This window comes from Podarcis erhardii (assembly GCF_964252035.2).
Source record: "Podarcis erhardii genome assembly, chromosome: 5".
Classification (NCBI taxonomy): domain Eukaryota; kingdom Metazoa; phylum Chordata; class Lepidosauria; order Squamata; family Lacertidae; genus Podarcis; species Podarcis erhardii.
This window is the reverse complement of record NC_138509.1, coordinates 14038531-14110350: the sequence shown is the minus strand read 5'-3', so window position 1 is coordinate 14110350 and position 71820 is coordinate 14038531. Positions and strand designations below refer to the sequence as shown.

At 45.4% G+C, this 71820-nt stretch overlaps 2 protein-coding genes across 3 annotated transcripts; one reads left to right on the top strand and one right to left on the bottom strand.

Annotated features, from left to right (window-relative positions):
• The first annotated feature begins 32527 nt into the window (after window positions 1-32527).
• FBXL15 (F-box and leucine rich repeat protein 15) lies at window positions 32528-39376 on the top strand. Its single transcript, XM_081864414.1, has 4 exons — window positions 32528-32668; window positions 35026-35185; window positions 36058-36560; window positions 38513-39376. The coding sequence occupies exons 1-4, from the start codon at window positions 32622-32624 to the stop codon at window positions 38700-38702; spliced, it is 900 nt and encodes a 299-aa protein (XP_081720540.1). The 5' UTR covers window positions 32528-32621; the 3' UTR covers window positions 38703-39376.
• Window positions 39377-39526: 150 nt separating this feature from the next.
• On the bottom strand, window positions 39527-54795 carry CUEDC2 (CUE domain containing 2). 2 transcript variants are annotated; one of them, XM_081864418.1, is made up of 9 exons: window positions 54649-54795; window positions 52649-52741; window positions 49521-49664; window positions 48366-48427; window positions 46334-46458; window positions 45857-46021; window positions 43503-43564; window positions 41357-41417; window positions 39527-40019 (listed from the first exon to the last, which is right to left on the bottom strand). In XM_081864418.1, the coding sequence occupies exons 2-9, from the start codon at window positions 52720-52722 to the stop codon at window positions 39873-39875; spliced, it is 840 nt and encodes a 279-aa protein (XP_081720544.1). In that variant the 5' UTR covers window positions 52723-52741; window positions 54649-54795; the 3' UTR covers window positions 39527-39872. The 2 variants fall into 2 exon arrangements, with proteins under 2 accessions (XP_081720544.1, XP_081720545.1); XM_081864419.1 differs by having other exon boundaries at window positions 48366-48424.
• Window positions 54796-71820: the final 17025 nt, after the last annotated feature.

Here is a 71820-nt window from a genome sequence, read left to right as displayed (position 1 = left end):
ACTAACTTTACTACACCCTCCCCTTTAAGATGAAATTATAGGGTAAAGTCCCATAATTTCATCAAAAGAAATTATTTACATACTGAGGTAGATCATCCGGTCCAGGGGGCTCCAGCAGCTTTTAAACATACAACATTAGCAGCACCCCCCTAATCCGATATTTACACCGTTTTTCAACAGTACTCAACAAAACATCTTATGGAACAGATTGGTACATTCTAGACAAGGTATCAGCAACAACGTTACTCTTCCCTGCAATGTGAGTGACTTTAAACTGAAAATCTTGAAGGGCCATACTCCACCTAAGCAATTTCTGGTTGGATGATTTCACCCTTTCCAACCAACACAGTGGAGAGTGGTCAGTTTGAACCTCAAAGGTATTACCCCACAGATAAGGACGCAGTTTGGTCAAAGCCCAGACCAAAGCAAAACACTCCTTCTCTATGGTTGAATAATTCTGTTCAGAAGTGATTAACTTTTTACTCAAGTAAACCACGGGACGCCAATTTCCTTCTTCATCTTCTTGGAGCAAAACTGCTCCTAGTCCAGTCTGACTGGCATCAGTTTGCACTATAAACGGACGTCTCTGATCTGGGGCCAGCATGACTTGGGAGCTCATAAGGGCATGTTTTAACAAATCAAAAGCCCTCTGGCACTCCTCGGTCCAATTTACTTTGACTGGCAGAGACTTCTTACAAAGGTTGGTAAGCGGAGCAGCTAGAGTTGCAAAATGGTTGACGAAGCGCCTGTAATAATTTACCAACCCTATAAAAGACTGCACATCCTTCTTCACAATGGGTTGAGGCCATTCTTGAATGCACTGCACCTTGGCCTCTAGGGTCTTGATGTTTCCTGACCCCACTCTAAATCCCAGGTACACCACCTCTCCTTGGGCAAACTGACATTTTGATATCTTAACAGTCAGGTTTGCCTCTTGCAACCGGGCCAAAACTCTCTGCACATGCTTAAGGTGTTCTGGCCACGATTCAGAAAAAATTGCTAGATCATCCAAATAAGCACAGCAAAACTCATTCATGTCATGAATCAAGGAGTTGATTAACTGTTGGAAAGCTGCAGGAGCATTTCGCAATCCAAACGGTAACACTTTAAACTGGTACAAGCCTACATGCGTGACAAAAGCAGACTTTTCAGAAGCTTCTGGGGACAGCGGGATTTGCCAATACCCTTTTGTCAAATCCATGACTGTGATGAATTTAGCCCGTCCCAGTTTCTCAATCAATGTGTCAATTCTAGGTAAGGGAAACACATCAGGAACAGTGACTAGGTTAATTTTTCTATAGTCTATGCAAAAACGAATGGATCCGTCGGGTTTTGGAACCAGTACTATGGGAGAAGCCCAAGCACTCTTACTAGGTTCTATAACTCCCAACTCCAGCATTTCTTTCAATTCAGTCTCAATGTTCTGCGCATGTGTCTCACCAACTCGATAAGGACGTGAGGAAATAGGGAGGGTGTCCCCCGTGACAAAGTGATGCTGAGCCAAGTGAGTCTTACCAGGCTTGGTGCTAAATGTGTTGCTATAAGGTTGCAGTGCCTCATAGAGCTCTTTAGCCTGAGTCTCACTTAAAGTCGGCAGCTGCAATACATCAGAAATACTTCCAGCCTGTTTATATTCAGTTAAAAGATCCACAGGGGAAGCAGGCACCTCCTCCTGGCTCCGCGTAATGGCCAGCACAGAAATCTTTTGTTCAACACACTCTTTCAAAGAATTAACATGATACTCGCGAGCGGTGGGGTGCAATTCCTTGCAATTTACAAGGTAACGCACAGGGCTCAGCCTCGCTTCCACAACACCAGGACCTTGCCATTTCACATCTAACTTGTGGGGGCGAGATGGTCTTAAAATCCACACCTGATCCCCCACCTCAAACTGTTTGCACACAGCTCTGGCATCATGTACTCTTTTTTGATCTAATCGGGCGTTCTCTAAATTCTCTCTGGCCAATTGCCAAATGTCTGCCAGAGTTCCTTTTAATTGGGCAAAATACTCACTAACAGAAGGCAGTTTTATCTCCTCCTCAGAACCTTCCCACTCTTTTCGGAGCATTGAGAGGGGGGTATTCAGAAGCCTTCCAAAAATTAACTGATTGGGTGCAAACCCGAGGCTTCTTTGATGGGCATCATTATAAGCAGCCACCACCAAAGGCAAATCTTGGTCCCAGCTGGAACCATGGGCCAGGGCATACTTGCGCAGCATCTGAACCAAGGTCTTTTGCACTCTTTCCACCAACCCATTTCCCTGATGCTGGTAAGCAATGGATGTATGGTGGCGAACCTCAGACAAACGCAAGACCTCCTGGGTCACTTTGGCCATAAAATTAGTTCCCAGATCGCTTACCAAAACCTTAGGAATTCCTAGGGAACAGAAAGCAGAAATTAAAGCCTTAACCAGACTATTAGCAGAGGTATTAGTCAAACTTGTGGCATAAACATAACGAGACGCATAATCAATGATCACGCATAGATGTTGCTTCCCTGAGCGAGTTTTTGGTAAGGGACCCACTAAATCAATTCCCCACTTTTCCAAAACATTTGCTTCCAAGGGGACACTCTGTAACTCATTGGGCAGGTTATCACGGTCATTTCCCACCTTCTGGCAAATTACACAAGAACGCACATATGCTTTAGTGGTTTGATACACATCAGGCCAGTAAAAGTAACGAGTCAGTCTCTCTAAGGTCTTTTGTAGTCCCATATGACCCGCCAAGCCGTCTTCATGGGCTAAGCTAAGAACAGTAGATCGCTTCTTCTCGGGAACCACTAGTTGTAAGACAAAATCTTTATCTTTCACCTTTTTTGGTACAAATTGTCGATACAAAAGTCCCTTTTTATACACAAATTGGGCCCTCTTCGTTCCTCGGAGAGGAGTTCCAACCGCCTCCCGACAATCCTGCAAGGAGGGGTCAGCCCTTTGTTCAGCAGCAAACTCTCCCAGATCTCCCAGTTCCACAGAACCATTTTAAGGTCCTTTTTGGCATCCTCATCCAAGACAGGTATCTCTCCCTCCCCTCCAGGTTTTCCATCCAACCCAGTCTCAAGCTCCACCGCATCCTTCCCTGCCGGGGAGGGGGTGGGGGGAGTTACCACGGTTACCGGATTCACAGTTAGCTGTTGTTGCAAATAAACTTGGAACCCAAGATCATTCCCAACCAAAACTGGGCTTTTGCAAACCTCTGGATCATGAACAATTACCAGGTGGTCCCCACTATAACCTTTGTACCTAAGGGGAACTATTGCTGTTGGCTGAAAGATTTCCTCCACTCCGTAAGGGCTAATCTTTAAGGGTTTAGCCTGCATCTGGCTGGGTAAAACCAGATCTTTTGAAACGCTAGTAATGTCAGACCCAGTGTCCCGGTACGAGTTCACAACAGTTTTATTGATTTCTATAGGAGCGGAAAACTCCAAATTCGCCCAATTCACATGGGGTGTTTTTTGAATCCCTTGAGTGCAGACCGGACCCACAGTGACCGCAGGTGTTTCAGGTTTACTCACAACAGGTGTCGCTCCACCCTCCTCCTCCAGAGCCAAACTCTCCACGGCTCCAGATTTTGTCGGTTCCTCCTCCCAATCCTCCTGCCGCTGTATCATACGAACAGCAGGGGTGGAGGTCAGGACGGGGGGTTTCTTCCCACCCAGCTGGGGGCAGGCTGCCTTGATGTGCCCCGGTTTTTTGCAAAAGAAACACAGTCCAGAACTCGGGAGCACTTTAGCACGCTCTCCCCCTGTTGCAACAGAGTCTTTAGCAGGTGTAGGCAATCCTTTGCTGGATTCTTTGATGGGGGGGCGGACCTTCCCGACGACGCTGTAGATTTATACATATTACTCTGTCCTTTATTGACAAGATGGGTGCGGTTCAGCCAAAAAGATTCGGCAAGGGCGGTGGCTTCTGCTAGCGTCCTTGGCTTTTTATCTGCAACCAAGCTGACAATTTCTGGGGGCAGGGAGCGCATCAGTTGTTCAATCAACAGCAACTGCTTGATCCCTTTTAAATCCTCCACCCCCTCGGCTGCAAGCCACAGTTCAAAGTTGTGGGCCATTTTGGCAGAGAAGACTGCAATGTTGTCACTGAGCCCTCCTTTCTCTACCTTCCGAAAGGCTTTTCGATAGTGTTCAGGATGTAAGCCGTGCCGCTGCATGACTAGCCTTTTAAAGCTTTCATAGTCATTCATCTCTTCTGAGGGGAGGTGCCCCATAAGCTCTGACAAGTCACCACAAACTAGGGGACGTAGCACCGCCATATACAATTCTGGCGCAACCCCCATGTCCCGGCAAGTCACCTCAAAAAGGTTTAGATAGCTAAGGACATCAGTGGGGGGGTGGTATTTCTGGAACACCTTCCAGTTAAGATTACTTAAAGTCAGTCCTGGAGGGGACCGTTGGTTTCGATCTCCCCCCCTCCTCGGGACAAGTTCATACCTTGGCGCAGGGTTAGGAGGCAATTGCCCCTCGGCGTGTAGCTGTTCCGCTGCCGTTGTTGCGTATCCACGCAGGGGTCTCTGGAAGTACTCTTCCTCCTCCTCCTCTGCCTCGTACCTTCGCACCGGCACGCGCACTTCTCGAGCCCTCACCGGCGAGTAGATCCTGCCTGGGCTGATTGGACGCTGTCTCACCCTCCGGCGGACGTCAGGCGCAGGGGCCTCTCGGCGACAGTCTCCTACAGTCACCTCCTGTAGCTGATGTGACAAATCTCGATAATTGGACGCCATCCGGCTGGCTCTTGGTCCCATTAAAAGAGACTGGGCCACTCTAGGATACTTATCTCGGCAGCGGAATCCACCGTTCACCGGATCACGTACCCACTCCACATCATGCTCTTCTGCGTAGTCCATTTCTTTAGACTCTGTATGGACAGAATAATTCCTCCTAGAACGCGTGGAGTCCACCACAGCATCTGCCTCCTCACGAGGGGATAGGGTTTGGTTAGTTGGCGTGCCCCTCCCTCTGTCCACAATGCAGGACTCTCTCTGGCCCCTCCGGACCGTGCTTATTTTGCTGGCATCCACCAGTTCCTCCTCTGAGCCATCCGAAAACCAGGAAGCGGATTTTTCTCCAGGGCTCACAGTTCTAGGGGGGTCGGCTTCCACCTGGAGGGAACTATCTTCTCCCTCTCCTCCCCATTGATCTACAGTCTGTAATGATTGCTGTTGCGAAGTTGCCAAACTGTCCTCCATTCTCCTAACTATCACTATCAAAAAAAAATAAACCACCTGTAACCCACAAAAGATTCGTGCCAAGTTTAAAAGATCAAAGTGCCTTTCCGCGGGAAGTTCAATCCCACCGCTGCCACCATGTAGTAATGCTCACCCCCAACCGCTTGCCCCTCCCTGCTCCTGCCTCTGCTCTCCGGCCAGGCCAGGACGCCCAGGGCAAGGTTGGCAGGTGAGATTACCTTTTTTGCATAACAGAACAAGTAAGACCCGGTAGGGCTGCCACCACTCCCTCTTGTCCAGGGGACTCCGAATCACAACCCAGGGAGCAGGCTGCGACCCATTTAACCTGGCTGTCCCCTTACTCCACAAGCTGCATCCACAGACTTGCAGGCAGAAGTTCTACGGTAGAGCGTAACAAAGCGTAAGGCTAGGACTTAGCTATTCCCTCCGGAAAGGCACACAAACTAAAACAGTTTCATTCTTAAAAGGTTTATTTTAAAATAACATAAGAAAACATGCTAGAATAGCAGGCACTCTTTTGGGCGTTACAGATAAGAAAAATAACAAAGTTACATAGTATAGCTAACTATACATACTCACAAGGTCTAACACAAGATAGGATAGCTGAGGTCTTTAGGACTCTGCAAGTTGAAAGCTTTTGAAGATCTCCATTTCAAAAGACGAAACGACGGCCATTAGGATGGAACAATAGAGCCGGCATCCTTGCGGATTGCAGAGCAAAGGCAGAGAGCGCAGATCAGGATAATTCCCTGATCCTTTATTCACAATTTGCACCAGGCGTCGTAACTTTCAAACCAATCATAAGACTCAAATTATTTTTGAATACACCAATGACCGGTTTGCTGGTCAATTATTTTACTTCTTAACAGCTGGGCCAATTTGGCATCTAAACTTTAAATCAAAGGGTTCCTCCCTTCCGTGGAAATTAGCCAGAGACACATTCCCAAGCAATTCAAGGACAGATAGCATCACTGAGGGGGGATGTTTACACCCTCAAACTCAGGTGTTAGATCTTTTCATTAAATCAAGACTTCTTTGGGTTCAATAAAGCTTTCAGCTGAGGAGCCAACTAGTCTAGGGGTTAAAGATACACAACTTCTTTCCCAGGGTCCCTGTGGCTGATGAAACTCCCACAAGGCTTCACTCCTTTTACTTGACCAAAGAATAATTTCTAAATAATACTAACTTTACTACACTTCCCTAAACAGAGCTGCCTTCAGATGTCTTTTAAAGATAGGATAGCTGCTTATTTCCTTCACATCTGAAGGAAGGGTGTTCCACAGGGTGGGCGCCACTACCGAGAAGGCCCTCTGCCTGGTTCTCTGTAACCTCACTCCTCGCAATGAGGGAACCGCCAGAAGGCCCTCAGAGCTGGACCTCAGCGTCCGGGCAGAACAATGGGGGTGGAGACGCTCCTTCAGGTATACAGGACCGAGGCCATTTAGGGCTTTAAAGGAGCAGCTCCAACACTTTGAATTGTGCTCGGTGTAGTGTGCGAGATCTATCTGCCTCCCACTCCACCTCCCCAAATCTTCTCTCTCTGCCTCTGACAGTCCCAACTACCTGCAGCATTTTCTTCAAGATGGCCCCGGAGATTTTAGCCAGAAGCCGCCATAATAAGCTGCCCGAACGTAAAGAGGCTTTGTTAAAAGTGAGGGCAAGGACCAATTACTCTCATCATTCAGCACAGAAAGAGCAAGAGATTATGGGATAGCAGTAATGGGCTTTGGCAGCATCTGGCAAAAAAAGGGGGTGATTAAGAACCTTCTCAGCAGTAGATGGCCTCCCCAGCAAGTCACAACAGGGATTAATCAAGACCTCCCATTACTTATGGCACAGAAAGCTCATCAACAGGACAAGTAGAAATGTCGGGATCAGCATCTTCTCTGGTGGGGGAAGGGATGAGCAAAGGAGGATGCTCACGATAGCCACCTTGCCTGCCGAGAGTAGAATGTGCTTTATTTTTCTTTATTAAAGGCCAGACTACAATATTGTTTTCCATTGGATCATTGGAAATCCCATTGAATTGTTCCGCCGGCATAAATCTGGGAAGTGGAGTGCTCTCAAGAAGTGAGATGTTGCTAGTGTCACAAATGGAAATCCCATTGAATTGTTCCGCCGGCATAAATCTGGGAAGTGGAGTGCTCTCAAGAAGTGAGATGTTGCTAGTGTCACAAATTACTGCACCACCACCAACAAGAACAACAATAATAATATATTATTTATACCCCACCCATCTGGCTGAGTTTCCCCAGCCACTCTGGGAGGCTCCCAATCAAGTGTTAAAAACAGTACAGGGTTAAATATTAAAAACTTCCCTGAACTAAATCACTCTGGACCACAGTAAGGGGTCACAAATTCAGCTGATAAACAATTCTGAACAGGACTTGGCACCAGTACATTCAGAAAACTGAGGGGCTTAGTTTACATCGTTTGGAGGGAAAGGGCATCAAAGACGAGGCGTGGTTGTACGCCATACGTCTTGTTCCCAGTTTCTCCATAAAGGAAGTCCAGTTTCTATGCCCCAACCCACTCTCACTGTGATTGCAAAAATCATAGGTTCCAATATATGATTATGGTGGTGAGATTTTTATATGCACAAAAATGGAAAGACATGTCATTACCAACAATGGAGGAATGGTTGTTAAAATTATTGGACTTAGCTGAGACGGCAGAATTGACATGTTCCATCAAAGAAAAGCTATTGCTAACATTTGCTAAAGAATGAAAGCCACTTATCGACTTTTTGCATGAAAAAGAGTATGAATAAACGACATTTGGGTTTGTGGATTGAAGATATTGTTGGTTCATAGAAAGTAGTTTTGTTGGGTTTATATTGGAATGGATGAATTGAATAATATATATATATATATATATTTTATATAAAATATTTATTAGGGTTTTTTATAAAAGAAATACAAAGATAATAAACAGCATTGCATTGTTTTAACAAAATTTCATAACTTCTTTGGACTTCCTCACGTCTCCCGCTCCCACTTACATCGTTAATAAATTTTTTCAAGCAAATTATCATCTTATTTGCATAATTGAATTGAATTGAATAATATAATTGAATTGAATTGAATTGAATAATATATAGCTGACAGGTGCAGAACTGGAAGTTCTTTATTTTCTTAACTTTTTCTCCTTTTCTTGTTTTATTTAATTTCTCTCTCTCTTTTCCCTTTATCATCCCTCTCTCTCTCTATCTTTCTTTTCTTTTTGGTTTGTCTTTTTAATTAGATAAACTTTTTAATTTCGATAAAAACAGATATTTGATAGTAATCTCTGTATCCTTTTCCCCCCCATATTCTATTTTTTTTTTTAAAAAAGAGATTACAAAAATCAGACTTAATATAAAATTGGGCTCTTTATAAAAGTTGTACTGTGAAAAGAAAGGAACAATGCAGTAATGGCTTCATGTACCGGGGCAATGAGGAAGAATACAAAACCCATGTGCCCAACAGCTGTGGTATCTGGAGACTTTTGTAAGTATTACTTGCCTGCTTTCAAAGTCTACTTCTACATCTACAGTATTAGAAAATACCCCTATGGAAAATATGGAAAATAATTAGCAGTAGAAAGAGCATTTGGTTTGGTGGCAGGACATGAAGAACCACCAACAGAAGTGGAGAAGAGAGATAAATAAAGGACAAGATGGCGTTGAAAATCTTAACTTGGAATGTAAATGGACTCAATAAAACTTAAAGGAATAAGATCGAACATGTGGTAAAAAAGTTAAATTTGGATGTGATCTGCTTTCAGGAAATGCATATTGTGAAGATACATAGAATAATTCCAATCAATAAAAGATTGGGAAAGGACCTTGTGGCCTCTGACGTAGGAAAGAAGAGAGGCGTGGTAATGTATATAAAACCAGAATTAGATCCAAAGCAATTATTTAAAGATGAGCAAGGAAGAATATTGATAATACAGATAACATCACAAGGAGGAAAAAAAATGTTAATAGGCGTACTGTATATGCACCAAATGAGGAAAAAAACTGACTTTTATAAGAGACTTGAATAAATCCTATTTAAATATTTGAAGGAAAATACAATCTTGATGGGAGATATGAACGGTGTAGCTTCTCTGGAATGGGACAGGACTACAAGAAGAAGCGATACAAAAGAAGGGAAGTTACCCAACAGACATGGGGGCAGAAGTGATTGCACACAGAGCAACTGCGACAAATTCACAACCCACAACTGTGCACCTGCAATGTCCCATTCGCTTTTGCGACCACAGTTACCACAGTGCAACCCTATCGCCTCTCTGGGATCTTTACTGTATTCAGGTGCTGAAAATCCCAAACCCCAGCACTGAACATTTCTTCTGCCCATGTGCCAGTTCACAAGGCAGATGCTAGAAGAATGACCCAGTGGGTGGATGGAGCTGTCTAGCTCAGGCAAGGCAAACTCCAGCCCTCCAGATGTTTGGGACTACAATTCTCATCATCCCTGACCACTGGTCCTGTTAGCTAGGGATGATGGGAATTGCAGTCCCAAACATCTGGAGGGCCAAGTTTGGCCATGCCTGCCCCACAGTGTTTCCCAAACTTGGGTCTCCAGCTGTTTTTGGACTACAACTCCCATCAACCCTAGTTAGCAAGAGTCAGGGATGATGGGAATTGTAGGGAAGGGTCAGGCATCTATTCTCAGATCTTCTGATCTTGTTTTCCTTGGAGATATAAAAGCAGGAATGTGTAGATAGAAAGTATTGGGTTGACTTGTAAGAGGTGTGTGACATTTTGACATATTTCTGTTTAAAGGCTGGTCTTGTCTTAAACCAGTTTTAAAAGACTCACATAAAATATATCTGGAGGGCCGGAGCTTGCCTATGCCTGGTCTAGGTTGAAGGTGGAAACTTTTTTTCCTGGGAAAGTGGTCCTGGAGTTATTGGATTATTGTCTGTCTGTCCCCCGCTCAAATCCCCGCTCAAATCCCCTAGAGATGGACTTTCCCAGTAGTGATGTATGGAAGTGAGAGCTGGACCATAAAGAAGGCTGATCGCCGAAGAATTCATGCTTTTGAATTATGGTGCTGGAGGAGACTCTTGAGAGTCCCATGGACTGCAAGAAGATCAAATGCATCCATTCTTAAGGAAATCAGCCCTGAGTGCTCACTGGAAGGACAGATTGTGAAGCTGAGGCTCCAATACTTTGGCCACCTCATGAGAAGAAAAGACTCCCTGGAAAAGACCCTGATGTTGGGAAAGATGGAGGGCACAAGGAGAAGGGGACGACAGAGGATGAGATGGTTGGACAGTGTTCTCGAAGCTACCAGCATGAGTTTGACCAAACTGCAGAAGGCAGTGGAAGACAGGAGTGTCTGGCATGCTCTGGTCCAGGGGGTCACGAAGAGTCGGACACGACTAAATGACTAAACAACAACAACAGAGATGGACAAAATCACTGGGTTCCAAAAGATTATTCCAAAACAATTTTTGATTTGTCAACACCACAGAGTCAAAACCGCCTTTGGGAGGTTTACCGTATTTTTCGCTCTATAACACGCACCTGACCATAACACGCACATCGTTTTTAGAGGAGGAAAACAAGGGAAAAAACATTCTGAATGAAACAGTGGATGTATCATTTTTGGGCTTCATGATGTGGCCACAGACATGGATCTGATGGTGAATTTGGGGTGACCCAATGCAAAAATCCTGAGAATTCCTGTGGATCCATGCTTTGTAACCACGTTTTTGCACCATTGCAGCCCCAGGCAACAGTGGGTGCGTGATTTTTTGGGTGCAGGCTGTAGCCATGAACATGCTATGTGATCTGATGGTGAATTTGGGGTGACCCAATGCAAAGATCCTGAGAATCCCTGTGGATCCATGCTTGGTAACCACATTTTTGCACCATTGCAGCCCCAGGCAACAGTGGGTGCGTGATTTTTTGGGTGCAGGCTGTAGCCATGGACATGCTATGTGATCTGATGGTGAATTTGGGGTGACCCAATGCAAAGATCCTGAGAATCCCTGTGGATCCATGCTTTGTAACCACATTTTTGCACCATTGCAGCCCCAGGCAACAGTGGGTGCGTGATTTTGGGGGGGCAGGCTGTAGCCATGGACATGCTATGTGATCTGATGGTGAATTTGGGGTGACCCAATGCAAAGATCCTGAGAATCCCTGTGGATCCATGCTTTGTAACCACATTTTAAGTGGGGAGCGAAGGAAAAACAAAGAAGGGACATGAGAGGGGTGTGCAGAGAAGCAGCTGGCTAAGAATGCAGGAGAGGGATTTAACGGGAGGGAGGAAAGAAAGGCAAAAGTTTCCCCCCACCCAAGCCAGCCATCTCTCTCTCTCTCTCTCTCTCTCTCTCTCTCTCTCTCTCTCTCTCTCTCCCTCCCTCCCTCCCTCCCTCCCTTCCCCTCTCTCTCTCCCTCCCCCCTCTCTCTCCCTTCCCCCCTCTCTCTCCCTTCCCCCCTCTCTCTCCCTTCCCCCCTCTCTCTCCCTCTCCCCCAGCAGCACAGAGAGGAATTCCCCTCTGCTTGCCTGGAGGGGAGGGGCTTTCCCTGCTCTTTGTTCCGTTTCAGCAAACACAGCAACGAAACAGAGGAGGGTGGGCAATAAGACCCTGAGGCAGAATGCAGGAAAGCAGCCGCTTCCTCTTTTCAGGTTTCGCTTCTCCGTGCAGCGTGCAGCACCGCGATTTGATTTTTGCCTGATTTTTCGGCTCCAGGGACCACACATTCGCTCTATAACACGCACAGACATTTCCTCTTCCTTTTTATGAGAAAAAATCTGCGTGTTATAGAGGGAAAAATACGGTAATAAAACAGACAAACATTGGAGGCAGGGGTGGGGAAGTGGTTTTTTATCTAGATCCGTATTCTCCCAGGATAATCTCTCAGGCTGCAAATTGGGGTCACCTTGTCTTTCTCCCTAATAGCCACCTCATTCTCCCTCTTTCCCTGTCCCAAATTTTCTCTGCCGCCTCCTTTCTCCCCAGCTGCCACCCCAACAAAAATCACCTCCCCCTGCCCTGTGCGGCACTTAGCTTAGAAAGAAGACACCCCCCCCCCACCAAATTGCCACTTGGTGATGACTGGGGCTGAGGAGAAAAGGCCACAAGACCTGACTTGCGGGCTGCTGGCTCCTTCTCCCAGACTGAAGACTTATCCTAGATCACAGCAGCTGAATTAGCAATTTATGCATATAGTTATAATTCATTGTTTTCATTTTACTTCTGTAATATGCTGAGGACAGCTGTCAGTCAAAAACACAGCACTGAAATGTAATTAAGTGGTGTGAGATAAGCCTGACACCTTGCGCTCAACTGGGAATGGATTTTTTTGAGGATCCAGGTTATTAGGTCATTAAAGGTCACAGTGCTAGCTTCTGAATAGGGTGTACAGTGGTACCTCAGGTTACAGACGCTTCAGGTTACAGACTCTGCTAACCCAGAAATTGTACCTCAGGTTAAGAACTTTGCTTCAGGATAAGAACAGAAATCGAGCAGTGGCGGTGCAGCGGCAGCAGGAGGCCCCATTAGCTAAAGTGGTACCTCAGGTTAAGAACAGTTTCAGGTTAAGAACGGACCTCCAGAATGAATTAAGTTCTTAACCCGAGGTACCGCTGTATCTAACTAGCTTAGGTGGGTCTACTGTTTTGCTGCTGTGGCTCCAACAATTTGAATGGAAATCGCATAATTTCTTTATAAATAATGGAAATCTCCTTAGTTCTGTTGCCAAGCCCAAAGGTCTACCTGTACCTTAATTTCTAGGAATTGTTAACCAAAGAAATGCACAAATTAAATCAGAATTAAATCTTTGACCCAGAAGCTTTTACTGCCTTTTAATGGACATTTATGATAAATACACAATACAATTCCTTAAGTTACTCCTTACCCCATTTAAGCACCTTGCCTTGCTTACATGCCCAGTTCTTAAAGAGAATTTTCCCACCCCAGGATTTCTTAAGCATGATAGGGGCAAGTGTGTTCAAGGAAAATCCACCCTGAGCCAGAGGGAAAAGCTTAGGTGAACGGATCAGCTGACTGGAGCATGACAGCTCCTGTGAAATAACAGGCACCACTGATTTTCCCTTTTAAATTTGAAATGGGATCCCCCTCCCATTGTATATGGAGGTGTTCTTATTGGAACCATATTTGCATAGGAGACCTCCACAGCAAAGAGCACCTATTCAGCCGTTGCATCAACTGTACCCTGTTTTTGATAGGGATAGCTTGACCACTGTGATTGACACATCGGTAACCTCACATTTGTACTACTGTAATGCATTATATTTGGTGCATTCCTTGCAGCTGATCTGCAGGCTGCAGCTGATGCAGAATACTGCTGCCCGGGGAATGAATGGTGTGCCATACCATGCCTGTGCTAAGGCACTGGCTGCCTATTAGTCACCAATCCACTTCTAAGGCCATATTACTCACATATGGTTCAGTCAGCCTGGATAGCTCAGTCAGTCAGAGCATGGTGCTGATAAGGCCAAGGTTGCAGGTTTGATCCCTGTATGAGACAGCAGCATATTCCTGTGTTGCAAAGGTTTGGACTAGATGATCCTCAGGGTCCCTTCCACCTCTATGATTCTATCTGTGTGCAATCCTGACCCCCACAAACTCCTCATGATATAAAACCCTAAGCAACTCTGAACCAGGTTATCTGGAAAACTAACTTCCCCTCCATTGCCCAGTAAGGGCATTATGGTCAGCAAGTGGAACCAAGACAGTCGTACCACAGCTTGCTAGTTATCAGCTTGTGGTGATATGGACACGGGCTTCTCCACTGATGGCACCAGAGCTGTGGAAGGCACTCCCTGCTGAAATAGGAGAGACTCCATTTGTACTGGCATTCTACCGACTTCTGAAGATGCACCTATTTACATACGCATTCCTTTGATCTCTTGACCCAAGTCTCTTGTGCAGTGCAGTTTTAATAGGATTGTTTTACTGTACTGTACTGCATATTTTAAAAATGGCTGGTTATATTGTAATGTTTTAATGGGATTGTGTTATTGTGTATTTTGATTGCAGCGTGTTTTTAATTATTGTGTATTTTAACAATGTTGTGTAATTGGTTTTTATGTTTTGTGAACTGCTTAGAGGTCTATTTGGGCATTACACGGTATACAGTTGTCCTGTTCTTCACAGGGAAGCTATGCTACAATTTTTAAAAGCCTCTTTTAAAAAGCCTGAACTGGTGTAAATCTGTACTTTAGGCAGATGCACTGCACACATTGGCCCTACCCTCAGCACAGTTGTTGTTGTTGTTGTTGTTGTTGTTGTTATTTAAATTAGTATACCGCCCTAGTCTCAGGGTGGTTCGCAACATAAAATCACAATATAAAAACCACAAAATACATATTGAAAATAAAACAAGAACAGCCCAATAATCTCCCCTCCCCAACACATTTTAAAAGGAAATTGGATGTCAATCGGCCAAAGGCCTGGCAAAAGAGGAACGTTTCTGCCTGACACCTAAAGGTGTATAATGAAGGCACCAGCCAAAACCTCCCTAGGGAGAGAGAGGTTGACTGCACTAAACAGGAACAGAGGTCAGGTCTGTTAGAGTCATGGAGGCATTCCTGGTTCATTCCCAAAGGGGTCAAGGTGGAGTATGTCTGCTGCATATACGCCATACATTCAAAGCACACTCCCCTCCCAAGAAACCTGGGAAGCGTAGTTTACCTCTCGCAGAGCTACAGTTCCCAGCACCTTCAGCAAACAAAAGCCGCCAGGATTTGTGGTGTGTGTGTGTGTTGCTTTAAATGTATGGTGTGTATTCAGCCTTACCTTTGGGCAGACAAAGGGAAATCCAGAGATAGCAGTAACCACAGGTGCACTCAGCAGAACATTTTGCCTTGTTTTGTTTTTCCTACAAGGCCCCAAGGGAAACTGCACCATTTATGGGGTGGGGCTTCTCCCTGGAATAGAGAACAGCAGCACTTTTCCACTGGGAAAACTGGAACCCAAAATCCCAGCCCTCAGTGGCGAAAAAGATGTGCTGCTGGGGGCTGGGAGCACCTGCAGTTGCCACCACCCCTTCAGGAAGGCAGAGGCTCCCAGGATTTGGGCTGACACTGCTTGTAGTAGTCACCTTGATCCTTTCAGGGTGAGCGGGGAGAGTAAGAGAAAGATGAAGGGGGGCAGCATGCAGGAATGGAAGCAGGAGAAGCAGAGTCAGAAACAGAACACCACTGCCACTTTAGATTTTCCACGGATTTTTTTCCACTTCTAAAAATGCATTGTTTCATAGGATTAATTAGAAATGTAAGGAATGGATGCAATACCCATAAATAAGGAAGTTTCAAATTGCTGTTTACTTTTTCAGATAACCATCTCTCTCTCTTTTTATGATCAAGGAACATAGGGTGCCGCCTAGCACTGAGTTGGACCACTGGTCCATGTAGTCAGGGGTGTAGCATTGGGGGTGCTGGGGGTTGTGGTCCAGGGCACACAATTTTTGAGGGGGCATGATCCAGGTGACTCCACGCAGGTGACGCCAGCACGGCAAGGGCTGGGCTGGCACCCCCTGCCCAACACATGCATCTTCCTGCCCGGCACACACCCTGGGCACCTGCAACCAATGCTACGTCACTGCAATGTAGGTCAGTATTGTTGACGCTGAACAGCGGTAGCTCTCCACGGTTTAAGGCAGGGGGCATTCTGGCCTACTGGGAGATGCCAGGGATTGAACTCAGGTATTTTCTGAATGCAAAGAAGATGCTGAGCTACAGTCCTTCCCCCAATGAATTAAGTAGGATGGCAACTGCGGACCTGGGATTCACCTCTGGGCATTTTGCAGAAGGTGAGAGCAGGTTGTACATATATAGCAGGACTGTACCTTGGCATGACTGGGGTTTCCAAGCATCTCACACAGAGATCAGTGTGCAATTCTGCCTCCCACCCTGCCCCCCGCTGCATGCAGTGGACAAACACATGGCTGCAACATGAGAAGGGAGTTCATACCCAGGAAATACCTGGTGTGAACAGCTTTCCTGTTCTACATTTTGTTCTTGCATTTGAATAATGCAAGGTGGAGAACACACCACTGAATTGTCAGGTCTTAAAATATGTACAGGTATCCCCGTCATTCATTTGAATATAACGACAACATTCGTTTCACAATTCTAAACACACATTAGAGACGAAAACTCAGTTTATCAGAAAATACTCAGGATTGCACTGTAAGTGTGCTTGGATTCCACCCCTTCCACCCTGTCAACTATTTCAGTGGTTGTTGGAAAAACTTTGATACACTTGTGAAGTATATCCTACAATTAAGATGATGCTTTGTTGGTTTACTTATAAGTCAAATAAACACACCAAGTCAGATTCAAAGTCATTTGGGGCACTGGACCCACCCCCTGGAAAACCCACATCATTGAGTAGAGTACATGTTTTACAGCAGGGAAAGACTTCATGACAGGGGATCAAACCCCAAAGAATCATTTCAGTTCTGCTCAAGTATGAATAATACCTTGCCCAGCACACATTGTGGGCACATCTGACTGCACTCATATGCAATCCTGAGACAAGCTCATGCTGCTTAACTCTCCACAGATGAATCTCAAAGCACCACCATCCTCCATATACGCAACCCCACAAACTAGAGTTACCCCCCCCCCCCACATCAATATGGGAAATATATAGGAAGAAATCCAGTTTTCTTAAACCAGTCTTTAACCAAGCTGATTAGGATTTCCAAATGATGGGGGTTACCATCAAGGGAGTCTCTTGAACCAGGCATAGGTGAGAGGGCAGCACACAATGAAAGAAGAAGGAAGTGTCACACACACACACACACACACACACACACACACAACACAGCATTCCTGGACTTGGGCATAGTCCTTTGCCCTTGCTACCTCACCTCACCAAGCCTCGCCTCCGGCCAGAGTGATATTTACAGTTCTGCCTGCCAGTCCCTCCCACCTGCCTACTGGAAGACACACAGATGATCCTCACCCCAGATCGGCCCAGTTCTCTTGGCTCAGCAAGGATCAGCTCTGAATAGATGTGACACCCATCTGTACCAGGAGGGAATGAGCTCCTGGAGAATCCAAGAGACAGTAAACAAGTTCCGAGCCACTTTTAACCCTTAGGCTCCAAGGCTCAGAGAAAAAGCCAAGCAGGTGAAGGTGGGCCCTTCCAGGTCACGATGGGAAAGAGCGTCAACTGATGCAGGTTCGGTTTAAGTTGGGGAGGCAAAGGAAGCTTTTTTGATTACTGTGATGGTATCTTGCCAAGGCAGCTGTTGATATGATCAGGAACACACCTAGCAGATAAGTAGCAGAGCAGGTCTGGTCTTAATAGCTATATAATTAATTCTGCCTTTGATAGTGTGGAGGCTACTGGCTAAAGCGCACACAAAGTCAAGGATGGGTGCTGGGAAATGCTGTTTTGAGAAGGATGGACCTAGCTGCCAGGATTCTTTTTAAAACCCATTGGCAACATATATACAGGACACACTCCTCTTCTTATTAGGAGACAGGGTGTTTGTATCTCCTGGGGCTCTTGTGTCCAGGCTTACATGGCTCAGCTCCTTCTGCTCAGAATGCAAATGTCAGAGATGTACTGAGTAGCAAACTGAATAGCTTATTCTGCTGTCTGCTTTGCACCTCCCCACCCTCACGCTTCAGGCAGGCTGTCCTTTATTTTTAAAATGCCATATGTAATTCAGTGACTTAAATGTATGTTCATGCCCTTAATTTAATATAATAACAATACATTTCTTGGGGGGGGGGGATTTGCTTCAAGGAGTGGTGGGTGAAGAGGAAAAGGTGGCTTTCTGGCATCTCCAGTTCCAGGAAAATGCATAGATAGCTTCCTGCAAGTATTTAAAACCAATCTCTCTCTCTCTTTCTCCCTCCAGCTTGATATGGAAGAAAAGATGGCACATTTGAAGAAAATATGTTGAGTGCACTTTCGCAGCATAATTGCCACCACTCCAATTATGTACAGTTATATGAGCCCATAATCTCTTTTGTAGTTGCTGGATTTCTCATTAGAAGCTCCTGCTGTTTCGTTTTCCACTTCAAGCAAAGAAGCCATTTGGGATGTGCTAAGCAACTGTCCAACTCTATTGAGTCACCTACCCAGGTGATGAACATCAGGGCTGTTTTGAGCTGTACTTGTGGTTGCTTATGAGAAAGATGCCAGCACGCCTTGAGGCCATCCTTTTCATCCAGGAAATGAGTCTTAGCATATTTGTTGATTCTGGCAAGGGCTTTGATGGGCTCAGCCCATCAGCATCAGATGCACGAAGCAACTACCTTTGTAGGTAAAGGTAAAGGGACCCCTGACCATTAGATCCAGTCGTGACCGACTCTGGGGTTGCAGCGCTCATCTCGCTTTATTGGCCGAGGGAGCCGGCATACAGCTTCCGGGTCATGAGGCCAGCATGACTAAGCCGCTTCTGGCGAACCAGAGCAGCGCACGGAAACGCCGTTTACCTTCCCGCCAGAGCGGTACCTATTTATCTACTTGCACTTTGACGTGCTTTCAAACCGCTAGGTTGGCAGGAGCAGGGACCGAGCAACGGGAGCTCACCCCGTCGCGGGGATTCGAACCACCGACCTTCTGATCGGCAAGTCCTAGGCTCTGTGGTTTAACCCACAGTGCCACCCGCGTCCCTTACCTTTGTAGGTAGATGGTAGAATTCCCAAGCTGACCAGGAAATGGCCTGGAAGGAATGCAGCTGGTGCCATGGTCCCTATCACTCCAGTCTATACACCACAGCGTGGGTGCTGCTCATATCCTCAGCTTGCTCTGGACACAGGACCAGTGCTCTTGCACCATATCCTACTACTACAGCAGATCCTTCTGACAGAGCTGAAAGCTGGGGGTGTCAACTTGGAACAAAATATTGGCCCAGGTAAGCCCTTCCTGCATAATTGATCACACATTGAAGTGCACACACATCATTTTGAATGGCAATACCCATTGACTTTGGGGCAGGGGTTGGCCCCCTCAAATATTTTATTGGGAGGCGGGGGCTGAAAGCACCTTGGCCCCTAGGATCTGCCTCCTCTACTGAAGGAGCTCTGGGGGGGGGTGTCCCCAGAGCCCCTTCTTATGGCATTTCCCCTGATTCGCTGGCTATCTCATTGGCAGCTCTCGAGGTGTCTCCAATACATAGATCTCAATCTTTCGGTACACTGCTACTGCAGATATGGATGCAGACGTGGCCCCCCTCACCCTGTTCTCCTCCACAGAGCACCGTCCAAGCAGCTGGGTGCAAACTTCCCCGATTCTCTACCCCACCCCACCTCAATAAACTCGCAAGCAGCCCCTCCCACGCAGTCCAGGCATGATTTAACCATAGCAACCCCTCCCCCTTGCAGGTGGATGCAGGCAGAGCATCTTCCAGCTGCCACAAAGGCTGCGTGGAGAACGGGCAGCTTCTCTCTCTGCACCCACCAACCCGTGCAAGGGTGCCAACTTGAATAAAATATTGGGGGGGGGGAGGAAGCCCCACCCCGCACAATCAATCACAAGACATAAGGAGCACCTACCATTTGAACGGCAATACCTATAACACGGGGGGGGGGTGGAGCTGGACCCCACAAATATTTTATCGGGGGGGTTGGCTCCTATGCACTCTGGGGATTCCCTCTTCATGGAGCTCCGCAAGACTCAAGGACCTCACCAGTACTGGGAGAAAGAGAGAGAGAGAAAGGGAGGGAGGGAGGGAGGGAGAGAGAACCCCCTCCCAAGGCGCTGCTTGCCCGTCTGCAGCTCCCTCCCTCCCTCCATCTGTCCGTCTCTTCCTCGGCAAGCTAATTCCCTGCTATTCTGGAAACGCAAAGCCTCGCCTGCCTGCCTGCCTCTCCCCGGTGCGGATCTCCGGGCGCAGCGCTTGGTGGCCGGGCTGCAAGAGACAATGACGGGCGTCGCGCTCCGGGCAGCCCGGGGGAGCAGCGCAGCGCAGCCCAGCCCGGGCGCCTTTGTCTCTCCCTTTCCCCGGGCTCCACTCACCTCTGGCAGGCTGGTGCTGCAGGCTCGCTCGCTCGCTCGCCGCCGCCTCCTCCTCCTCCTGAGCCCGGGCGAGGGGCCGGCCCGCCCCGCCAGGAGGCGTTTTGTAGGAGGCTGGTGGAGGGGAAGGTGCCGCAGCCGCTCCGCCCCGCTCAGCGCGCGCGGAGCCACCAGCAGGTAGCGGCCAGCAGCGCCACGCTTGGGCCGCGGAGACCCCGCCCTCCCCGGATGCGCCACGCCCACTCGGACACTCCCCCCACATTAGCAAGGAGCCAATCAGTGACCGAGGTGGCAGTCTGGGCCCTCCTCTCCTCCCCCGCAGCTGCTAGAGCCCCGCGGTGCAAGGGTGGCAAGCCAAGGTCAGCAGCGGGCTCCACTTCTGCCCAGCAGCGATGCCCGACAGTAGAGGGCAGCTCTTCTCCCTGCCTTTGCCTCTGACCCACCCCTTGGCCTCATGCTCCACCGACTGAGCTAGCCGGCAATGTCTCAGAAACTTCTTCAAGGGAGTAAGAAGGGCTCCCCAAGGCTCATCTAGACCAACCCTCTGCAATGAAGGGAATCGCCTTTCCTATACAGTGGTACCTCGCGTTAAGTACTTAATTCGTTCTGGAGGTCCGTACTTAACCTGAAACTGTTCTTAACCTGAAGCACCACTTTAGCTAATGGGGCCTCCCGCTGCTGCCGGGCCGCCAGAGCACGATTTCTGTTCTCATCCTGAAGCAAAGTTCTTAACCTGAAGCACTATTTCTGGGTTAGCGGAGTCCGTAACCTGAAGTGTATGTAACCTGAAGTGTATGTAACCCGAGGTACCACTGTAACTTGAAGTCATTGGTTCAGGTCCTACCCTCCAATCAGGAGAAACAAGCTTGCTCCATCTTCCATGTGACAGCCCTTGAGATATTTGAAGATGACCATCCTGTCTCCTCTTTTCCAGGATAAACATACCCAACTCAAGGTACTGTATACCTAGACTAGGCTGTAGAAATCTGCCAGTTGCTCCAGGACATTTGTTGTTGTTGTTGTTTAGTTGTTTAGTCGTGTCCGACTCTTCGTGACCCCATGGACCAGAGCACGCCAGGCACTCCTGTCTTCCACTGCCTCCCGCAGTTTGGTCAAACTCATGTTTGTAGCTTCGAGAACACTGTCCAACCATCTTGCCCTCTGTGGTCCCCTTCTCCTTGTGCCCTCCATCTTTCCCAACATCAGGGTCTTTTCCAGGGAGTCTTCTCTTCTCATGAGGTGGCCAAAGTATTGGAGCCTCAGCTTCATGATCTGTCCTTCCAGTGAGCACTCAGGGCTGATTTCCTTAAGAATGGATAGGTTTGATCTTCTTGCAGTCCATGGGACTCTCAAGAGTCTCCTCCAGCACCATAATTCAAAAGCATCAATTCTTCAGCAATCAGCCTTCTTGATGGTCCAGCTCTCACTTCCATACATCACTACTGGGAAAACCATGGCTTTAACTATATGGACCTTTGTTGGTAAGGTGATGTCTCTGCTTTTAGCAGGACATAGCTGCTAACATATTCTCTCTCAACCATAGGATCACTGTCCATGGTCCTGAAACTTAGTTGAAGATTTCTCTCCAAGGTGCTGATCCTGCTTTGCTTCACCTTCCTGTCTCCTTGAAACATTGTGGTTGTCAACCCATGGGTCAGGACAGCCCAAAGCAGAGAGGAAGTGGAGCAAAACAACAAGGAAGGCTTGCACTGGAGAGCCCAGCAGCCCAAGCTAGGGTGGGTCACAATCATACCATGTAATCCCCAGAGCTTTGGAAATAGCATATGACAGAAATATCGCAGGTGCATGGGAAGGAATGGATGGGGAAAGCTCCAAGCCACCGTCCTGTAAATACATGCTTCTCCCGCAGGACAACAGTTCAGAAAGCACAATACAATGTAAAACAATAACCAAATGCCCTGCTCCACAGCATGGTCAATGAAGCACTTGGTGTCACATGCCCGATTCCAGGCTTCTACATAGGTTACCATTGACAGAAATATCCAATTAACCCCTTCACAGGCTTATAACAGGTCACTTGGGGGCAGACTGGGCAAATAGCACCCGTCAATACCGCCAGCCATGATACCAGCTCCTGAGCCCACCCACTTGACTTTCCTTCCATGACTGAGGCAAACCACACAGTCTTGCTTCTAATAAATTCCAACGTAACCCCCATTGTTCATCTTTCCAAGTTAGTTTCAGGTGGCAGGATGTTGTGTTCTGAAATTGTTCTAGTCTCATCCAAAACAAGGTAAGTCTTTTTCCAAACCTCTGCATAAATTTCTAAGAACATTATGCATATGTAAAAGACTCTGTCCACCACCTCCCACTTGCCATCATAACACATTACCTCTTTTGCAAATGTATTTTATTTTCACTGTGGGACATTGAGGATGGGTGATGAAGGGGAATATTGTTAACCTTTCCCCATATTGTTTCCCCAAAGCTGCTATTTACCCTTCAGGGGAGATATGCAGATACAGTATCATATACACATCCTATAGTTGTGACCGTAACCTTGTAAATCATCTCCTTAATTAAATAAAAGCATTCTTCTGGCATATTTCTTCCCTATCCTTTTTGTCCAACATTGCATTCAGATTCCTCCGTCCCTCATTCATAGATACACTGTATTTTCTTACATCTCACCTGGGATTAAAAAATAAATAAATCCCAGAAATCAAACTTTTAGATTTAATATTCTGTGCCAGTATGATCATTCTCCATTTCTGCAAAGCTATGGGAAAGGTAATGAAATGATGCATCCAAAATTTAAATGATCAATTTTAGCTGCTTTTAAGCCCCCCAATATTAAAACATTTGTCTCAATCTGTCCTCTTAGTACCTCTGCTTCCAAAGACAAGGCAGATGACAAAAGAAGAGAGGGCCTTTTTGTGGTGGCACCCTGCCACAGATATCTGACTGGCATCTTCATTGTTAAGTTTTAGGTGCCAGTTCTTAAAACTTCTTATTTGCTGAAACTTCAATCAGTATTTTTCTTGCTTTTATCAGCTGATGAATTTCATTAATAGATACTGCTTTTTTAAAAAATGATGCTATTGCACTTCATTGGGTTGCTGTTTAAATCATTTTTTTTTAAATAAGTATGCTGATTTGGAAACTAACTGCATTTAAAAGCATCATATAAATCTTTGAGATTAGTTATTTTGAGGCTGGCCAAACCTAGAGCAAATGCAGGAGGGAATAATAGCTTCTATTTTTATTGAAGACTTATGTGGAGTTGTTATGGTAACTGCACATAAGGCAGCAGAGAGTACAGTGCCCATCTTCCTTATTTCACTCCTTTCAGCTAAATAAGCATTGTGGATTTATGCATGTGATGGAGACTATAATGCAGCTGCGCTGTTAGTACACAGTCCCATATTTGGCAAGAAAATGATAAAACCGACAGATTCAACTCACCAGAGCTGACTTTCTTTTTGCTGCCCCCTTTATATCACGTAGACTCCACATCTATTCATTCTTGTAGCAAATGGAACTTCCCACCTGAGACTTCACGATGTATTGATTGTGTCCTACTGGACAATGTATCCTCTTCTTCATCACAATAATTCATATCTAAGGCTTTATTTGGGGGCCGGAGCAGGACTCTCCTTCTCAAAAAGGACCTCTCTGCTTTGAAAGTTCCACATCATCAGAAATTGGGTTCCCTGTGACCAGTGATCTTAGTCTTGTCTGTAGCACGTTGAAATTCTCAACATCTGTGTCAATATCTGCAGTGGAGCTTCTGTTTAGCATTCATGGTAGCCATTCTGGGTGGTGGTGTATGTGTGGCTTCTACTTACATACCCAAGTAAAAAACCCCAGTTCTGGGACTTTGGCTGGAAAAGCTACTGTGGTGCTGAAGGGACAGCTCCGGAACACATGGGCAAAGACAGCAGCCCATCAATGGCTACTGCCTTACAAGGGCATTGCCAGGCAGTCAAGAATATGCAGCAGTTTCCAAGGTATTGTGGTCAAATCAGATGCCGTTTTCTGGGGAAATGTTTCTGTTGCAGGGATATGGTATTTTTTTCAGCACTTAAAATGGGATGCTGTGTAGCTCAGAAAATACAATTTCTCTCTACTCCCGCCCAACCTCCTTTGCTATTGTCAGTGCCATATGGAACGTGGTTGCATGGCTGTCACAGGCACACATTAGAATTTATTAGATAGTTCCTCTCATTCTGCTACGGAATATTATTTTGCACACCCAATAATCTGAAATTACTGTAAAAGCCCTGAGATCCATTATATACAGCTTCATCAAGGAGTTAAAAGTTCTGTTATCTTCAGCATCAAGAATATTGCAGCGTGACCACTGAATTTATAATATGATTTACAAGGCTTTATATGGTACCAGCTCCTGATGCTGATTCACAAGACTTTGCTTTCTGTCCTTTCTGGACCAGAACATTTGTCTTGGGTTGAAGATAGCCTGCCCATGGAGGCACTGGCGTACGATCCTGCCTGACATGAAATGTGAGCAATCACTCTTATTTTGTCAGAAATCATTAGGATTCCTCAGCTGTCTGCAGCTGCCTCTTCTGGGTGAACCGCAGAACTGCTGCTTGGAGCATTTCCCAGACTGGCTTCACCCACCCAGACAGCCCACTGGTCTCTCTTAGATAGAAAGAGCTATAAAAGGTTTCCTCTTTGGACTGAGGTTTGGTTAAGGAGCCGTGGTCCTCTTTACGGTTGTGTGTTCCAGTGAATTCTCTTTGTTCTGACTCTCAGCTTGATCCTGCAGTTCTGTACACAGCACAACTCCTGGCTCTCCTCTTACAAGTGTACACTTCAGGTTTGTATAAAGGTTTCATGGAGTGCTGTTGACTCTAATACAGTTTGTGGTGATGTTAAAGGAAGTGAGTGATTTGTCTATTACAATGTCATTTTTTTCAGCCCCTGAAATGTCACAAGGCACTTAATGAATCTGAAACCTTGTCTCTGTTCATGGGAAGATCTTTGCAAAATGCGTTATTGACTTGCCCTCTTTGGAAGAATCAGTCAAGTCCTCATATTTGATTATCAGCTTTAATGCTGAACTATCAGTGCCAGAGACAAGCTCGCTGCTGTGTACAACCAGGGGGATGTTTACAAATGTTACAGTTGATGAACAGTTAGTGCCATTCAAAGGAAAATGTCAGGGAGGCAATATGCTGTCCAAACCTCCAAGATACAGTATAACATCCTGGTTTGTATTGCAGTTCCAAAAAATAATATGTTTATAATGCATTTGATGGCTGAAAGGCACTGTTCCTGGCAACTCTGGGTTTTTAGACTGTTTAAACTGTTTTCAGGTTTTTTTTAAATAAAATGTTGCTTTATTGAAAGGTCTGCCACCCTGGGCTGCTTTGGGAGGAAGGGCAAGATAGAAACTGAAATCATAATAATGTATAGAGAAATTACACCAACTGCTCAAAACACTGGCCAGAAAGTGGCTGAGAAACTAACAACACATTTAGAGCATTCTGAATGGGATACAACAACTGAAAACGTTTTATAAAAACTAGTGTGCCGTTGGTTAGGGGATAAGCTAATATAAATTTAACTCTAGTTGGCCCTTTGAGAGAATTTCTGGTTTGATTGTTGATATTTTCTGATACCCAGAAATCCAGAAATGCCAAGAGAAGCAATTCTAGTTTTCAGGAAGATTTGACATTTGTAAGTTATGTGCCAGGGAAAGAAAGGACAGTGGTTATCCTTTTCTCAACGCAACAATTTCAGACCAGAATTCCAAGCCTGAGATAGTTCTTTATTATATTAAAACCAAATAGGGTGTGGACACAGGTGACCAGATGCCAAACACACTTCCTCTTCTTAAAATATGGGGACGGGTTACTGCCTACGTCTTAAACTTAGTGCTGTGGTCTTTAATCGTCTTTATGGATTAAAACTCTAATTATTAGGCTGTGGTGGAATCATAGAATTGTAGAGTTGGAAGGGACCACAAGGCTCATCTAATCCAACTCCCTGGAATGCAGGAACCTTTTGCCCAATGCGGGGCTTGAACTTACCACCCGGAGATTACGGTAAGTGTCTCATGCTCTACCAACTGAGCTAGCCGGTCACAGTAAGGTGAATTATTTGGGTCCCAAATATCTGAGACTGCATCCTTCCCTACAGGCCCTCTCAGGCATTAAGATAAGCAGAGAGGACCCATTTGATAGTTCTGCCACTCTCAGTAGTTCAGGGGGTGATAGCCCAGGCGAGAGCATTCTCTGCGGCAGCCCCTAAATTGTGGAATTCCTTCCCCACAGAGGTGTGTGGCCAGCATATCTTCACAATACAGCTTTCCATGAATGCTGAAGGTACACCTGGCCTTTGACATCCGAGAGATGTGTTTTCAGGACCCCCCTCCCCATTCTTGTGACTGCAATAGGTCTGAACTGTTTTTAATCCTGAATCCTGAAGTGTTGCAATCTGCCCTGGAACCTGCTGGTGAAGAGCAGGCAATTGATTAATTGCCGTAAAAGAGCCTGGGTGCCAAAGGGGTCAACCTAAAAATGTTGTGGTGCAAACATGTTTTCATTGTTTCTGTATCTTCTTTATGTGCAGATGGCAAAATCATATCTCACCACTCTGTAACCTTTGGGCAATTTGAAATACAGTTGTACCTTGGATCTCAAACGCTTTGCGAGTCGAACGTTTTGGCTCCCAAATGCCGCAAACCTGGAAGTGAGTGTTCCAGTTTGCGAATGTTCTTTGGAACCCGAACGTCTGATGTGACTTCTGCGGTTTCCAATTGGCTGCAGGAGCTTCCTGCAGCCAATCGGAAGCCGTGCCTTGGTTTCCGAACATTTTGGAAGTTGAATTGACTTCCGGAATGGATTCCATTCAACTTCCAAGGTACCACTGTATTTGGCTTCAAGGTTTCATCAACTGAGAAAACTGAAGAGGCTCATGTAGTAAAGCATGCATGGAATATGTAATGCAGTAAAACACACGTGGAATAGGTAACAGCTGCACTACAATCTTTCTGGCACCACGTTACCAACTTTGGGTGTGGCCTCTTCTGCTTCAAGTATTATTATTATTTTAAAATTGTTTCTCTTTGAAGGAGATTGTGTTGTTTTCTCATATTATGATTTTATGATTGGACACACTGCGCTGGAATGCCCTGGAGGAGTTTAGAATCTTTTAAAAAGTAATTAAAAATGAACAGAATTAAATAGAAAGATATAAAACACTAATATTTAGAGGAACAATGTATTGCAGGGGGGGTGGACTTGATGACCCCTGGGGTCCCTTTCCAACTCAACAATTCTATGATTCTATGAATGTAAATTGTTGAGCAAGGTTGCTAAGTAACAGTAATGGTGACATGTCTTCCATTGTGACACCTCCCCCTGCTGGAACACTTGTCAGATGTCTCTGGAAAAAGCAGCTATTTGAGCAGACTTAAGAGAGGGAAAAGAGAGGGTAGTTAGGAAGTTACAGCCCAGCCACACTTCTGTTTGTCCCGTGATTTCAAGTGATTTCATGGGTCCAAGAGGCTGTTTTGGGTCCCATCAGCCCCACCCCCATGGATATTTGTTCCAATTCAGCAGGAAACAGCAGGTTTTCCAGGATAAAGTGGTGGGACAAAAAACCCCCATCTCAGATCTGTGACTTGAAATCAGGGGACAAACAGGAGTATGGAGGGAGCTACTGGGTTAGTCACGTTAGCTAGTATTTTTATTAGCTAGAGCTTTGTGGCATTAGAGGGGGAATTATACAGAAAAAAAATCACATCTCTTAAAATGTAAGCTGAATTTCTTTGTGGTTTCTGTATTCTGATTCTGTCACTACCCATGAAAATTCAGAATCCTAGGGGAAAATCTCTCCCCAATCATGGCTGGATTATTCTCAAAACATCATTTTCAGGACCAGCTTACATGCTTCAAGTGAAACAGTTTGCTTTCTCCTTCATGGGCATAGTCAGAAGAAAACCATATCCAAGTTTGGGAGGGTCTTTTGACAAGCTATTCTCAGTGGACCCAACCCCATGTTGAACTCTCCACAAGTGTGACAGCAAATTCATGTTAAGTCTGGACGTGTCAGGTGTCCCAGGTTTAGTGTGGCAATATAGAGAATTAAGACACCAAACCCCTAGTTCCTTACCACCTTCTCACTCTGTCTTAGATTGCAAAATCTAAGTATTTGTTTTTGGAGTATTTGATTCAGGAAGAAAGAAAGCAGAGATGGAGGAGGATTTTTGGCATCGCTGCTGAAAGCATAAAGTCTATCCCTTGGCCTGTAAGGATGAGTCCAAGTCCACGTCATTTTTGAGTGGCCTACTGCCCCAGGGATGGACAGGACTGGCTCAGATCCTTCAGGTGAGAAAATTACCTGTGCTGATTGTTGTGATGCCAGTAAGAAACTGGCTAATTGGGTAGGGAGGAGGCATGTCTCTGATTCAAGAAAACTTCAGCGGACTGCAATAGAATCCTGTTTGAAGAAGATAGATAAGCATTTATTTTTACTTATTTTTCATAATCAAGGTTGCTTGATTCATCCATTTATTTGCTCCCAAAGGGGCCAGAGAACAAGCAAAGGCCATCAAGCATCTTTGAACCAGGGAAAAGGTATCAACAACAACAACAACAACAACAACAACAACAACAACTTTGCTCGCTGCTTTTGACTTGAAATCCTGGTACTTACAGGGTCAGGGTGGTGCAGAAGTTACAGCAAGGGTCGCCAAGTGACCAGAGAAGAAATGACTGCTGGTAGGAGCACAGAGAGAAGAAAAGCCATGGCACACCTGTAACAGCAAAACTGGACGCCTTCATCTGCCCCAGCTGCAATAAAACATGTCTCTCCTGTATTGGTCTCTACAGCCACAGCAGGCGCTGTAACTCTCCAACAATTTGACTTTACGCCGATGATGCACTCTTTCATTGTCTCTTGAGACAGATGGATGTCACTATCCCACCCACCATTGGCATGCGGCCCCTGGAAAAGTGGCCACTCAGTTCCCCCCACCCTGCTTTAATACCACAGTCTAGTGTCCCTGGACAGCAGTATGTCCAACCAGTAACAAAAGGGAGCAGCAAAAAGGAGAGTTCATACTCTTTCTAACCCAACTCCTATTTTTTTGGTGAAATATATTACTCCCCTTTTAAAGTCTGACTATTTAAATGCCTCACTCACTGGATCATCACCTCGTCATGGTGAGTGGGTTTGCACGTTCCTATGATCCTTGTGAGTGAAGCTGACGGGAGTCTCGTACTCTCAGCAGGGTCACCCAAGGCAGTAAGCTCAAAGGGGAGGAGCTAGACAAAGAATGATCCAAGAAGTCTTCAACGGCAGAACAGGAGAAAGATAAGTGGCATGTTACAAAGGCTGTGAAGGCCGACGAAGGCTGCAGCAGATAGGAATCTACTGGTTGTTGTGATACTCCTGCCATAGGAATAGAGCCTTACTGCGAAGACTGTGCATTGGTCAGCGTGCACAAAACAAATTCATGCACAGACGTCTTCCAAAAACTCATCCTAAACCCAAAAAAGTCCCATGACGATTGGCAAGTGGTAATGGGGGAACCATGAAATCTGAAAGTCCCTAGTCATGAACATGGGCGATAGATACAGATTCAGTCATTCTGACTCAAGGAATGCGGCAGTTGAGTATCTTGGGAGCTGTATCCATGACTGAGCAATCCTATTTAGGATCCACTCTGGTCACCCTGAAAAGGGGGAGAGGCTAGAAAAGGTGCTATATATATATATATATATAAATCTAACTTCCATTTCCCTGACTTGATTACTGCGCCTAATGGGGTCACCACCCAGCAGTCATAAAAGACAATTGAGCTTTGGAACATGGAATATACGTACTTTGTTGGATAACACAGATAATGAGCATCCCAAACACAGGACTGCCATCATTGCAAGCGAGTTGTGACGTTTTAACATCAATATTGCAGCGCTTCAAGAAACTCGAAGAGCAGGAGAGGGACAACTGAAGGAAGAAAAAGGAGGCTACACTTTCTTCTGGAAAGGTTTACCTGAACAAGAACGTCAAATACACGGAGCAGGCTATGCTATCAAAAACAATCTTGTGAAAAGTCCCTGCTGGAATTAATGAGCGACTTTCAACCCTTCAAATAAAACTCGCCAAAAACCAACAGGCTACTATTCTAAGTGCATATGCACCAACACTGGATGCCAATGGAGACATTAAAGAAAACAATTTACTCTCAGCTGGATACCATCCCATCAGAGACGCCTACGTTTCCGAGCACAATTCAAAGTGTTGGTGCTGACCTTTAAAGGCCTAAACGGCCTCGGCCCAGTATACCTGAAGGAGCGTCTCCACCCCCATCGTTCTGCCCAGACACTGAGGTCCAGCGCTGAGGGCCTTCTGGCGGTACCCTCATTGCGAGAAGCAAAGCTACAGGGAACCAGACAGAGGGCCTTCTCGGTAGTGGCGCCTGCCCTGTGGAACGCCCTCCCATCAGATGTCAAAGCGATAAATAACTACCTGACATTCAGAAGACATCTTAAGGCAGCCCTGTTCAGGGAAGTTTTTAATCTGTGATATTTTAGTGTATTTTTGCTTTTTATGGAAGCCGCCCAGAGTGGCTGGGGAAACCCAGTCAGATGGGCGGGGTACAAATAATAAATTATTATTATTATTATTATAAGGAGGATATCCTCCTGGGTGATTTTAATGCAAGAGTTGGGCAAGATTTCGATCTGTGGCCTGTGACTATTGGTAAAGAAGGAAATGGCAACATTTGGAATCTTACTTTAGACTATATGTGCAGCGCACAACCTTGTTATTACAAACACACTCTTTCGACAAAATAAATAAATTTATAAAGCCCAAGCTATCTGGAAGACTGTATTCCCTCATACGAACCTTCCTGGGTTTTGAGTTTTTCAGGAGAGGCCCTTCTCTTGGTCTCACCATCCTCACTGGCATGCTTGGTAGGGATGTGGGTAAGCGGCTTCTCACTGGTGGCTGCTCCCAGAACTAACTTCCTGGAGAAGCCAGACTGTCTCCTTCCTTGCTGTCTGTCCTTCTGCCAGCAGTCGAAGACCTTCCTATTACAACCGGCCTTTGGCAACTGACTGCTTTTCATAGGCGAAGCCGGGAGGGCAACTGTCTCCACCTAAAGCAAGTAAATAAATAAAAATAATTAACTAAAAGTAGAAATTGTAGAAAGATTTTGACAGATTTTTCTGAGCAGTTGGGGTCAAACGAAAGTAATTTAAAACAACTGTTGTTGAGACATTTCATTCCGAATCTGCTAAACAGAGCCGGACAGAGGATGACAACAGGTGGGTGTCCTGCCCCCCCATAAATCCTGCCTACGCCTATGGTGCTTAAAATGAAAAGGTTGGTGCCGTGCTGTTTTTATTATAATAATTTGTATGTTTTCAATAGATCAGACACACATACATACAGAGCAGACCCTACAAGTGTCCATATTTTCCAAGGACAGTCCCGGATTTACAGAAGCTATCCTGCTTTCTGATTTGATCCCAGAATGTCCCACTTTTCATCAGAGAAATGTTGGAGGGTATGGAATGACATGACCCCCGAGCCAGGGAGATAAGTAACTATACAACCTTTAGAAGACACCTGAAGGTAGCCCTGTATAGGGAAGTTGTTTCATGCTTTATTATGTTTTTATATATGTTGGAAGCCTCCCAGAGTGGCTAGGGCAACCCAGTCATGTGGGTGGGGTATAAATAATGATGATGACGATGAATAGGGCGTCCTTAGTTTCACTGGAGAAATGTTGGAGGGTATGACACAGGAGCAATAATTTAAAAGCTTTTTAATGATTGTTTCCTTCTCCGTCCATGTTTTTAGCTACCCTTATTTTATCTGTAAGCTGCCTTGAATCCCTGTAAGGGGGAAAAGGCATAAATAAGTAAAAACAACAACATTTCATATTAACTGGATGGGTTAACTCCTCCCCGCCTCATGTTTTTAGCTTCCCTTATTTTATATCATCTGCCTCGAGTCCTTGTGAAGGAGAAAATGCAGGGTATAAATAAATACGTAATAATAATAAAATTTCATATTAAGACAACTGCCTAGGTTTACTCCCCACCCCATATGTTTTTAGCTGCCTTTATATTATCTGTCAGCGGCGTTGAGTCCCTGTGAAGGAATGGGAAAGGCAGGGTACAAATAAATAATAGTAATAACAATAATAACAACAACTCGCATTAAGACAACTGGATGGGTTTGCTCCACCCCTCCCTATGTCTCCAGCCGCCTTTATTCATCCCTGAGTCCCTGTCAGTAATTAAATGCAGAATACTGGCGGTAATAATAATAATAAAAAATCAGCAGGACAACCTGGGCGAGGTTACTCTACCCTTCATAGCTCTATGCGCGCGGTCCTTCCCTCCCGCCGGGTAAGGAAGCGGTAGAGGACGCAAAAAAGGAGCGACGCTTTCGACGCCCGTGACGTCATTTACGCGACAGCGGCTGCGGCTGTCTGTCTGACGGTGCACCTGCCGGCAGCTCAGAAGGATGGAGCCTCCCGGCGGAGCGCGGCACTCGGGGCCGGCGGGCGTCAGGTGCGGAGAGGCGGGGGATGGGCGGCTGGAGAGTGGGGGGGGGGGCGTCTGGGGAGGGAAAAAAACAAACCCCTCCCCACCGAGTCATATCATAGACTTGCCTCGGTGGGGGTGGAGAGAGCCGGTGGCGCGTTTGTCTGGTAACCGGAAGGTGGGCGGTTCGAGCCCACGCAGGGCAGGATTTTCTGCATTTGGGGGGGTGGACTAGATGACCCCCCCGGGGAACTACCCCCACCCCCCCGACTCCTCAGGTTGTACGATGCACCCGTCATGGGTGCCGTACTGGAGATCCCTGCATTGCGGGGGGTTGGACTAGATGACCCCCCCCCGGGAACTCCCCACCCCCACCCCCGACTCCTCAGGTTGCACGATGCTAAGAGGTGGTTGGATGGGCATCCATCATGGGTGCCGTAGTGGAGATCCCTGCATCGCGGGGGGTTGGACTAGATGACACCCTGGTTAAGGGACCCCTGACCATTAGGTCCAGTCGTGACCGACTCTGGGGTTGCGGTGCTCATCTTGCTTTATTGGCTGAGGGAGCCGGCGTACAGCTTCCGGGTCATGTGGCCAGCATGACTAAGCCGCTTCTGGCAAACCAGAGCAGCGCACGGAAACACCGTTTACCTTCCCGCCAGAGTGGTACCTATTTATCTACTTGCACTTTGACATGCTTTCGAACTGCTAGGTTGGCAGGAGCAGGGACCGAGCAACAGGAGCTCACCCCGTCACAGGGATTCGAACCGCGACCTTCTGATTGACAAGTCTTAGGCTCTGTGGTTTAACCCACAGCGCCACCCGTGTCCCTTTTATAAGCTCATATAAAAAGGTAAAGGGACCCCTGACCATTAGGTCCAGTCGTGGCCGACTGGGGTTGCGGCGCTTATCTCGCTTTATTGCCCGAGGGAGCCGGCATATAGCTTCCGGGTCATGTGGCCAGCATGACAGCCCCTTCTGGCGAACCAGAGCCGCGCACGGAAACGCCATTTACCTTCCCACTGGAGCGGTACCTACTTGTACTTTGATGTGCTTTCAAACTGCTAGGTTGGCAGGAGCAGGGACTGAGCAATTGGAGCTCACCCTGTCGCGGGGATTCAAACCGCCAACCTTCTGATCGGCAAGTCTTAGGCTCCGTGGTTTAACCCACAGCACTACCCGCATCCCCGATGACACCCCGGAGCCCCTTCCAACTCCACACTTCTATGAATCCCAACCTGGCCAATCCACTAGGGTGGTTGTGCGAGGGGTGTGTCCCGAGGGAGGGACGTGGGCACTTGTGTTGCTCTCAGTGCCAGATTTACGTATAAGCTAAACAAGCTGTAGCTTAGGGCCCCACTCTCTTGGGGGGCCCCCCAAAAATTTAAGGGAAAAAAAATCCACTGGATATACATATACAAGATATAAGATAAAAAAAGAAATTAAATAAAACCTACACAGAGCAACAGTGTTTTGTGTTGTGTAGGCTCCTATGATGTAAGTCATGGGCCCCGCCTGCTAGCCTGCTTCCTAAAATATCACTGGTTTGCTCATTTCTATATATAGGGTTCCTGCATTCTGCATGTGCAAATGGCTTTAGATACCTATTAGGTCCATAAATTACCATATAGCATATATTCAACCCAGAAACAGCCATAATTGGTTGTTGACAAAGGACAGCTGGACATATAAAGGACCCCATTACCTTCAAGTAGCTTAGGGCCTCATCAAGTCTAAATCCGGCCCTGGGGTGAAGACAAAACTTTGGGTTAAATGATGTTGCCTCAGCTAGACCTGTGCAGGTGAACCTGCCTGCACTGCCCTAAATCCGGCGCTGCTCTGTAGGTGGGCGAGATCCTGTCAGGGAAGAAGCGGGGCACAAATTTATTTATTTACTTACATATATTTATCTGTCTCAAAGTTCACACGCTGCTTGATTGTTAAAGCAGTTCTCTTAAGATTACTTTCATGCACGGTGGACTGCCCTGCCGCATTCCTTTTTAAGCAGCTGCTTTTTTTAAAAAAATAATATTTATTAAAGTTTCAACAATTACAGAAAGAAAAAATAAACATACCACATTAAACAAAAACAAAACAACACACCACAATATAAAAAAAGAAGGAAAAAAACCCCAGAAAAATAAAACCCATTAAACAAAAACAAACACAAGAAAGAAAATGCATCAAATCTCCTCATTACTATTCTTTCATTAGCTTATTTCCTTGACCTCCTCACACCTCCCTTTTTTGTATTCTAGGTCAATTATCTATTTCAGCAAATCCTTTCCCTCTTTTAAAATTTTTGTCCTGTAAATTTTCTTAATATGATATATCTTATATTATATAAGCAGCTGCTTTCTTGACTTCCTTTTTTTTTATTCCAGAAAGCAGTTATTGGACCTGCCCTGGGAAGACATCCTCTTCCCCCATGTTCTCTCGTATCTCCCTCTGAGGCAACTCCTGAGCCTGCAGAGGGTCAGCAAGGCGTTTCAGTCTCTAATTCAGCTTTACCTCACCAACATGCGCTGCTTTGATTCTAGGCAGGTATGGGTAATGTTGTGCATGTGGTAAGAATGTGTGCGTTCAGTCACATGGCAGAGTGAGTGTGGGGCTGATTGTTTCTGTTGTTTTTAATATAGCAATTCAGAAAAATATACTGAGCGGCAACACCATCACTATCTGCCGCGCTTTGTGAAATTAGTTGTAGGTGCTTGGATCAAGCTCTCTGGTTTCTCAATTAGTGTTGGGAATAAGTCAGTGTAAGATAAGAGTTAATATTCCTGGTGCTGAACTTTTGAGCTTCAGCAGTGAGTTTGTTCAGTAATTGATCCTGGGCAAAAAGAATTTCAAGCCTAGCTGTGCAGAAGAAAGCAGGGTGGCACGAAAGACAATTTATTTCTAGGAAAAATAAACTGTTATCTGACCCTTATTCCACCAGATTTTTGGATGTAAAATATAGCTTGAAAGTTAATAGTTTTACAGGGATATTTGGTCATATAGAAATTCACATCTATACGTATGTGATGTGAGCATTGTGTACGTAAAGTTGGTGCTTAAATCTCCAATTATGCATATAAACTCCACAAATTGCCTTTTTTTTAAAAAAAAGCATTCTCCAGATTATAGCAGAAGTTTCTAGAAGAGTATGCTTACTTTAACGCACAAGAGGAGTATGCAGAGTCAAAACAGGAATAGTTACTTTATGCAAAGTAATTTTAGGATGGTTAAAATACGCTTGCTCCCTTCAATTTTTTAATTATTATTTACAGATATTATCTTTCTGTAATTTACACCCTACCCTTTAATGCCAATTGCGTTTATTAGCTCCGCAAACGAAAATTAGGGCTGGAGGAGAGCGCGCTTGGATTATTAAAATGCTGCAGCAACAACCCATTTTGTCTTCTCGCCAATGGCAGGTGGGACCAAACATTCCGAAAGCTGCATTCTGCATCCTGCTTAAAGACAACGAGGTGTTGCAACAGCTGGCACTACAGAACTGTTCTGATTGGCTGTCTGACAAGGAGCTGCTTCCTGTGATTGGCCAGAACCACCATTTGCAGCAAATTGAGTTGAATGGCTGCGTACAGCTGAGTCGCCATGCCCTGGTGGCCATCTCTTTGAGTTGCCCCAATTTGCGCCGGCTTTCTCTGGCTCATTGCGAGTGGGTGGACAGCCTCTCCCTGCGGAGCCTGGCTGACCACTGCAAGGAGCTGGAGTCCCTGGACCTTACAGCCTGTCGGCAGCTGAAAGATGAAGCCATCTGTTACCTTGCACAGAGGTGTAACAGACTGAAGTCTCTCTCGCTGGCTGTCAACGCGAATGTGGGTGACGCGGCAGTGGAGGAGATTGCCAAAGCCTGTCCCGAACTGGAGCACCTCGACCTCACAGGCTGCCTGCGGGTCAAGAACAACTCCATTAGGTAATGGGTGCAACAGTTCCGTGTGTATTTAATGTGTTTATATCATGCCTTTCACCCAAATAGTAAAGGTAAAGGGACCCCTGATCATTAGGTCCAGTCGTGGCCGACTCTGGGGCTGCGGCGCTCATCTCGCTTTATTGGCCAAGGGAGCCGGCGTACAGCTTCCGGGTCATGTGGCCAGCATGACTAAGCCGCTTCTGGCAAACCAGAGCAGCACACGGAAATGCTGTTTACCTTCCCGCCAGTGTGGTACCTATTTATCTACTTGCACTCTGACATGCTTTCGAACTGCTAGGTTGGCAGGAGCAGGGACCGAGCAACGGGAGCTCACCCCGTTGCGGGGATTCGAACCGCCGACCTTCTGATCGGCAAGTCCTAGGCTCAGTGGTTTAACCCACAGTACCATCCAAATAGCTCAAGGCAAAATATAGGGTTTCATCCTCATAACAACTCTGATAAATAGCGACTGGCCCAAGGCCACCCGGTGAGCCTTTTGGTAGGGTGGGTTTTAAAACCCAGGGCTCCCCAGGTCTAGTTGGACATACTAATCACTAATCAATATAAATCCTATCCTATGATAGCTTTTATTCAGTTTATTGCTTATAACTACAGGTCATTCCAATATAAAAAAACCAGGTGGGGTGGAGGATGATAGATTTTATATGGCAACTGAAATGAGAAATTAAAAACAGTCAAGCATAAATCAATAAATTAAAACACGGAGGTCTTCTCAAATTACCTGGCATGCAGTCCTTTTTGGGCCATTTTCATGAAAGAGTAAATCACATTTTCCATTGATGGATGTATTTAAAATGCCACAAACTTTCCACAATACTTTGCAGCTATTTTTTCTTGTATTTCTTCTGGTTATTTTTATAGTTGTGTCCCCTCCCGTTCCACTTTTGTTCCTTTAGCTTGAAGGATGTGGAAGTTCCAGCCTTTGAAACTTATATCCGTCCCGCTATGTTTTAAGCTTTAACTAAAAATTGCTTTTGCCTTGCAATGTTCTCACCATGAGAGCTACATCTTTATTTTTGGAATACGGAAGTTGACATTCTCTGTGCTGGTTTTTGGTGTTTCTTGCCCTTCGGCGGGATTCTTGGATGAACGATGATTCATTGGGACCTGTCTGTTCTAAGCAGGGTCAGTTTGATTTTGAATGTTTAAATAGTGTTGTTACCCTCCTGATCCAGGGAAAAAGTAAAAAGTAAAACATCAACTTTGGATTATTTTGGCTTTTCACAATGGCAGTAAAAGTACTGGAGTTTGTGGAATCTTATACCAAAAGTACAGATTCCGCAGCTTGAAGCCTAAATTTCTCCAGCCGCAGTAAATGCAAATTTTACAGCATTGTGGGCTTACAATTTGTTTGCACATATCATTTTGGCTGGGCCTATTTTCAGAGACCAGCGAATGGAAAGAGATTACTGGTGTTCTGAAAGGCTACTTGGAGACTTGTGGGCTAGCAGAGGTAGGGAAAGCCATGGGGAAGAACACCAAATACCCCTTTCCTTGATTACCAGAGACTTTACTCTGCCCCTCCAAGGGTATTTACAGCCACTTCTCTTTTTACAATATGGAACATCATCTTGTAACCCTGGGCCAAGCTGATTAATTTACAAGACCACTGTCTTGAATTTCTGTATCAGAAGAACTGCAAAACCCCCACACGTCGTACAGCAGTTATGTAACTTAATCCCTAGTCTTTCTGTGCTATGATAGGCAGAGACAATTTGCTGGATATTAGCTGGACAGTAGTAGAGATGAGGGATGGAGGTTTTTTGCTGCTTGCTGTTGAATTTCTTGCAGGATTCCTACAGGCATTGACTCTAGGATCCTCTGAATCTAAAATGTGTGCCTTATTGGAGTAGCCCCACCTCAGCTGGTTTGGGCAACTCTGATGCTGGCAGGAGACTGCAAACTTAAACTTCTTGCATCTTCTCTTTTGATAGGACCTTGGCAGAGTACTGCCCCAAGCTGCGTGCTCTGAAGGTGAAGCACTGCCACGACGTGGTAGAATCCAGCCTCAGCATCCTTCGCAATCGTGGTGTGGAGGTAGACGTGGAACCTCCACTACAGCGCGCCCTGGTTCTCTTGCAAGATGTAGTGGGTTTTGCCCCTTTTATCAATCTCCAGATCTAATGAAGGCAAGGCACTGTCCAGTGGTCCCTGGTGGCTGCCTGCAGGAAGACCTGTCGGATTCTGCTGCTGAGGAGGCAGAGAGGGTTTACGTCTCATCCCTTCAAGCCGGGCTGGTTCTGAGCTACCAATACCCCTTGTTGGGAACCTGTACGCGCATTAGAAAAACAAACCCACTTGCATCACAATGGACAACAAGGATGTGTTTTGATGCATCCTGGCCAACAGATACATAGCATGTACGTTCAAGGATATTCTAGAGTTGGATTTCGGGCTTGCTGCTGTGAAGCGACTGCTGGCAGGCAGTTGCATTGATGTTGAACCCATTTTACCCAACTGCACTTCATGTGGACCTCCAAAGATAAATAGGGATTTTGGGGTGGGTGGGCGGAATCTATAATCACTGGAGAGTAAGGTTGACAGCTGGCAATATTAGTATGACATCCTTTCTGCTTTGAGTTGAGTGCTGGATAAGTCCTTACCCTCCTAGAGAGAGTGGGGAGAGATCCTTCCTTCAGGTGTGCAACAGACTGTTGTGCCCTTAAAGGCTTCAGGGTAGATAGGGGAGTGCTGGTACCAGAGTGCTGAGAAGAGTGGCATTCTCCAAATACCCTCCTGCTTTTAAGGGCAAATGTGGACCACACCTGTGCTGGTGCATGTAGCTTTTTCTGTGTATGCGGTTAAAGGGGGAATATTTATTAGATTCTCACCTTCTCACAGCAAAAGGTGAGAAGTGGATGAACGAGTGAAATTCTTAGAGCCGATCTTTTAGAAACCAGTCGGAAAATAGCTTTCTAAAAGGAAGCACACTTTTTGACTCTGTAGCAGTCAGGGAAGCTAGCTTTACTGTGTTAGGCAAACGCGATCATACATTATGCACAAATTTCAAATGACTTGTCATAAAACAACACAAGCAGCACACTAGCGTAGTAAACTCCTGTAGGGAAAAGGACAGAGCAGGAGGAGGAGGAGCTCCTACAGTCACCATAGGCCCTGCTTCTGTATACGGAGAGTTAGTTCTCAAGCATGTAAACACAAACTTCTAATTCTAAATTTCATCCCCCAGATAAATAGGCAGAAGGGTTTCTTCGCTCTTGGCTGGTAGATGGTGAGAAAACGGCTAAAACGAGTACCCAAGCAGAAGGCATGTGGCCCAGAAGACTTGAGTGGCCCTTAGTGGAATTTATATTTCCTGGCTGGCTTGAGACTGATGTACGTTCTCTTCATTTCTTCACTCTCTGCCTTCTTGATATCCTTGTATCGTTCCCCTTTTGTACTTACTACCTGATTGTCAATGTAGCGAATCATCTTCTTGGGAGCCTAAGGGCAAAGAACGAAAACAGAAGCTGAGTTGCTTTCCAATCTGAATGGGCTGTTTCTTTGTGAATTGGTTGGTGGAAAAGTTAATTTCTTGCACAAATTACTGCGCTAACGCAAGGCTCCTTCCTGGGAGCTCAAGATGACCCATCCACAGTGGAGACTGGCTGCTACATCTTTGCATGACGCACTGGAAGCTGGAAAGACCAGAACACACAGCCTCTGCTGGGAATTTGGCTGTGGTTGCATTATTTAATGACCTACAAGACAGAGACGCAGCAGAATCTGCTGTTTAAACAAAACGTGTGCTCAGAAGAGGGAAATACATAGGGAAATGGCCTCTCTTCATGCGGAGTTTCTTCAATTTCGGTGCAGAAAATGTGCTTCAGTTATACTTTGGGGAATACTATACTGCATGTAAAGGACTCGTTCCAAAAGGGCTGCTGTGTTTAGATAGGAATTCATTGCAAGGCGGGGGGGGGGGGGCATCCTCTTTGGGGTTACAGTAACTTAAGATGTAGAGCTATACATCTTGCTGTATTCTAGAAGGGTAGGGACTGTACTTGAGGGATACACTCTGACAAACCACCATAAAAAGACGGTAGCTTTCAGGATGTAATTGGATTCTTTTGCTTGAAGTTATTTGCTTTTATGAACAGTTCTGGAGGACATCTAACTTGTGATCTCACTTAATTGAAGAGACTGAGGGGTTAGATTATGTGGACTGGGTTCCCTTCCAACTATTTGTTTTTCATAGGGCCCCCCCCACCCCCCCAAAAAAATCCTGTGATATGAAACCTGGCCTCTTGAGTTCATGGAACTCATGCACGGAACTCATGCAGAGCAAATAGTTTTTCCCTACCATTTATTTGCAAGACCCCTACAAGACGTGCCTGTCCCAGAGATTCCTTTCTGAAGCAATTGTATATCTGGAAAAGCATGGCACTATCTGATCTCAGTGCCCGGATGAATGCTTACTGAAATCTACTATTGCCAAGTCCTGTGTGTACATAAAATAGCCCCGATGACGTTGGCATCTGTTGCAGTTTACTAAAAGTGAACACAAAGGCAGTAAAATGGGGGTAGTAATAGTCTGGTGCTAGAGATGTTGAGATGGGGGTTGATGCAACTTTTTAAGCTATTATCCATCCCCCTAGCTCTGAGTGGAAAATCTACTCTAAAGCCATTTGTCTGCTTTTTGCTGGTTCCAGGTTAGATGCCCACAGTTTGTCTGCCCGACCTCAAACCACTGTAAATAATGATACAAAGCAGTGAGGCTGGGTTATAAAAGTTCTTTCCCCTATTTCAGCTATTGGCTTGCATACGTTTGTGTTGCTTACCTCTTTGGGGGGTGCTGGCCTGTGTGTTTTCTGATCCTCTTCATTATCTACCATCATGTACCTAAAACACACAAGAAATGCACAAAGCCCTCTCGAGAGGTGGGTCTTTTAGGAAAGTGCAAAACGCTTTGCCGGTGGGAAGTTTCCCCTTCTTCCTTTGGAGAAAAGTTCCCACCCTGTTGGTTTTAAAGTTTGTTATATAGAGGGCACGCCCTTTCCCACATGGCAGAGCCATATGTGCGATCGACAGGTAACTTAAATTTAGCAGCCAGTTCTGCTGTGAAGTGCTGATTCCATTGACTCTTCTGTGGTAAGGATGCAAATGAAACAGCATATAGATTTTTAAATAAAAATGCCTCCACAAAGCTTTGTGACTGTACCTTTTTGCTGTTGTCTCCCCCAGTAGGTCCTGCTGTACAGAAGTAAGTACCGTATTTTTTGCTCTATAAGACTCACTTTTTCCCCTCCTAAAAAGTAAGGGGAAATGTGTGTGCGTCTTATGGAGCAAATGCAGGCTGCACAGCTATCCCAGAAGCCAGAACAGCAAGAGGGATTGCCGCTTTCACTGCACAGCGACCCCTCTTGCTGTTCTGGCTTCTGAAATTCAGAATATTTTTTTTTCTTGTTTTCCTCCTCCAAAAACTAGGTGCGTCTTGTGGTCTGGTGCGTCTTATAGAGCGAAAAATACGGCATTTTGATCATCTAAGGTCAAATGTTGAGAGAGATGTATTCCTCTTCTTGATAGTACAGCTGGACCTGTTTTCTCCTCTCACATTGTTCAGTTTTCTTTCCAGCCACAGAAATTCAATATATCGAAAATACAGTGTGGCTTGCACTATAAAGAGAGCCAACAGGGAATTGGGAACACACCCAACTCCTTTCTCTTGACCGAGGCCCGTTTAATATAGTCCGGGATGCTTAGAACAGTGATTTTGTTTGAAACCCATTGGTTAATTTACCTATTTAATCAGCTTGAGTAGCTCAGTTGGTTAGAGGCCGTGGTGCTGATAATTCCAAGGCTGCAGGTTCTATCCCCGTATGGGACAGCTGCATATTCTTGCATTGCGGCAGTGGCGCCCACCCTGTGGAACGCCCTCCCACCAGATGTCAAGGAAATAAACAGCTGCCTGACTTTTAGAAGACATCTGAAGGCAGCCTTGTTTAGGGAAGTTTTTAATGTTTGATTTTTTTATTGTGTTTTTAATATCCTGTTGGAAGCCGCTGAGTGTGGCTGGGGAGGTCCGGCCAGATGGGTGGGGTATGAGTAATGAATTAATTAATTAATTCATTAATTACTACTACTACTACTACTATGGGGGAAAGGGTTTGGACTAGATCATGGGTAGGCAACCTAAGGCCCGGGGGCCGGATGCGGCCCAATTGCCTTCTCAATCCAGCCCGCGGACGGTCCAGGAATCAGCGTCTTTTTACATGAGTAGAATGTGTCCTTTTATTTCAAATGCATCTCTGGGTTATTCCCCCCCCCCCAAAAAAAAATATAGTCCGGACCCCCCACAAGGTCTGAGGGACAGTGGACAGGCCCCCTGCTGAAAAAGTTTGCTGACCTCTCGACTAGATGATTGTCAGGGTCCCTTCCAACTATACGGTTCTGTGAAAGCTGATGTTTGGCACTGATGTTCATTTTTGGTGTCCCGAGCTCATATCGAAAAAGCCAGAAATTGTCAGAGTTGCCTTACGCTTCAGGGTCGCACCTAGCAGTCATATTTAGTAACATGAGACTTAGCATCTGTGCCCCCCGCTGAACGACATTAAACTGCAGTAGAATAACGTACACGAATAATACTAGTGCTTATGCTCTGTGTGTATTTAAATCAGTATTTGCATTTGACACATCATCATCTGTGCCTGGGGTACTGCATTCACCGGGGGATAATTCACTGTTGCTACTGTTTTACGGATGGAAAGCTGAACATTCAGGGAACAGGCCTGGAATGTCTCTTATGGGGCAGACTCCATATATAATCCCTTGCTGGTGGCTACAGCCCTGGCAACACTGACTGCAAGGAAGCTCTTTCACAATTACAGGTGACACACACATATTTCTAGAGCTGGACTGAAAGCCAAAATCAAGCCTGACCACTTTGAACCACACTTCCTGAATTGATTTTTGTGGCTTGTTACTTACTTCTCCAAGATAAATTGCTTTAATTCGCCTTGCTTGGGTGTCTTCTGGGATCTGGAAGCTTCCTGAAAGGAAAGAGCAGGACAGGAAATGCAGAAACAGAAATACGAGAAGGTGAGACTCGCATTCAGCTGTTGCCTGGGGAGTATTAATACAGCTTAGACTTAGAGAATACTGGATATTTGTGAGCATCATGATCCCAGCAACCAGTTTCCATAACTGCTGTTATGCAGGGAAAGCTGAAAGGTGCCTTGTCAAAAAAAAAGAGTGTGTTCTAAAGTTTGTGAGGTCCGTCAGAGAACTATCCATCCCCTGCACCAGTTTCTAAAATAAATGTATTACGTGCATGGCTGTTTAAAGCTTGATTATAACACAGAGGTAGAGACATCACCTTACCAACAAAGGTCCGTATAGTAAAAGCTATGGTTTTCCCAGTAGTGATGTATGGAAGTGAGAGCTGGACCATAAAGAAGGCTGATCGCCGAAGAATTGATGCTTTTGAATTATGGTGCTGGAGGAGACTCTTGAGAGTCCCATGGACTGCAAGAAGATCAAACCTCTCCATTCTTGAGGAAATCAGCCCTGAGTGCTCACTGGAAGGACAGATCGTGAAGCTGAGGCTCCAATACTTTGGCCACCTCATGAGAAGAGAAGACACCCTGGAAAAGACCCTGATGTTGGGAAAGATGGAGGACACAAGGAGAAGGGGATGACAAAGGATGAGATCAGTGGACAGTGTTCTCGAAGCTACCAGCATGAGTTTGACCAAACTGCGGGAGGCAGTGGAAGACAGAAGTGCCTGGTGTGCTCTGGTCCATGGGGCCACGAAGAGTCGGACATGACTAAAGGACTAAACAACAACAACAACATAACACAGAGGTAGGAAAAGGACATGGTATATTGTAGGAGTGGGAAGGCTAAGATCAACCTGAAAGAATAGGAAATGCTGGAAGGGCTCCAACTGCATACACCGACAGATCTTGAACTAATCAAACCTTTAACATTTTAAAGCAGAGCTGGGACACGTTTGTTTCACAGGCTGAGTGTGGCCCCCCCAGGCGTCACTCTCAGGCCCTTGGGACCATCCCTAGGCCATGCCCCTCTCCAGTCTTGCTCCGTGCTGTTCTTGTGTGGTGTTTGCATGGCTGCAACACAGCCTTTGAAATGTGATAAGACATCGTTTGCCCGGATGGATATACGCACATGCATAGCAACCTCTGGCTTTCCTGGCTCTTGCATGCAGCATAGACTGGCACCTGTCACTCTGCTTGCTGTGGCCTTGCTGTGCAACCTCTGGAAGGAGGAATGCAGCTTGAGAGCTGAAAAGGGTTCCCCGCTCTTATTTTAAAGGTTTTATGGAGGAAACCTATATTCTCCAATGATAAAGAAAGTGGAATCACACACAGCTTCTGTACTGAAATGTAGACTTTCTAACAGGCTACCATTTGAATTTTGATTCCCAGCACAGGTGGAATACTTGGCAGTTCGGTCCAGAAACTCCTCTTTCACCTGGCTGAAAATGACCTGGTTTCTCCCAGTCTGCTTCCTGGCATGGCACAGCTATGGGACAATACCCGATTCTCTCCCACTTGGGACTACAGTGGTACCTTGGGTTACGTATGCTTCAGGTTACAGACGTTTCAGGTTACAGACTCCACTAACCCAGAAATAGTACCTCAGGTTAAGAACTTTGCTTCAGGATGAGAACAGAAATTGTGTTCTGCTGGCGCGGCGGCAGCAGGAGGCCCCATTAGCTAAAGTGGTGCTTCAGGTTAAGAACAGTTTCAGGTTAAGAATGGACCTCTGGAACAAATTAAGTACTTAACCCGAGGTACCACTGTACTGTAATGTGCTCTATGTGGGGCTACAGGGTGACTCGGAAACTACAACTAATGCAGAACACAGCAGGTAACTGGTGATGGAGTGGCCACTGGGACCATATAACACCAATCCTGAAAGACCTACAGTGCTGGCGCTGATCTTTAAAGCCCTAAATGGCCTTGGCCCAGTATATCTGAAAGAGTGGCTCCACCCCCATTGTTCAGCCCGGACACTGAGGTCCAGCTCTGAGGGCCTTGTGGCAGTTCCCTCATTGTGAGAGGTGAGGTTACAGCAGGGAACCAGGCAGAAGGCCTTCTCGGTAGTGGCACCTGCCCTGTGGAACACCCTCCCATCAGATGTCAAGGAGATGAGTAAGTACATAAGCTTCAGAAGACATCTGAAGGCAGCGTTGTATAGGAAAGACTTTTGATGTGTGATGTTTTGTTTTGTTTTTATATGTGTTGGAAGCTGCCCAGAGAGGCTGAGGCAACCCAGTCAGATGGGTGGGGCATGAATAATAAAATTATTACTATTACCTGTATGGTTGCATCCAGGGTGTTGAGTTGCACCTTCTCCTCTAGGATGAGCTGTGCTGCCTCTTCCAGGTTCCCCAAGGCCATGCCTAGAGCCTTTTGGGCTTGGCTCACCGTGCAGGATGGAAACATCTCCAGAATCATTTCCACTGGATCACCATGTGTTTCCTGGTCAAGGCAAGGAAGAAACAGAATGAATCGTAGAGTTGTAAGGAACGACGAGAGTCATCTTGTCCAAGCCCCTGCAATGCAGGAATCTTTTGCCCAACCTGGGGCTTGAACCCACAATCCCGAGATGTTCTAGCAACGGACCAAACACACATTTATTGCAACCCCACTCTGCAAAGCAAACCCTCTCGGTTTTCAGGGAAGTAATCAGCTGCGATGGCACGGCGGACAGGAAAAAAAGAATTTCACAAGGAAATCCACCAACCAGAGTTAGCTGAAGAGGCCACTAAAGTTGAACCTCCCAGTCCATACCTCTGCTGGGGCTCCCTCGACCGGGGAACACGACAGCCTGTTGTCCTCAGACACACTTGCTCCCTCTTCACAAACATGGGCCGTTGCTTCAGATTTTACATGGCTCCTGCTCTGCATGGTGTATTCTGGAAGATGCACAACACCTTTAGACACAAAAGACCCTAGCAGACCCACCTACCTGCCGCTCAAAGAGAACAAGACAATTTGTACCACTTTATTAATTTTTTAAATTAAATTTTCTGTTTTACAATATAAAATATCCATTTAAAGGTAAAGGTAAAGGTACCCCTGCCCGTCAGGGCCAGTCGTGTCCGACTCTAGGGTTGCGCGCCCATCTCGCTTAAGAGGCCGGGGGCCAGCGCTGTCCGGAGACACTTCCGGGTCACGTGGCCAGCGTGACGAAGCTGCTCTGGCGAGCCAGCACCAGCGCAGCACACGGAAACGCTGTTTACCTTCCCGCTATAAAGTGGTACCTATTTATCTACTTGCACTTAGGGGTGCTTTTGAACTGCTAGGTGGGCAGGAGCTGGGACTGAAAGACAGGAGCTCACCCCGCTGTGGGGATTCGAACCGCCGACCATACGATTGGCAAGTCCTAGGCACTGACGTTTTACCCACAGCGCCACCCGCGTCCCTCCAAAATATTCATTTAAACAACCTTAAAATATTAGTGACTTCCTGTCTTCTCTTTCCATGGTTCATTTTGCATAACATAAATCCCTGCATATTTTATATAAACTAAACCATTCAGTATTCCATTAGTACATCTATCAAAACTTATTTGCACTGTTTAATTTATCTTAATGCTACCAATGTTTTCAAATGTACACAATACGCCCCCATATATTCAATATATGTTTTCCAATCTTCTTTAAATGTATGCTCCTCTTGTTCTCTTATTCTGTAAGAATAAGCTACACATATTCCATCAGTTTCAGCTGCCATTCTTCTTTAGTTGGGACCTCGCTCATTTTGCATTTGGGGGCTAATGAAACACGGGCCGCAGTAGTAGAATACATAAATAACCTTTTTTGACACCTGGGAATTTCCATCTGAATTATCCCCAACAGAAAGGACTCTGGTTTTTTTTTTTGGGGGGGGAGGTGCTTTTAAACATATTTTTCAATTCATTATAAATGATTTCCCAATACTCTTTTATCCTTTTACAGGTCCACCACATATGAAAGAACATACCCTCGACCTCATTGCATCTCCAGCACTTATCTGCTTCAGTCTTATACATCTTAGCAAGCCATGTGAAACACTGCCTAGGCAGTTTTGTATTTATACTAGACACACTGTGTTTATAGCATAGCTTATCTAAATGATGTCAAAATGGACCGTGGACCTCTCACGTTCTAAAGCTGCACATATGGGCGAGGTAGACTGGCTTAAATGAGAAGTTGGCGGCACAGAACTCTACACAAGTGTTTTCATATATTCAGTGTCATGTTTCACCGTGAAGACACTGGCTTGTCTCTTCTGGCACTATTACAGTGGTACCTCGGGTTAAGATCTTAATACGTTCTGGAGGTCCGTTCTTAACCTGAAACTGTTCTTAAAGCTAGTTCAACTCTTGACCTCTCCAGTTACCATCATTGGTAAGTTTGATTTATTACCTCCCCTCCACCCTAAGCGCCATATATTAAATACAACTTTAATATAGTAATCAGGTATTAAAAGGTCAAGCTAAATATTATTAATTATCATTCACTGAATTTGTTAGTCGCTTTCTCTTGCCCAAGGCAACTCAAAGAGACTCACAACCCAAAAAAGATTCAAAATGGGTGGCAAAATGCCAACTGTGCTGGGTTTTTTTGTATTCCTCTAGGGCCAGGGCCCGGTGTCTTCCCACCCACCCAAAATCACTTTATACTAAGAAATTATGTGTGGTATCCAAGACCCTGATGTATCTTAATTCTACCTCCTCTTATTCAGTGTGCTACAAGCCTTGTATTCCAGTTAGCCTCTTGGACAACACCTTTAGCCAGACAATACTGCCTGTCACCCGAGTGCTCATCGCACGACTTACGTTTACTGCGGGCTTCATGGAGCCTTTCTGAGAGAGAAAACATCATTTCACAAACGTTGCTACTGCAAGAAAAGGACAGAGCATTATTGGCAAAGACCAGATTGAGGAGCAACCAGGAAATTTCCTCTCCCATCGCAGTATCCAGTCTAGTGGAGACAGAGGTAAGGAGAGCAAACGCCAAAGAGACTCTATTCATCGCAAAACATTCCAAAATGGCAAAGGCATGCAGAACAATATAATTTGTAGCCACATGATCATTCTGAATAACTTCAGTCAAAATGCTTTGTTCAGACCCCACTGTTTGAAATCTGCAGGACTGAAGTAGCGCTGGGAAAACCTAGAAGGACTATACGATGACTGTATTACGTGAGACCTCCCATGAAGACATGAGTTCATAAGGCATGGAAGTTCAGTAATTCCTGATGGAAAGAAGACAAAGTCCCTACCAGAGAGGAATGGCAAGTTAAACTGATGGACTACACTAAAATGGCAAAGCTGACTGGAAAACTCAGGAACCAAGAGGACAAAAACTTTTTAAAAATGGGGGAAATTTATAATTTATCTAGGAGACCACTGCAAGCAGATGGAAACATTAGCAGGATTTGAAACCTACTTGTATGTAACAAATACCATGGATAATATGGATTGATTTAAAATCTAGAATATGGAATAATATGCAGCTGTAAATGTTGACAATAGGACCCATGGAGGGGATGTGGGGGGGGGGGGAAGTCTTGAGATTCAGAGTAATCTCTCTATATGGACATGCATTTGGATGTTATACATTTGTATTTGTAAAATCAAATAAAAATGATTTTTTAAAAAAGGAAGTTCAGTAACCCCACCCCCGAAAGTTAGAACACAAGTTCAGAAACTTGAAAGCAGGAGACCTTTGTAGCGACGACCTACCTATTATCTAATTTGTCTCCAAATTAACGGGGGACAAAGTTGGAAACAAAAGATTGGCACTTGCTGTAAAATTAATAAGCTGAAATTCTCCACCACTGAAATCTAGCAAATACGAGCAGAAGGAGATCCAAATGTTGACAACAGCAGAGCAAGACTCTGACAGCTATGGCCTAGGCAGCACATATCAGAAGAGCTCACTCACTGAGCTCAGGTGTGATCACATCTTTTAAAAGCAGTAACATTTACCTGTTGATTTCCGCAAAGCCAGGGACGTACGCTCCCATCATTTCCATAAAGGTGTCCATGTCAAAATTCTCTTCAAACGACTCGTGGGACCCAAGCCCTTCCAGGACGCTTGCCATGTAGGAGAAAACAATGTCATCCAGACCACTGGGGGTGGGGAAAGGAAAGGAAAGCAAAAAGATTATAGAAACCCGACAAGTTCCATTTGCTTATCACACCCTGTTGGATAAAAGCCACCTGATTCCTTAAGATGAACTGCAGTTAATGTTTCATTTAGATTTCTTCCCCAATCAGCTTTATAAAACATGTTTATGTTAAAAAGCCATGAACGGAACAATAAAAAATATTGGCGCTCCTTTTTGCTATGTTGTTGCAGCGACCCAAACATTTTGAATCCTGTGAACAATGTGTTTTGTTAAGTCACTATTCAATAAGCACTGTGCAGTTTTCTTTCCACCCTAGTCAGATTGGCCAAATGTGAGGAATGATGGGAGCTGAATTGCAACAATATCTGGAGGGCTACAGATCTCCCAGCCCTGCTCTAAATTCTTCACCATCGGCCAGGTATCTCCAGAGAGGACCGAGAACGAAACCTGCCTGAGTCAGCGTAGACCAAGGTTTCCCAAAGTTGGGTCTCCAGCTGTTTTTGGACCACAACTCCCATCACCCCTAGCTAGCTGGACCAGTGGTCAGGGATGATGGGATTTGGAGTCCAAAAACAGCTGGAAACCCAAGTTTGTAAAATCCTGGCATAGACAATACTGAGCAAGATTGACTAATGCTATGAGGCAGCCTATTAAGTCCCTATGGAAAAGCTTTTGCTGCAGCCAGGAACGTTTTGTTGTTGTTGTTTTTTTTAAGAAAACCTTTGATTCAAAGGCAAAGCCAGAAATTAAAACTGGAAATCCATCTTCAACAATCTCTTCAGCCTCTAGAATAATTCAACATTTGCTGCCTGCTCCCCTGCTCTACTGCCCCAAGAATGAAACTCTTAAAACTAACTATTTAAAATATCCACATCAATGATTATTTACAGTTCATAGAAATGGAAGCTGAGGGATACTATTTCCACAGAAATGTACAGTTATGCCGTTTATGTAAAATACTGGGTTTGCCATAATTTGTGTGTCTATAAAATTAGGATTTTTCATTTTTTAAAGGAAAGAGTCTGACCTTTCCTGAAGTCCAGAGTGCCAGGTAAGCTATAGACAGAAGGAAAGCTTACTGGTGAAGAATAGAGAGGGGAGCAGATAATTATTTTGACACTTAAGCTTCTCCCACGAGACATTTAACAATTATGCAATTATTTTTCTAGCATAGCAATTAACAAATTATTAATTAAATGTTACATTCACCATTAATGACGATATCATCTGACATCTATGAGTACAGCTAAATAAAGACTGAGGAGTACCTATGGAAGTAAGGTAGTAAAGGGACCCTTCACCATTAGGTCCAGTCGTGACTGACTCTGGGGTTGCGACGCTCATCTTGCTTTATTGGCCAAGGGAGCCAGCGTGCAGCTTCCGGGTCATGTGGCCAGTATGACTAAGCCACTTCTGGCAAACCAGAGCAGCGCACAGAAACACCGTTTACCTTCCTGCCAGAGCGATACCTATTTATCTACTTGCACTTTGAGGTGCTTTTGAACTGCTAGGTTGGCAGGAGCAGGGACCGAGCAACGGAAGCTCACCCCCTCACGGGGATTCGAACCGCCAACCTTCTGATCGGCAAGTCCTAGGCTCTGTGGTTTAACCCACAGCTCCACCATGTCCCTTTACCTATGGAAGTAGGAGGATCAATAAGCCATGATGACATTCTAATACTGTGAATAAGACCCTCTTTGAAAAGCATCAGAGAAAAGGGGGAAAGGGAAGGAGAAAAGGAGGTTGCACCCATAAATTAATTTGTTTACACATCCAGCTTACTCAGCCATAACAACTTGTTAAAATTATACACTCCATCACTCTAATTTTCTACAAAAACAAAACATATTGAATCCCCACAGTGCTACAGCAAGCCAATTTTGGCTTTGCTCCAGTACAGTAACTAAAAATACTCATTACGTAAGGTTTGTGGTTTCATAGAATCATAGAATCAGAAGAGACCACAAGGGCCATCGAGTCCAACCCCCTGCCAAGCAGGAAACACCATCAGAGCGCTCCTGACATATGGTTGTCAAGCCTCTGCTTAAAGACCTCCAAAGAAGGAGACTCCACCACACTCCTTGGCAGCAAATTCCACTGTCGAACAGCTCTTACTGTCAGGAAGTTCTTCCTAATGTTTAGGTGGAATCTTCTTTCTTGTAGTTTGGATCCATTGCTCCGTGTCCGCTTCTCTGGAGCAGCAGAAAACAACCTTTCGCCCTCCTCTATGTGACATCCTTTTATATATTTGAACACGGCTATCATATCACCCCTTAACCTCCTCTTCTCCAGGCTAAACATGCCCAGCTCCCTTAGCCATTCCTCATAAGGCATCGTTTCCAGGCCTTTGACCATTTTGGTTGCCCTCCTCTGGACACATTCCAGTTTGTCAGTCTCCTTCTTGAACTGTGGTGCCCAGAACTGGACACAGTACTCCAGGTGAGGTCTAACCAGAGCAGAATACAGTGGCACTATTACTTCCCTTGATCTAGATGCTATACTCCTATTGATGCAGCCCAGAATTGCATTGGCTTTTTTAGCTGCCGCATCACACTGTTGGCTCATGTCAAGTTTGTGGTCAACCAAGACTCCTAGATCCTTTTCACATGTACTGCTCTCAAGCCAGGTGTCACCCATCTTGTATTTGTGCCTCTCATTTTTTTTTGCCCAAGTGCAATACTTTACATTTCTCCCTGTTAAAATTCATTTTGTTTGTTTCAGAAGAAGGAAATCCTACAGTTGGACAACAGGCACCGTGAAGGCCACGCCATGCAGTTTCAGTTTAGGAACTTGGCTTCGGTAAACTGGATTTGGAACTGAAAAATCACCATAGAGGTCCCAGAGACACAAAGGCTAGTAGATGCCAGCCCACTCTGTAACGCAGTTGTGACACACCGCTAATGAAAATCCACACAGTGATTTCGCATGGAAAACATAACACGCTTCTGTATGGCTGTCCTAGACCCAAAGTGAGATAAAACGTACCTCAAGTCAGCACCCGGGATATGATTCTGGATGAAGACTGACAAACTATCTTGGATTATTCTCTCCGACTGCATTTCCTTTGAGGAGTGTGTGCTGGGGAAGAGAAAACACACACACACAATTTCAAAGTGCAAACCGACACAAGCTCCAATGCATAATGCTGAATTTGCAGGCCAAAATACGAGACGTGCTCCCTCTGCCAGATCAAGGCACCACTCAGATGATTTTGTACTGTACAAAATCTGAAATGTGTCAAGAAAAATCACAGGCCCCAGCAGTTCTTCCCTGGGGAATCTACTGATTTCGAGCCACGGCCTCAGGTGAAGGAGAAGTGGAATATTCCAGCCAATAACTCAGCTTAGAGCCAAATTCTGCATGATCAATGCACAAGTGCATTTAGCATACCAGGTGGGTTTTCTCTTTTAAGCCACCAGGAGTCATGATCAGGATCATGCCCCACTGCATGCAATAATAATAATAATTTATTATTTCTACCCTGCCCATCTGGCTGGGTTTCCTCAGCCACTCTGGGCAGCTCCCAGCAGAATATTAAAAACACGATAAAACATCAAACATTAAAAACTTCCCTAAACAGGGCTGCTTTCCGATGTCTTCTAAAAGTCAGATAGTTGTTTATTTCCTTGACATATGATGGGAGGGCGTTCCACAGGGCGGGTGCGAATACCGAGAAGGCCCTCTGCCTGGTTCCTTGTAACCTTACTTCTTGCAGTGAGGGAACCGCCAGAAGGCCCTCGGAGCTGGACCTCAATGTCTGGGCTGAACGATGGGGGTGGAGACGCTTCTTCAGGTATACATGTGTGTCTAGGAATACAATTTTTTCCCAGTCTCCTGTTGAAAAGCAACCCCCTCACCCCCACTACGGACACCAATAGTACTTGGTGTGTGATTTTCATCAGGTAAACATTACATAAACCCCCTCCGCCCTGGAGTCTCAGTCCTACCTGCAATTTATTTAGCTATAGATGAAAATGTTTCAGGAACAGAACTGCGAGGTAGGAATAGCACATTCAAGCATTTGTTTTTGCTGGGCTCGTATCGGGATGATGTGATTAGAGCTGTCAAAGGCTCCATACGTAATCATTTGCGTTCCAGATGTTCTGGAATAACGACAATGATCTGTCTTGGCGCACGGCGGCAAGAATATCCAATGGAAAGGAAGGAGTACTGGGGGAGTAAGCGCATTGATACGAATGAATGGCGTTTAACTAAAACCAGGTGTAAATATGTGCAAGTACCACAACGGTAAGAAGGATTTTGTGTCCTGCGTTGTAAAGAGTGCCATAGAATACTTTCCCTAGCATGGCAGTGAAGTCATGGGGGCGGGGGGGGGGTGGAGAGAAAGGTTCTCACCAACTCGGTTTCTGCATGTCAGGCTGCCCTGAAAAGGAACCAAAAGAGGACCAATTTACAAATATGAAGGCAAGCAGGACCATAAAGAAGCTGGATATTTCTGCAGTCTGTTGCAAAAGCACACACACACAAATAATTATCATAATATTAGTAACCGCCAAATAGATATGTGTGCTTTTGTAATAATTTGGAAAGGGTGTCTGAGCAGCCTGAGCATCCTTTGCCCAGGCAGGATGGGGGAGGCCATCATTAGGGTGCCATCATTAGGCCAAGTAGGGCACAGTTTTAGGCAAACTAGTTTTCTTTCGCGCTTGAGAAAGGCAATTTAAGATCGAGGCGCTGCTTTTTCTTGCCATTTAAAATAAACTTTGCAGCTTCAAGTTTTCATTCCGCCCCCCCCCACCCTGTAAGGCTTTTGAAAATCGAAGTTAGCAGGGGAGGGGGGCGTTTTGGGTGCGCGCGCGCAAGTATTTAGCTTCGCCTAGGGCGCAAAACAGACCCGGCACCGACGCTGCCGCGAGAGCAGCAGGGGACTCCGCCGGAGGGTGAATGCACTCTGCACATGCTCAGGAGGCGGCGCAAAAAACGACGACAAGCAGCTAAAGTAAAGGGCTTCTGGAAACACTCACTAGGGGCGTGCCTGCCTGTAGGTCTGTCTGTCTGTCTGTCCGTCCGCCGGGCGACCTGCGCGCCTCCTCCGCCCGCTCCCGCGTAGAGATGTTGAAAGAATCACGTGGTTCCGAATCCTCCTTCATCCCAAAGCGGGAGGAGGAGGAGGAGGAGGAGGAGGAGGAGGATGTGGTCCAGATTAGCATCACTGCGCATAGACTTAGAAATGCAGACTGATCACTCGCATCCGAATAGGAGACTTCCTGGTAGCTTTGGAAGACTCACTCGCTCCTTCTTCTGTCAGAGCCAATGTGCGCCTTCCTAGTGGGCTGCTAGCGTATATATTGCGAGTTCAAATTGGATGGGCACATGTGAATTAATCAATCCAGTAAATCAATGCAAAATACACCATGAGAAAGGAGAAGGAACTCAGCAAAGAACAATTAGAAGAGCTGAACATAGCAGACCAAGTAAAAGAGGCAGAAATCTTTCACCCCACCACACAAAAAAAGTTCTGCTCGTTTCTGCTGCTCAGCCGCGCACCGAGTAGCCATTCAGTACCTTATGGAGAATAAAGACCTGGCAAAGGTCGACAATGACAGAGGTGCATTGCGTCAGTGGGTGTGCTTACTAAGTGTGCAGAAAAACCACACTGGGCAAACAGGAGGAATTTTAGGTTTTCAGCAAATCAAAGAAAATGTATTTTAGTTTAGATTTTTAAAATATAATTTTGCAAAATATACTCACTAGCTGCAGACCCTCCAAGTGTCCCTATTTTTGAGGATCAGTCACAGATTCACAGAAGTCATCCCGGTTTCTGATTTGATCTCAGAATGTCCCTATTTCCATCCCTATTTTCCCTGGAGAAAAATTGGAGGGTGTGGAGTTATGCAACCCCTGAGCCAAAGAGATAAGTAACTATGCAAGCTGTAGAAGACATCTGAAGGATGGCGGCTAATGGATTGAGGTTGAATCCTGACAAGACAGAAGTACTGTTTTGGGGGGATAGGGGGCGGGTGGCTGTGGGGGACTACTGAATGGGGCAACTGTGCCCTTGAAGGAGCAGGTGTGCAGCCTGGGAGTTATTTCGGACTCACAGCTGTCCATGGAGGCGCAGGTTAATTCTGCATCCAGGGCAGCTGTCTACCAGCACCATCTCGTATGCAGGCTGAGACCCTCCCTGCCCGCGGACTGTCTTGCCACAGTGGTGCATGCTCTAGTTATCTCCTGCTTGGACTACTGCAATGTGCTCTACACGGGCACATGAAGGTGACCCGGAAACTACAACTAATCCAGAATGCGGCAGCCAGACTGGTGACTGGGAGTGGCCACTAAGACCATATAACACCGGACCTGAAAGACCTGCATTGGGTCCCAGTACGTTTCCGAGCACGCCAGGCACTCCTGTCTTCCACTGCCTCCTGCAGTTTGGTCAAACTCATGCTGGTAGCTTTGAGAACACTGTCCAACCATCTCGTCCTCTGTCATCCCCTTTTCTTTGTGCCCTCCATCTTTCCCAACATCAGGGTCTTTTCCAGGGAGTCTTCTCTTCTCGTGAGGTGGCCAAAGTATTGGAGCCTCAGCTTCATGATCTGTCCTTCCAGTGAGCACTCAGGGCTGATTTCCTTCAGAATGGATCGGTTTGATCTTCTTGCAGTCCATGGGACTCTCAAGAGTCTTCTCCAGCACCATAATTCAAAAGCATCAATTCTTCGGCAATCAGCCTTCTTTATGGTCCAGCTCTCACTTCCATACATCACTACGGGGAAAACCATAGCTTTAACTATACGGACCTTTGTCGGCAAGGTGATGTAATGGTTTTACATTCTGTTAATTCAGGAGCATGAAATATTGCTGAACGGGTATCTGCCAATTTCTGTCTTTGCGTTTGGAAATGTTCCTTAAATCGCCACTTCCCGATTTTGGCCCTGCTGCACTATTTATGACTACAAACAATAACGTCAACAGAGAGCAGTGCCACATTTCAACACTTGATGTCACTCCAAGGCCACATTATTAGCAGCAAGGTTCTTCCTGCAGAGTTGCCAAAGGATCCAACTCATAATGACAGAACTAGCGCTACGCGTAGCAAAATGTCCCCATGGGGGAATTTTTTTAAAATTCTGTTTTAATTTAGGTTCATCAGCATTAAAGAAAGAAAGAAAATGAAACCTGCTCTTTCAATTCTGGTTCAGACACAAGGTTTCCAAAATACTTCAGCAGTTTCAGCCTCTTCGAATCAGTAGGGATAGATTTTATACAGATTATACAAAAAAAGGTTTAAAATTGCAATGTAATTTCCACAAGATACATACAACAAATATTTCATTTAAGAAAATATAATTCAGAATGCTGTTCTCATGCACTCCCCCCCCAAATCAGGAAGTCATTTACTTGTTTAAGATGCTGCTTTTTGGAACAATCACCACACAAAGCGATGTACAATCTTTAAAATTCATAACCGTTAATGCCACAATGAAATCCACCAAATTTATCCACTGAAAGGACAGAATGATTTTAATCCCTAAATGTTCTTTTCTGCATTCATTTATACCGCAAGAACTTTAGCTCATTTTGAGTATTGTCCATTTTAAATCTCCTGTTGCTGTAATGCCATTATATACAGCAATCATACAGCAATGTTTGGAATACTTTGTGTGGATACCAGAGCTCAATGAAAGTATATCATGGAGCCTTGAAAGTGGCAGAAAAGAAACTAAAATGACCAGAAGGGAGAAAAAGAGAAAAGGAGTTGGAACTGACCAGAGAGTTATGGTGGTGGGCTTCCTTGTATTGGGAGAGATGCTGTATTTTTTTGTCTCCCCCTCATAATACTAGAAATCAGAGATATGCAATGACTCCGATCAGCAGCAGATTCAGGATGATACATGCAAGAAGGAAGCAGTTCTTTACAAAGTACTTAACTTGCCACAAAATGTGGAGATCGCTACACTCTTTAGATGGCTCTAAAATGGTTCGGGCAAGTTCACACAGCATATGCCAGTCAAAAGTAATCCACCGTGATATTTAAATGGAATCGCTATGAACTGCCTCTGTGTACAGTATCTATCTAGACTGTATAGCAGGAACCAGAACTGGCCCATTCATGAGGCAAGATGAGTTGACCGCCTCAGGTGGCGAGATGCACGGGGGCAGCAGATCCTGATGCAGATCTTCATGTCCCCCTTGTTCCAATGTTTCTTCTTCCCTGGTGGGGAGGGTAGGAAAAAGTGCTTCTGGCTACATTCATTCACCGTAAGTGGATAACTACGTCTTGTTCCATGAGTTGCGGCATTTTCTATTTCCATTTATAGCAAGTACTTAAAACAGCAATGTTTGGCTTCCCACTTTATCTTTATGGCTTGGGCTCATTGGCGGCAGCTGCCCACTGTTTCTCGTAGGGGGAAGATCTATCAGGGCCGTCTTACCCATTGGCGCTAGGGGTGCAGGGCACCCAGGCACCAGGCTCATAGCTGTCAACTTACAGATTTGAAAATAAGGGACCAGCAGCCTCGAAAATAAGGGATCAGCAGGCAAAATAAGGGATTTTCCAAGCACAGGTATGTTCAACTTCTGAGCCAAAGGCAGAAAGCCCAGCCAGCAGCCAAACGAAGCCTCAAGAGGTGGTTCCCACAGCACAGCAACCCGGCAAAGGGGATGCAGCAAGGAAAACCACCGTCACCTCTCTGCTGGGAAGCGCTGAGGCAAAGACGAGTCCCCAGGCAACGCGGGCGATTTGATCAGCACAAGGCATGCAACCTCCCCACCCCCCAGTTGTTCTTAGACTCCTTATTGGGCCAAGCAACACAGTTGGAGTCTCCCTCCTCCCTGGCCGGCAGGGAGGGAGGGAGGGAGAGGAGCTGCTTCCTTTGAAACCCGGGAAATTTAAGGGACATCATCAATAAGGGACAGCAGTGGGGCATGGCGCTAGGATAAGGGAGTTTCCCGCCAAATAAGGGACTGTTGACAGCTATGACCAGGCTCTCAGGGGCACCAGGCCGAGAGTCCAGGGACTGAGAGTTGAGTCAGGGGAAGAGCCCGCCTGTTGGCTGGGGGCGACCGAGCCAGCGAGACGCTGAGGTGGTCGACTGGCTCCGCCCTCCTGCGCACCTGGGACTGGGCAACCGGGGGGCTCCCACCAGGCGAATCTTTGCACCCAGGCTCCGCATATGCTTAAGACAGCCCTGAGATCTACACAACTTTTGTTACAGATAGGTAGCCGTGTTGGTCTGCCATAGTCAAAACAAAACAAATTCCTTCCAGTAGCCCCTTAAAGACCAACTAAGTCAGTTCTTGGTATGAGCTTTCGTGTGCATGCACACGAAAAGCTCATACCAAGAACTGACTTAGTTGGTCTTTAAGGGGCTACTGGAAGGAACAACTTTTGTTGTTTTGCTGAAACAGACTAATACAGCTGCTGCTCTCGAAGTTTTTATCCTCTAAGCCACCCAAACCCTGCTGAAGATTTTGAGCCTTTTCTTTTTTTTCTTTTCCCTCCAGCAACATCCATCTTTAGGGGCCCTCCTTCTGTTAACATTGATCTACAGGGGAAATAGAAAACATGGCCGTGTTGTTATATACCCGGTTTCAATTTCTGCTGCAATGATTGAGTGTACATACAGAATCTTTGAAACATGGTCACTCTAACTTATTTTGTCTTCCTGTCAATAGCACGACACTTGTTCAAATAATGGGTCGATAGCAGCTGATCTTTTTATGTTAAACTGCCATGGAATTGCCTCTCTTATTAGAGATGCAGTTTTTCTCCTGACAACGTTTAACTCAAGAATTTTTGGGGGGGAAATGGGGAGGAAGGGATTGGTTAGGTGCCAATTATTATCATCATTATTTTAAAAGAGGAATGTGTCCACAGAAAGAAATATAGACAAATATTTATCCTTAAAGTGGATAAATGTTGTGTGTCACAAGGGCATACAACACTGTTCATTTTAAGGGGGGCAGATCTGTGCTTGGAAGTCTCAGTTACTGGCAAGGATCTCTGAAACAAAGGTTCTCTCACATGTTGCATTGAAACATTCACAAACCAAGGTCATATGTACCTGTCCAGCCAGTGATATGGTCATGATGAATCCATCTCTTTCCAGGTGTAAAGAAGGGTTGTTTTGTAAGGATGAGAGATGTTTTTCTCTGAAAATACATAATAGAGGTGGAAGGATCACAACTTTCTTCTATCTGTTGTTGTGAAACATCAAAGAATATCATGGAACTTTTAGTTTGGGTTTGACTACGGCTATTTCAGAAACAACTGTCAAACCCTTTCTTTCATTATCTTGAAAAGTCATCGTTCCATATGCGCTGCTTAATTTTATTACTTTTTCTATTGAACCATGTACTTGGAGTCTGGAGCAGAATTAAAGGTATAAGAGATAATAACTGTCTGGGGGCAGCCCAAGAGAACACATGTTTAAGGAGAGTGATTTTCCGTGGACTTCTGTCATTTTCTGTTTGCTCCCAGCTCTAGTTTTCCCATTAAAAAAAATATTAATCCTCAAGTTTAAAATATTGGGTGAAATATGGAAGGTAATCTGAAAGAACTGCTTTCAAGAACTGCAGGATTAATGACAGAACATGAGTTTATATATGTAAATTTGGCGGGACATTCCCAGGCAGGGATTGGGGAGGAATTTGTTTGATTTGCATTTTTATGCAAACTTGCCTCATTCACATTTCTCAAATGAACAAGTTAACCAAAATATAGCTCTCTTTCAACACTTGCAGCTCTCTGAATTTTGTGATGCAGTTCTTCCATGTATCCATGTATGCACAAAAATGCATATATCTGGGGAAATAATATTCAGAACTACATTACCTTAGTAAAAATTGTTTGCATATTAGGCAAAATTGCACACAGAGGAGCATATATTAGGAGAAATGTGTTTTTTTTTAAAATCACAAATTGATGCAAAAATTCAATGAACTAAAGATTGGGGAAATGAGAAATGCAGAGAAACAAAAACTGGTAACATCAATCTATACCCCCAGATAAGGGATTGCAGACTCAACTACCTATTCTAAAAGCATGATGCACAGTAATGAATTCCAGTCAAGCACTAAAAGAGTTTGCAAAGGATGAACTGGAATCTCCAGGTATTTCAAACAGTTTCATTTTTAAATATTGTAATATCATTATGTATTTTTATAATTCCACAATATGCACGATGCAAATTATAAGCTTTAAAAAAAGCTCAACAACTTTTGTGTCCAGATTTTCACTTTCTCAAATATGATAACCCTCATATATGATAAAAGATAAATGTTACTGGTCCTATAAAGCCAACGATAAACATCACTGGTCTTCAAATAATCAAATGAAGTCAGATATACAATGTCAGAAGTCAACTCTCAAATGCTATCAGTTGTCAAGTTTCACATCGTGCCAGATGCTAAATAGGTGTCAAATAAAATGCCACGTGTCAATCATCAAATAGCCTCAAATACCAAATAACGATTTCACTGGATGTCAGATATTGACACCAAACACCAGATACTGAATTTTCAAATGGATATTTCACCATAGAATCGGCAGCGGATAATTTTCAGGAGGCAAAATAGCCCTGGCTGTAGAAGGTATTTGTACGTCTTGTCTGAGCTCCACAATGACCCTTTGCTTTGCTTATCCAAACTATGGTCAATCTGGGAGGCACTTGACTTCTCAAACCATTTGCAGGCTCCAAGACATCTTGTCCCACGCATGCTCTACACAAACAAGCCTTTGTCTCTCCTGAGCATTTAAGAGCTCTTGCTGCCGATGAAGAACCTCTTGTGCCAGACAAGTACTCTCTCAAGGCGCAGCTGAAACCATGATTCCTTCCCATTCGCCTAATGAAAAAGAAACACAGGATGTGGCCCAACATATTCCCCTTTATCTTGCCTTTGGCTTTCTGGTCTATGCTTCTATTTGGGTGACGATATCCAACTAAGGTGTACTCCTAGGAGACCCACTGAAATTGGTGTGGACCATGGATACTGAATACCCTCCAATACTTATCTGAAGAAAATAGGGACGTTCTATTCCATAATAATAATTTTATTATTTATACCCCACCCATCTGACTAGGTTGACCCAGTCACTCTGGGCGGCTTCCAACATATATAAAAATACAATAAAACGTTTTTAAAAACTTCCCTATACAGGGCTGCCTTCAAATGGCTCAGGGTATGGATAATTCCAGACCCTCCAACATTTCTCCAATGGAAATAGAGACATTCCGGGATAAAATCAGAAACTGGGACGGCTTCTGTAAATCCAGAGCAGTACCTATTTATCTACTTGCACTTTGACGTGCTTTCCAACTGCTAGGTTGGCAGGAGCAGGGACCGAGCAACGGGAGCTCACCCCGTCGTGGGGATTTGAACCGCTGACCTTCTGATCGGCAAGCCCTAGGCTCTGTGGTTTAACCCACAGCGCCACCCAGCAGCATAAATGCAGTTTCGCTGCTGCTTTCTACGTATTCACCTTTGGAATATACATTTGCTAAATGTCTTCTGTCTTGCACGTGTGAATGTATTCAACTGAGACCAAACAAAAATGATCTCTCTCTCCCCCATTCACAGGCAGCAAGACAGGGAGCATTTTGACCAATTTGTGTTGGCCAATTTGTGATGGCAACAGCATCCCCGCCCTTCCAGAAGCCCCCATCAGGGCAGTGCTACATCATTCTGTAATGTCACTGCTAGGAGCGTTTGGGAGAAGAAATGGGGGCCAGGAAAAACGTCACCATCAACCTTCAGCAGTGGATGCTAAATCCTTCCACAGCGTCACCCCCACCTCCTAACTTTTGCTGGAGTTTGGCTCCTCCAAACCACAAAAAGCAAACTGAAGGTTCTTCCCTGCTTAATATGCATCTGGACCATTTTGTAGCATACTCCAAGCATCCCATTTTGAGTCTGCCATGTTTTGGGGCATGACCGTGTCCTCGCCCACATCTCCTTTCCCATCTTCTGGCACCCCTCAAGAAACCAGCCTCTATTCCTCCCTTTTTCTCTTACCCGGATCCCATCGGTTGGTAACCCACATCGGTTGGTAACCCACACCTATTCCTTAGAACAATTCTGACACTCCTCCTCCCACCGCCACCCAGACTTTGGCCCTCGTAGAGATGGTGACATAACAGCGGGAAAGTAGAAACCCCCCAACCCAAAGTCTCACTGATTATCCCAACATTCGGCCTCTCCAGCGTCATTGGGGGGGGGGGGGATATTCCTAATTAACCGTCAGACAAAGGAGCAAGGAGCTGGTGTCCAGGAATCCTGGGGTTTGGCGACTGCTGCTCATGCGTGCAAGCTGCTTCTTGGCTCCGTGGTCAGCCTGGTTCCATGCAGACACCTCCACCCATTACAGTCCACCCCACCCCTTGCAACCCTCCTACCTCTCAGGCATGTGGATTTTATGAATGAAACTTTCTGACAGTTATGGGTTTGGCAGGATCCCATTCATTCCGCCAGGGAATGTGTGACCATCAGCCTTCATTAGAGGCTTCTTCCAGTCAGCTGAGAGCTCATTAACTTAAAGTGGCCTCTTGTTTTAAAAACTCTGAGGCAGAGGTTGGGGGCTCCGAGAAGGGGGAGGTGGGCCGGGGGCCGAGGGTCCATTGTTCCACATGCCACCGCTCCTGTGAGATTAGGTGCCCTTGGAGGCGTGTGAGAGAGGCTAAAACAACTTTAATTAGTTATTTTCAAAGATTTCTTTCCCCTTTCCCTCCCCCCCCCTTTGTGTATATCAGAGAGGGGGGTTTCTTTCTGTGGTAGTTTTTTCTGCATGAAAGCATTTCTTGTTATTATGCTTAAGTCGAGGTCCTTAGCCTTTGTCTCCCTCCCAACAATAGGAGTTGGTCAAAAGCTTCTTCCTAAATTCCTGGAGATCTGCTGAAAGAGAAGGGCCATGAAGCTGGAGATCCCTTTGGTACCGATGCCTTTTCAAAGGCTGCTGGGGGTGGAGTGGGGTGCCAAAATATTTTTTTAAAAAACTTTAAAAGCTGGATGGTTGGCTGAGGCCCCCACTGTGAACACTGGCCAATATGGTGATAAGAGGGGTGACAGAGATTGCACCCAAACAGGGAAGTAGATAATGTGTACTTTGTTCCATGGACTCAATGATGGCTGTTTTCCCACTTTGTTTGGTAGTCATGTACAATGTAAGTACGAAGTCTCAGGGAAAGCCAAAAGACACTCCTAGGAGCTGCAACCTGCTCTTTGTGGAAAGTGCTTTCAGGGCACTTCTGTTGTGCCAAATCAATACTGAAATGAACAAACATTGCCCAAGCACAAACACGGCTTACACAAGATGCTACTTAGCTGGTCCTCCTTCCTCCCCTGGTTAAAACACTTTATCCATAGCCTAGAGCAGGGTTTCCCAAATTTTGGTCTCCAGCTGTTTTCGGACTACAATTCCCAACATCCCTGACCACTGGTCTTGCTAGCTAGGGATGATGGGAGTTGTAGTCCATAAACAGCTGGAGACACAAAACACTGGTCTAGTGTATCCCTGGAGCAAAGGGTGGATGGGAATGGAGAACCGTTTGTCATGTGAGATGTTGAAAAAGACTATGAAAAAAAAAGGTACCACCTGAAGCACACACACACACACAAACACACACACACACACACACACACACACGAAGCACATCCACCCTTCTGCCCATCCTGTTTACCGTTGAATTGGAGCAAACGTCAATTGGGTTTTCTCCGGACTGATGTTTGCTCTCATTTGGCGCTGAAGAGCAGATTTTCTGGGGGAGTCGGGGGGGGGGAGTGGCAGGCCAAACAGAAGTGTGGACAGGTATATAAAATCAACACACACTTTTGCTTTGTATGAGAGGTAGTCTTGGGCACCTCCTTAAGCACACAGATTTGAGCAGGGACATGGTTTGAAAATTGTAAGTAGCATGGTGTCAAGTCTGCACATTTCGCAAGATGATACCCCCCCCCACTTCGTTGTACCACAAGGCTGCCTACAGACTCTGAACAGTCAAGCCCTGGAGCTAAGTAACCACCACCCTCTCTATTTTTGAGTGAGTTATTACAAATAGTTTGAGTGAGAGTCTGTGACTGGGGTGGACTGTGTGGATGTTAATGAATGGAGAGTACATGAAGTACCGTATTTATTGTGTGAATGGTTTGCATGTTCACCCTTGGCTATGGTTACCAGATTTTTTTCAATGAAGCCAAGGCAAAAGACCCTGGGCCCAAGCAAACGTATTGTATAAAGGTGCAAAGCCCTTCTTTCGCACCCTGTGAAACATAAATGGGCAGAGTTTTTTAAAAACTGGGCAACAGACGACCACCCGCAACTCCTGAGCCTCCCCCAATCAGTCAAAACAAAGGGGGAAGGGGGCAGGAGATATATACACTGGACGTCCCCGGTTCCCCTTCGGCAGTGGCAGCAACAGCGGCAGTCAGCAGTCCAGAGCCAGCCTGGTAGCACCATTTTGCCTTCCAGAAGTCCCCATATGTTATGTCTTGTGCACAACACATCATATGGGGACTTCCGGTGCGGAAAAATGGCGGGCGCCACGACAGCGAGCAGCAACTGAAGCCAGCCAGAGCCAACTGCGCTACCAGGCTGGCTCTGGGCTGCTGAGGCTGCCGCTGCCATGTTTCCCAGGTACAGATTTGCAGATCTGGGGACATTCCAGGGATGGAATTTGTCCGGGGACAGATTTGCAAATCTGGGGACTGTCCCCGGGAACCAGGGACGTCTGGTAACCCTGCCCTTGGTCCCACTCATGTTTGGATTTGACCTTGTCCAGCACAGCCTCCCATCCTGCCCAAGGAGACCCAAGAGACCATGTGGTTTTCAGGTGAAATGTGTTAGAGGGTTGAGCAGGCCAATTCTCTCTTCTATTCCAGACCCCAAGTTCGTTCATTCGTTCGTTCGTTCGTTCGTTCGTTCCTTCCTACCTTCCTTCCTTCCTTCCCTTTCCCTCAACAGTTCATCCCTTATGGAAGTTGCAGGTCCCTGTCAGTCTGTTTTGTGGGGTTAAATTTTTTTTTTCCCTTTAAAATTTATAGACTTACAGGTTTCCACATACCTAGAGTTGCTCCTCAAATTTATAGAAACTACAACCTTCCAAGTGGCCGCATTCTGCCACCAATCTAGTGTACATCCAGCCACCTCAGTTCGCTCTTAGAGGGATGAATGTTTTCAGTTCTTGAATTCGTTTTGCAAGCCTTATTTGAAGCTATAGAAGTCTATCTTGTGCAACCTGAACGAAAGGTAAAACTAACAAAACAGCCATCTAGCTATCAGGACACCAGACTTGCTCTGTTCTGCTTGTAAATTCTAAAGATGTAATTAACATTTTAAGCAGAGGCAACTTGCTGAAAAGGCCAGTCCTGTGCATGTTTACTCATAACTGCAAGACTCACCTCCTCCTTCCTGTTGCTGGCTTGTGTGTCACCCTGTCATGAAGCAGTCACATGCTCCAATGCCCACCTGGTCTTCTGTCGCTCTCTGCATCTACAATCTATCACACTTACCGTATTTTTCACTCTATAAGACGCACCAGACCATAAGACACACCTAGTTTTTGGAGGAGGAAAACAAGAAAAAAAATATTCTGAATCCCAGAAGGCAGAACAGCAAGAGGGATCGCTGCTTTTGCTGCACAGCGATCCCTCTTGCTGTTCTGCCTTCTGGGATAGCTGCGCAGCGTGCATTCGCTCCATAAGACGCACACACATTTCCCCTTACCTTTTAGGAGGGAAAAAGTGAGTCTTATAGAGCAAAAACACAGTATTTCCCTCCCACTTTTCGCAACCTGTAACGATTAACGCATGCCGTTCTCCCTATCCCAAATGAAATATAGGGAAAGCACAGGGACCTCATGCCTGTTTCCCCATCATAGGAACAAAACACATGATTTAGTAACAGCGCTGGGGAGATATTTTAGCACCAATGTAGAGTCTCACGGTACCAACAAGGCAGTAAGTAGTGTCAGTCCATACAGCTGGTGGACTGAGCAAGCAGAAGGACTTTCCCCAAGGTCGAATAACCCAGGCGCAAGTTAGTCCAACCCTCCCTATTAGTGGTGTAGCAAGGGATATTCAGCAAGCGTTGGCATGGAGGAATTGGGTAAATCAGTGCCGGATTTATGTATAAGCTAAACAAGCCATAGCTTAGGGCCCCACTTTCTTGGGGCCCCCCCAAAAAATTAAAGAAAACAACAACTGGATGTACATTTCCAAAATAAGATAAGAAATAAAATAAAACCTACTTACAACAACAGCGTTTTGTGTTGTGTAGGCTCCTATGATGTAAGTAATGGGCCCCGCCTGCTAGCCTGCTCCCTAAAATATCACTGGTTTGCTCATTTCTATATATAGGGTGCCTACATTCTGCATGGCAATATGTGTAAATAGCTTGAGATACCTATTAGGTCCATTAATTACCATATAGCATATATTCAACATGAAAAACGGTCTCTGGACCGTAATAAAGGTTGATGATGATGATATATTCAACGCGAAAAACAGCGACGATGTGTTGTTGACAAAGGACAGCTGGACATATAAAGGGCCCCATTACCTTCAGTAGCTTAGGCCTTTTCAAACCTAAATCCGGCCCTGGGGTAAACCCATCCCAATGGTCAAGCTCTGGCAGGCATTCAACCACTTCAGATTGTCATAGTCCTCTGCTGCCAGCTACGGCAGAGCTCAGGAGAGGGAAAAGCCAGCCAACTGGCCGAGTCTTGGGCTGGAGACAGAGTCCGTATACAAGGTTCAGTCCAGTCCTAAGGTCAGGAATATCTCTGTTCACATAACCAGACAATCTGGTGTGTGTGTGTGTGTGTGTGTGTGTGTGTGTGTGTGTGTGAAGAATGCCAAGGGTCCAATGTCACAAGAAGCAGCAAGGTCTGGCCAGGAATGTTGTTTCCAGCAACTGACTGAGACTGGGAACCCTGCTTAAGAAAGCTGGAGACAGCTGGTTCTCGTCAGGAGCAAGAAGGCTGATCAGCAGCAGGTGGAAGCCGACTCTTGGCCTATGACACAGATAATGGTCAGGAGTGGTGTTTCACCAAAAAAAAGTTTTAATTGACATTTGTAAAAAAAACACACCAAGCATTTTTGTTAGGGATTGTAGGACAAGACCTGCCAAGAAAACTAAATAACTTATTTATGTATGCTGCAACTGCGGCAAGAATCTTGTTAGCACAAGGATGGAAGAATGAGGAAATCCCAATGGAAGAACAGTGGCAAGAAAAATTGATGAGTTACGCAGAACTGGCCAAACTGACATATAAACTGCATGAAAAGGACAACTGTGACTTCAAGGAAGAATGGGAACTTTTTACAAACTATTTAAAAAGACAGTAAAACGAACTGGATCCTTTGGCAGGTTTTGAATAAACATTCACAAATTTATTAGTGAATGCATTCCTTGGAGGCTGGATCTGTTGTCTCTGTGGGTGCTGCCGCCCGAGGCAGTCACACCCCTTTGCCTTAAGGGTGGGCCGCCCCCGGGTTGCCATATGTCCTCTTTTCCCAGGACGCATCCTCCTTTTTTGGTGTATATAAAAAGAGTTGTCCTACCGATCCATCGTTAAAAGTAGATGTCAGCCCATGAATCCTCTTTTTTGCTCTTCAAAATATGGTTATCACTCACACCCCTGTGCCAAAATTCTGCAGCAAAATTGGCCATGCTTTCAGACAGGGTGTACAATACAGTGGTACCCTCGGGTTAAGAACTTAATTTGTTCTGGAGGTCTGTTCTTAACCTGAAACAGTTGTTAACCTGAACCACCACTTTAGCTAATGGGGCCTCCTGCTGCCGCCATGACGCCGCTGCACGATTTCTGTTCTCATCCTGAAGCAAAGTTCTTAACCTGAGGTACTATTTCTGGGCTAGCGGAGTCTGTAACCTGAAGCGTCTGTAACCTGAAGCGTCTGTAACCCGAGGTACCTCTGTATGTGGGAAAAGTTCCTAACATCAGAGAGCTTTGCCTAGCCAGAGGAGCACAGTGCAGGAAATATTCAACAACAGGACATTTTGTTATCGTGTGTCATACCCAGGAGGTGCAAGAAATAACCATGGTAATAGAAAGCTATTTTCCCTTAGGCGCCATATTTTATAAAGGCCCTAACCCAGCCTGGACTCGAGAGTGAATTTATTTGTGGAGGAATTGTTAATTTCAAAATAGTTTCAGGTGTTAATACCAAGGATTCAGGAACCCTTCAGACCTGTATAAAGCAGAAACTGTTTTACACAGCCCAGGGGGTACCCTCTACTATCTCGGATGCTTTGACATACATGGAAGTGACAAAGAGAAGCTGTTTGTGCTCATTGTGTATATGATATGAGGTCATAACCTGAAGTCTCATCATTGAGGGGAGTAGCTGTCAGAATGGGAAGACAGAAAACAGCAGGATGAATGGAAGACGTGTTTGAAGACACAGGATGTTGCTTTAAGACCTGATGCCAAGCCATATCATGTACAAACAGACCATACAGTTCCCATTTGGTTGCTCTGGAGCTGAAAAGAGTAGAGAGATGTGGTATAATTTAAGTCAATTGCCAAACCAATCTTGTGTTCACCAATGGTCACCAGGAAACAAAATGGGAGAATAGGCATCTGTGCAGATTTTTTTTAAAAAGCTTAATGAAGCTGTAGTCAGAGATAAATATTTATTTCCGGTATTAGATGACCTTTTCCCAAAAGGGACAAGTGCCAAAGTATTTTCCAGATTAGATGCCCCAAGAAGCTTTTGACAAATGCCTTTGACAAACAGGAGTGCTAAATTGATTGCACATATCACAACGTTTGGGAGATTTTGTTTTTAGGGTTTGCCATGCGGAAACACAAGCACTTGCAAGTTTTTTTCAAAGGGAGACGACAGAACTCCTTTGAGACATAACAGGAGCCATTGGCTCCATGGGCAATACAGTGGTGCCCCGCAAGACGAATGCCTCGCAAGACGGAAAACTCGCTAGACGAAAGAGTCTTCTGTTTTGGAGGTGCTTCGCAAAACGAATTTCCTATGGGCTTGCTTCGCAAGACGAAAATGTCTTGTGAGTTCCTGCGGTTTTTTCCCCTCCCCCCTTTTTCTAAGCCACTAAGCCGCTTATCCGCTTATCTGCTAAGCCGCTAAGCCGCTAAAAGCCGCTAAACCACGAATAGCACTAATCTGCTAAGCCGTCAATGGGCTTGCTTCGCAAGACGAAAAAACCGCTAGACGAAGAGAATCCCTTTTCGTCTTGCGAGGCACCACTGTATATTAATATGTGGTGCATCAGTGGAAGACCACGACAAAACCCTCATTTTAAATTGGCTCTATGGATCTGGACTGTGAGCTAAACAATAAGTGTGTGTTTTTGATTATCATTAATATGAATTTGCAGTAACCTTTCCCAACCTGAGACCCCTCCAGATTGTGCTATCTGGGACTTATGGGAGTTACAGTGGAACAGTCTCCCTTGGGTGGTTGTGGACTCTCCCTCCCTGGAGGTTTTTAAGCAAAGGTTGGGTGGCCATGGATCTGCCATTGATGCATTGCAGGGGTTGGACTAGATGACCCTCAGGGTCCCTTCCAACTCTACAATTCTACGATTCTATGAATGGTTAAAGGTAAAGGGACCCCTGACCATTAGGTCCAGTCATGGCCGACTCTGTTTTTTTTTTTTTTAAATAATATTTATTAAAATTTTATAGGTTACAAAAATAAAAAATAAAAATACCACATTAAAAAAAACAACAAAACAACACATCACAATATAAGAAAACAAGAAAATAAAATCCATTAAGCAAAAACAAAAACACAAGGAAAAATATATCAAATCTCCTCATTACTTATCTTTCATTAGCTTATTTCCTTGACCTCCTCACACCTCCCTTTTTTGTATTCTAGTTCAATTATCCATTTCAGCAAATCCTTTCCCTCTTTTAAAATTTTAATCCTGTAAATTATCTTAATATAATGTAACTTTACTTTTCCTCCTTTCACCAATTAACAGTCAATTATTCCCAAATCCTTTATATCATTTCTGCTAAATTCATATAATATTATTCCAACATCCTTCTAACAATTGTTAATTTTACAATGTTTCTGTAAATAGTCTTTAAATTTCTTCCAATCTTCCTCCACCGACTCTTCTCCTTGGTCTCGGATTCTGCCAGTCATTTCCGCAGTCGTGGCTGTCTCTGGGGCTGCGGCGCTCATCTCGCTTTATTGGTCGAGGGAGCTGGCGTACAGCTTCTGGGTCATGTAGCCAGCATGACTAAACCGCTTCTGGCGAACCAGAGCAGCGCACAGAAACGCCATTTACCTTCCTGCTGGAGCGGTACCTATTTATCTACTTGCACTTTGACATCCTTTTGAACTGCTAGGTTGGCAGAAGCAGGGACCGAGCAACGGGAGCTCACCCCGTTGCGGGGATTCGAACTGCCGACCTTTCAATCAGCAAGTCCTAGGCTCTGTGGTTTAACCCACAGTGCCACCTGCGTCCCCTCTATGAATGGTTAGTGGTGATGCAAATAGCTACAGATCAGATCATGCGCTTCTACACCTTTTGTTGTCACCTGGAAGCAAGTGGAAGCAACAGAAACAACCCTCTGCAAGGCTACATCTTCCTCCTCTCCTTATTATGATTACACAGACTAATAGGTTGCTTCATGGCATTAAGCCATTGCAAGTTGAAAACAGAATAAAACGCAAATAGTAAATAAAAAGTCAAGCTCTGGAAAAGAACCCAACACCATCCATACAAACTCCCCCCCAAAAGAGGCGAAATAATTGGAGCTAATCAGCATTTCAGTGAAAAAAACAAGGGGGGGGGGAAGGATTCAGATTGAGGAAATGTCATGGGAAGAAAGAGTTCAACGTCTTCTCCCAAAGCACCACTTCGCTGATCTTCAAAGTAGCCTTGCGGAGCTGCTAATTGGTTAAACAAAAACTGTGGGAGAGCCTAATCACATTATCGTCCACATCATATCTAATGGGCAAAGTGAAGAGGGTGAACAGGGAAGGGCATGGCAAAGAGGCAGGAGGGCAACTAATGCTGCAAAATGCAGGAGCCACAGGTGTTGTGCCAGTTCACACCTGAAATGTCATATTGGAAGCATGGGGCACAGGAATGGAGAACAACAGGGAAAACACTGGAAGGCTACCATTGTTTGAGGAACAGTGCCTGGATCCCGATGAATAAATTGATGAACATATTGTGTCAACACCAAAGG

Excerpts from the sequence above, each read along its gene's own strand:
- FBXL15 (XM_081864414.1), top strand. The coding sequence starts at position 32,622 with ATGGAGCCTCCCGGCGGAGCGCGGCACTCGGGGCCGGCGGGCGTCAG. Across the intron at positions 32,669-35,025 it reads TCGGGGCCGGCGGGCGTCAG|AAAGCAGTTATTGGACCTGC; the intron begins GTGCGGAGAGGC and ends TTTTTATTCCAG. Across the intron at positions 35,186-36,057 it reads GCTGCTTTGATTCTAGGCAG|GTGGGACCAAACATTCCGAA; the intron begins GTATGGGTAATG and ends CGCCAATGGCAG.
- CUEDC2 (XM_081864418.1), bottom strand. The coding sequence starts at position 52,722 with ATGCAGTCGGAGAGAATAATCCAAGATAGTTTGTCAGTCTTCATCCAG. Across the intron at positions 49,665-52,648 it reads ATCCCGGGTGCTGACTTGAG|TGGTCTGGATGACATTGTTT; the intron begins GTACGTTTTATC and ends CCCCACCCCCAG. Across the intron at positions 48,428-49,520 it reads GGCTTTGCGGAAATCAACAG|TAGCAACGTTTGTGAAATGA; the intron begins GTAAATGTTACT and ends CTTTTCTTGCAG.